Source organism: Coregonus clupeaformis, chromosome 16 (assembly GCF_020615455.1).
Source record: "Coregonus clupeaformis isolate EN_2021a chromosome 16, ASM2061545v1, whole genome shotgun sequence".
NCBI lineage: Eukaryota > Metazoa > Chordata > Actinopteri > Salmoniformes > Salmonidae > Coregonus > Coregonus clupeaformis.
Window position 1 is genome coordinate 15,476,096 of NC_059207.1, and position 72,089 is coordinate 15,548,184.

Here is a 72,089-nt window from a genome sequence, read left to right on the forward strand (position 1 = left end):
AACTTGACAAAGACTGGCACATTTGTCAGGGGCTCCCTATAGCTCCTCTTAATTCAAAGAGACATCGCAGCCCAACTCTGTATGAGGACATCAACGAGACCAGAGACATCGCAGCCCAACTCTGTCTGAGGACATCAACGAGACCAGAGACATCGCAGCCCAACTCTGTATGAGGACATCAACGAGACCAGAGACATCGCAGCCCAACTCTGTATGAGGACATCAACGAGACCAGAGACATCGCAGCCCAACTCTGTATGAGGACATCAACGAGACCAGAGACATCGCAGCCCAACTCTGTATGAGGACATCAACGAGACCAGAGACATCGCAGCCCAACTCTGTATGAGGACATCAACGAGACCAGAGACATCGCAGCCCAACTCTGTATGAGGACATCAACGAGACCAGAGAGATGGCGGCCGATGAGGGATGAGACAATATGCCCAGCATAAACTCCAGAGTTACGAAATTTTGAAATACGTCCTGTCAACACAACCTGTCAGCCTTTCTTATGCATTGTTTCAGGAAGCTGCTGCGAACGTCATTCAAATTTTCCGAAATTGCGGCAACGTCAGTGCCCTCATTCACTCTTAAAAATTCTGAAAGGAACTCTAACTCTTCACTTCTAGGACACAATATCCTCAGGGGTTTCGTTTTGGTATAACCTCTGTATGGTTATGGTTATGGTTAGGGTTAAAACAGAAAAACTATGCAGCCTAATGTACTAGAAATGAGAGCAAATTGTCACGCCCTGACTCTGGGGACTCGTATTTGTTGAGTCAGGGTGTGTATTTTCTGTGTGGTATGTTCTATGTTGTATTTTCTAGGTTTAGATCTAGATCGTCTAGATCTATGTTGGCCAGTGTGGTTCCCAATCAGAGGCAGCTGTCGCTCGTTGTCTCTGATTGGGGACCATACTTAGGTAGCCTATTGGCACTAGTGGGTTGTGGGATCTTGTTCCGTGTTAGGTATGTTGTTTGTGTACCTTGGACTTCACGTTTCGTTTCTTGTTTTGTAGTTGTTTATTCGAGTCAAATAAACATGTATGCTTATCACGCTGCGCCTTGGTCTGACCCGTTCATCAACGATCGTGACAGAAGATCCCACCAAACGAGGACCAAGCAGCGTGCCCAGGAGGAGCGAATAGCCATGTCCCAGGTGGGCAAATTGTGGTCATGGGAAGAGATATTCGCAGGGAAAGGGCCATGGGCGAAGGTAGATACCCAGGCAGGAGAGGAGCAACGGCAACGCAGAGGATGCCGGTCGAGGAGGAAGCCCGAGAGACAGCCCCAATAAGCGAGAGAGAAGAGCCCCGACCACTGCACCCGGTCGGTTTTCAGATTGGGTCCCTACGACCATGGGAAGAGGAGTGGGAACAGTATTATACTGAGGAGTCGGAGGATGACGACGACGACGAGGTTCTGTTCCCTAACTCGTGGGGGCTCCCGGAGGAGTCCTCACGGGAAGAGGAGTGCCGACGACGGAGACCCGAGAGGCAACCCCAAGAACATTTTGGGGGGAGGCACACGGTGTGGACGACGAGGCAGCAGGAGGCCGTTAAAGGGCGGGTCTGCAGGTTAGGAGAGGAGGCCACCATGTTACGGGGGCTATTGGTTCAGAGGGAGCAGGAGTTATTCGGTCAGAGGGAGGCGCTAGAGGAGGCTATAAGGGAGAAGGAAAGTGTAGAGGCACAGCGAGAGGAGCTGGTTAGGCAGCAGAAGGAGCTGGGATTAATAAAGGAACCCAGTCCCGCTCCTCGCACCAAGCAAGTGGTGCGTGTCGCCAGTCCGGTCCGGCCCGTTCCTGCTTCCCGCACTAAGCCAGTGGTGCGTGTTCCCAGTACGGCCCGACCCGTTCCTGCCCCTCACACCAAGCCAGTGGTGCGTGTCGCCAGTCCGGTCCGTCCTGTTCCTGCTCCTCGCACCAAGCCAGTGGTGCGCGTCGCCAGCCCGGTCCGGCCTGTTCCTGTCCCTCGCACCAAAAAAGTGGTACGTGTCGCCAGTCCGGTCTGGCCCGTTCCTGCTTCCCGCACTAAGCCAGTGGTGCGTGTTCCCAGTACGGCCCGACCCGTTCCTGCCCCTCGCACCAAGCCAGTGGTGCGTGTCGCCAGTCCGGTCCGGCCCGTTCCTGCTTCCCGCACTAAGCCAGTGGTGCGTGTTCCCAGTACGGCCCGACCCGTTCCTGCCCCTCGCACCAAGCCAGTGGTGCGTATCGCCAGTCCGGTCCGGCCCGTTCCTGCTTCCCGCACTAAGACAGTGGTGCGTGTTCCCAGTACGGCCCGACCCGTTCCTGCCCCTCGCACCAAGCCAATGGTGCGCGTCGCCAGTCCGGTCCGGCCTGTTCCTGCCCCTCGCACCAAGCCAGTGGTGCGCGTCGCCAGCCCGGCCTGTTCCTGCCCCTCGCACCAAGCCAGTGGTGCGCGTCGCCGGCCCGGCCTGGTCCTGCCCCTCGCACCAAGCCAGTGGGGCGCGTCGCCAGCCCGGCCCGGCCTGTTCCTGCCCCTCGCACCAAGCCAGTGGTGCGTGTGTCCGGCACGGCCTGTGCCTGTTCCACCGGTGCCTGGTCCGGCACCGGTCAGCTGCTCCACTCCAGAGCCAGAGCAGTCCGCTCCACCGGTGCCCAGTTCAGCTCCGGTCAGCTGCTCCACTCCGGAGCCAGAGCAATCCGCTTCACCGGGGTCCAGTCCAGCTCCGGTCAGCGGCTCCACTCCGGAGCCAGAGCAGTCCGCTCCACCGGTGCCTGATCCAGCTCCGGTCAGCTGTTCCACTCCGGAGCCAGAACAGTCCGCTCCACCGGGTCCAGTCCAGATCCGGTCAGCGGCTCCTCTCCGGAGCCAGAGCAGTCAGCTCCACCGGTGCCCTGTCCAGCTCCGGTCAGCGGCTCCAGTCCGGAGCCTGTGCAGTCCGCTCCACCGGTGCCTGGTCCAGCTCTGGTCAGCGGCTCCAGTCCAGACCCAGACGTCAGCCCCTCTCCAGGTTCGGGGTCTCCCACACCAGGGTCCAGACAGGGCTTGGTACTTCGTGGGAGGAAGAAGAGGAAGCAGCGCGCCGAGGTCCAGACCAGACCAGGGGCGCAACAGGGAGGCGGAGAGTAAGTGGTCGTCACGCCCTGAGCCGGATCCACCTCCGAGGCGGAATGCCCACCCGGAACCTACCCTGTTATGTTTATGTTGTGCGGTCGGAGTCCGCACCTTTGGGGGGGGGGGGGTACTGTCACGCCCTGACTCTGGGGACTCGTATTTGTTGAGTCAGGGTGTGTATTTTCTGTGTGGTATGTTCTATGTTGTATTTTTCTAGGTTTAGATCTAGATCGTCTAGATCTATGTTGGCGGTGTGGTTCCCAATCAGAGGCAGCTGTCGCTCGTTGTCTCTGATTGGGGCCCATACTTAGGTAGCCTATTGGCACTAGTGGGTTGTGGGATCTTGTTCCGTGTTAGGTATGTTGTTTGTGTACCTTGGACTTCACGTTTCGTAGTTGTTTATTCGAGTCAAATAAACATGTATGCTTATCACGCTGCGCCTTGGTCTGACCCGTTCATCAACGATCGTGACACAAATGTCTTTAGTCGTCCTCTCAAACAACATTCTTGACTTTGAGCTCTACTCCGGCTAAACATTCTCAGTTATGTTACGTTAGCTGACCAAAGTCACAGTTAGGTTTCTTTGACAACATTGTTCTGCAGAGATGCTTTGCCTCTTCCCCAATCACCATTTCATAACAGCATTATCAACTTTTAAAAAATAACACTAATTACCTTTTTCTTTGGGCAACAGAGACAAATACTCCCCTGGATATGATTAGTCATATCAACACACATCACTTCAACCTGAGTGAGACTGAGCCATGTCCAACATTACCTCTAAATTCAAACCAGACTACCAGCACTGCCAAATCTGCTTATTGGACTGCCAACACCAGAGGAGTTTTGCAGAAATACTAATGTCACATTCAATCAATCATTATTAGGTGTAGCGGTATTAGTGCTTTGAGCTTTGGGAAAAGCAAGATATACCTTATTAAAAATGTGCCTCGTCTTTGGCTGCCAAAATACTTTTGTCTTGTGATATCACCCCAGTTCACTATGCTCCTCCTGTAGTAGTTTGTTCAATGCCACTTTACAAAAAAGCAACGTCTCCCTCTACAGGTATGGATGTAACATAACAGTCTACATATTGCCCTCAGCATCAGTATCAGACATACACATAGCATATTACAGATACTTGTATGTGTTTGTGAACACTTCCACATCAACAAATAAAGTAAGATACACACCTTGCCACCTTTCTAGCTAACACCATTCATATTTTTATTACATTATAAAAACGAACAAGTTGTAAAATACATGATAAAAATGAACAAGTTGTAAAAGACATGCCAAACACATGATTTAAAACTATACATCATTGGGGAATTGACGTCATTGGTTCATTGGGTTGAATTGGTGCATGGGTGCATTGGGTTGAATTGGTGCATGGGTGGATTGCAAAATGTGACATCAGCTATAACTGGCCTAGAGCATGGTCTGGCCTGGGGCCACAGGTGTAAATGTAGTCAGGTCTACAGCGTGTTCTCTGCTCAGGTAAGCCAATAATACATGCTCTCTAAACAGAACAGGTCAAATAAAGATGGTGAATAAATAAATCATTAAACATCACTAGTTACTACATTTGTTCTTTGTTTATTTCCCAGTAAACACAACAGTTTGATGGAGTAAGACAGCTGAACTAATCTCATGAGGCATATATAATTTATATTCTTCAATATTCAATGGCTATATATAATTAATTTTAAATACCAAAAATTGATGTATCAATCATAGATTGCCCCTTTAAACGACATGTTGCCATGTTTTAAATGAGGAAAAACAAAGCAAGATTATTGTTAATCCTAAATACACTAGTCCTGAGTGGCTTAGTAAGCATTGATGATGCTAAAATATTAACTAATACATTTGCTTAAAAACGTGGATGAACTAGATGTAGGCTATGTTTGCTGCTATTGTTAATTTATTGGTGGTGATTTCATTTTTAAATGAACTGTTTGTTATGACTGTATTTTCTTTCTGCTTGAATTTTGTATTTCTTTCATTTCTGTTATTCAGGGCTCATCTGTAAAAGAGACATTGGTCTCAGTATGACTCCCTGATCAAATAAAGACTCAATAAATACAATTAAAATAAATCTGAGGTTCCAACAATATTTCTGGCTGCTCTAACTGAATATTGTACTTCTGACTGAAACGATTCTTAAAAATTGCTCTACCATCTTTTGTTCTCATCAATCATTCTTCTCTTGTCTTCTGTTATGCATGGACTGGGAAATGTGGGTAAGACTTTAAATTACAGTGCCCTTATTACAGTGTAATTATTCCTGGTACTACAGTGTAACAAGTATTGCACTTACCCATTATTACACTTTAATACTGTACGATAGGATTGGTTAGGTAGGGTTACTGCTGTAAGTAACATTGTAACACATTGTAGCAATGAGTAATTACAACACTTATTACACTGTAAATACACAGTAGTTACAAAGTAATAAGGTCACTTATCTTCTCATGTCCCAAAGTCCTTGGACAGTTGCATTACTTTTGTGTGATGCACCAGGGGGCGGCAGAGGCTTTATGTGTGTTTTATATCCCTCAGAAACTACAGACAGTCCCCTACACCAGTGTTTCCCAACTCCATTCCTCCAGTACCCTCACCAGTAAACATTGTTGTTGCCCCGAACAAGCACACCTGATCCAACTTGTCAACTAATCATCAGGCCATCAACGAATTGAATCAAGTTAGTTTTTCTGGGGCTACAACAAAAATGTTTGCTGTTGGGGGTACTCGAGGACTGGAGTTGGGAAACACTGACCTACACACCTACGCATCATTCTGAAGATGTTCACCACTGCTACTCTTTGGAAATACCGACACAAAGCAAACAACAGCAGTATAAAAAACCCACAGCAATACAGAAATTAGCACTACATGTTGATATGTGAATTACCATTAGTGAAGACTGACCCCTTTATTGATCCTCCCCACTACAGTTGCATGCTAGTCACACAGTGGAGGCTGGTGAGAGGAGCTATAGGAGGATGGGCTCATTGTAATAGTTGGAATGAAATAAATGGAACGGAGTCAAACATGAGGTTTCCATATGGTTGATGTGTTTGATACCGTTCCATTTATTCCATTCCAGCCATTACAATGAGCCAGTCCTCCTAAAGCTCCTCAGATCAGCCTCCTCTGTCCTCACAGTGGGCTACTGACTCGAGCCATCCTCTGCTTGACAAAGATCAAAGTTAAGTGCTAGGAGTAGGAAAATGACCCCTGGTTTTGAGCTGAAGTTAATTGAACCCTTTTCCAGGGGTTCCAGTTAAAAATGCATGACCTTCTTGTCTGCCGTATATAGTCACATGAGAACATTTTCATTGAGGAGGAGAAGAAGACCAACTGCGAGAGACTGAGGTGAGGTTTACATGTATAACAGGAGATCATCCTAGACAACAGTTTGGCCAGACCATGTTGTTATTATGACAGAATATGAGAATGACTACAAGAGGTAGACCTGTCTAAGGCAGGATGATGCTGAGGTGAGAGGCCTCTGGTTTGTGGCACGGAGTAGCGACCAATTATGACAATGTTCAGTGTTGAATCGGAAGAGTGAAGACATTATCATTCATTGTGAAAAAGATCTCATGCTTTGAGTTGTTGCAGACTCTGGCCCTTACCTTCAAGACATTTCTCTCTGACACAAAACTATGATAAATACACCTACTGTACATTAAACAAAGCCAAAGATTTGCTGTCCACCAGTTCTTGTGTTCAAACTGAGTCTGTCAATCAGGCAAATCACCAGCTCTCTTCCTTTTGAGGCAAGTAGCGGACAGACAGTCTTTAACTGCAGTGCTGTTTTGTCATTTGGTGTGGAGCTTCCAACATTTCCATGAGGAATGTGTCAACGGGTGTATCCCCTATCAGTTTGAAGAAGAACAGGTGCTCCAGAAACTTGAGGCCAATGGAACGTAGGGCTGGCAATCGAAGTAACAGTTTGGCAAATCTGTATAAGACAAGAACATGTAAAGATTGATTATGATGATAACAAAACTATTATACATCTGGCTGAATTGACATATGTCACTAAGTACCGTAGAAGTAGGTTCATCAAATATTTGGTGATGACCAAACAATGACCAGTACCTTCCTGGTTGGTCGGGGTATTTGTGTTTACAGTATGCCTCCAGTGAAGCATACACCCCTTCTCTGAGTGCCTCAACCTCCCCTGGGTTTGACAAGCCTTTGGAGTCTACACATATGTAAACAGAACAGAATGTGTTACTGGTGACAAGGTCACCAACTCTGTGTTCCATATCACTTTTAGACCAACACACAACACACATTAAAAGTCCTGTGTAATAAAAATGTCTGCCCAGGAGAGGGCAGTAGTAAACTACTTAACAGTGTACTGGTCCAACCCAAACAATGGTTTAACTTTGCAAACTGATGTTAGCTTTAAGGTTTGGTTGAAAATAAGCACACTGAGCGTGTAGCGTCTGAGGTCAATGACGTGGACTTTGAAGGCAAATATTACCAGACTTATGAACAGTCTTATGTAGAGAGAAACCAGCAAGAAAATGGTAAATTAAGATGTTTGTTTGACAATAGCCTATGAATGAATTCATCAGAGAAACTAAACTGAGTTAACATAGGCTTCTGTTTATATGAATCCAAACCATTTGAGGTTTAAGTCATTGAGATCAAGTACCGAACTGAGTACTTAAGTACCGAACTGAATACAGTATCTTAGAAAAAGGTTGCCTTTCACACACATTTTAATGAAGGCCTATACAGTGCATTCAGAAAGTATTCAGACCCCTTGACTTTTTCCACATTTTGTTACATTACAGCCTTATTCTAAAATTGATTTTAAAAAATGTTCCCCCTCATCAATCGACACACAATACCCTATAATGACAAAGCAAAAACATGTTTTTAGAAATGTGTGCAAATTTATAAAAAATAAAAACATTACTATTCAGACCCTTTACTCAGTACTTTGTTGAAGCACCTTTGGCAGCGATTACAGCCTTGAGTCTTCCTGGGTATGACTCTACAAGCTTGGCACACCTGTATTTGGGGAGTTTCTCCCATTATTCTCCGCAGATCCTCTCAAGCTCTGTCAGGTTGGTTGGGGAGCGTTGCTGCACAGCTATTTCCAGGTCTCTCCAGAGATGTTAGATCGGGTTCAAGTCCGGGCTCTGACTGGGCCACTCAAGGACATTCAGCGACTTGTCCTGAAGCCACTCCTGCGTTGTCTTGGCTGTGTGCTTAGGGTCGTTGTCCTGTTGGAAGGTGAACCTTCGCCCCAGTCTGAGGTCCTGAGCGCTCTGGAGCAGATTTTCATCAAGGATCTCTGTCCTTTGCTCCGTTCATCTTTCCCTCCATCCTGACTAGTCTCCCAGTCCCTGCCGCTGAAAAACATCCCCACAGCATGATGCTGCCACCACCATGCTTCACCGTAGGGATGGTGCCAGGTTTCCTCCAGATGTGACGCTTGGCATTCAGGCCAAAGAGTTCAATCTTGGTTTCATCAGACCAGAGAATCTTGTTTCTCATGGTCTGAGAGTCCTTTAGGTGCCTTTAGGCAAACTCCAAGTGTGCTGACATTTGCCATTTACTTGGTGGAATGCTGCAAAGATGGTTGTCCTTCTGGAAGGTTCTCCCATCTCCACAGAGGAACTCTGGAGCTCTGTCAGAGTGACCATCGGGTTCTTGGTCACCTTCCTGACCAAGGCCCTTCTCCCCCGATTGCTCAGTTTGGTCGGGCGGCCAGCTCTAGGAAGAGTCTTGGTGGTTCCAAACTTCTTCCATTTAAGAATGATGGAGGTCACTGTGTTCTTGGGGACCTTCAATGCTGCAGAAATGTTGTTGTACCCTTCCCCAGATCTGTGCCTCGACACAATCCTGTCTCAGAGCTCTACGGACAATTCCTTCGACATCATGTCTTGTTTTTTGCTCTGACATGCACTGTCAATTGTGGGACCTTATATAGACAGGTGTGTGCCTTTACAAATCATGTCCAATCAATGCACCTGAGCTCAATTTCGAGTCTCATAGCAAAGGGTCTGAATACTTATGTCAATAAGGTATTTCTGTTTTTAATTTTTAATACATTTGCAAAAATAACATCCACATCAGTCTGCAGCATGCATGCAGGCACACATACACACACATTCTCACACACACACACTCACACCCTCTCTCACACACACACACACACTCACTCACACACACACACTCTCTCACACACACACACACACACTCACACACACACACACACACACACACACACACACACTCACACAAGCACAAACACATAAGCACGCAAACACCTGCCCGGGGCTACTGGGTTTGAATCAGAGAGAGCCTGGTTTATACTATGATGTGGGTGTGGTGAATTAACAGTAAATATAACCCTGCTCTATTCACCTCATTTTATATAGTGCTTTCTATATTTTATATTGTGCTTTATATATTTTATATAGTGCTCAGTAACACAAGTCATACTGTCTTCAAATTCCTCCTCTTCACATTTACAAATGAATATGCATTGGACAGGTATATACTACATCATTATTACTATGTAAACAACACAAAGCAACCTTGACAAAGAATAGGCCTGAAATAAGAGTCTTTGTCCTTGACAAAGAATAGGCCTGAAATAAGAGTATTTGTCCCATTCATGTACAGTCCAGCTTGATGAGTTGCTAGCCAGGATGGAGTGTGTGATGTACAGCAGACCTACCTGGGTTGAAGAGAATGATGGCTCGAAGGCACCCTAACTCAGACCTGTCCATCTGCATGTCTCGCATTTTACACACCAGCTCAGTCAGCACTCTGTGCAGGTAAAACAAGCTACTTTAATACACTTCCAACATTCCTCTGATAGCCTTGGATGTATCTCTGTTTAGAATTCATGAGCCCAACAACTCTTCAGAGTTAAATATTCAAAGATTAATTCATCATTCTGCGAGCATCACAAATGCACAAAATGTTGCATGTCAGATTAAATCTTAGGGAAATATTCATCATCCTACATCAAACCTTCTCAAAAGGGTTGGATTATAAAGCATGCAGGCATAATTAGGACAGATTTTGCGATAGAAAGGCAATGAGCAATGAGCATGTAATGCACTTGAAAAACCCACAGTACATTTAGCAGGAATGTGGAGTAAAATTGGGGTTGTTAACAGTAACACTTTAAATCTTACTTTAACTGTAATATTATGATAGTACTCAATCCACTATAGGGTATATTATTCAAGTATCCAATGGTACCAATGAATGGACTAATTATGATGATATGGATCTGTGGGCCAGGCTGTTATTGGTTACCTGTCAAAGATGGCCCCCACTCCTGCACTGTGGGCGCTGTTCCGATGCACGTGGAGGCCGGTGGCCAGCAGAATGCTGTCGTTCACAGTGATGGAGCGATGGGAGAAAGAGGCTATGAGGAGCTCATTCCACCCTGAGGGGTAGAGAGGGAAACCTCTAACTGGGTCGTATTCATTAAGGCATGCAATGGGAAACGTAACAAAACATTTTACAACGGAAAATGTAAATGAGCATTTCATGTTGGACAAGTTCAAACATCGCCTCATTGTTTGGGTCCGTTTGGTGCCTAATGAATACTGCCCTGTATAAACAACAAGAAATCAAGTAAAAGACGAGTAGATCCCAGTTGACAGAGCTGCTCTGTTTGGATTAATTATTTCCCCTCACAGGTTTGACCACAGCAGATGAGATCAGACGATACCTGCTCTTAGGAGGATGACCTGGTCATTCAGGGCCAGCTCTGAGAAGTGGGGGATCATCTTGGCCCACTCCACCAAGGAAAAGAGCTGCTTGTCTGTTGCCTGGCATATATTGGTCACAGGGTCGTTGGGCTGGGGAGAGAGAGTGGAGGTCAGGGGGTCAAGAGGTCATCAGAGACCTGAGCTGGAGGGATTCAATGAGCTTGGGTTAAATATGGCCTCTACCAAGAGCACTTTTCTGTGCTGGTTTCTAAAGCACATTGAAAGACATTCAGCTTGTGTCTCAGCTATACTTCCCCCCTAGGCAGTTGTCATAAGATGGGGGAATGAGGTTGTTGTGCCAGTATGTAATATACAGTGTAGGCTACTCTACAGTCATAGAGTATAGTAAGTGATCAGTAATAAGTTATGTTGTGTGCAGTGAGCTCACTGAGTTGGTGGGCAGGCCCAGGCTCCCCTCAATGTATGTGTTGGTCTTTGGCTCCACAGCGAGCTCCGCCTCCTCAATCCTCTCCACAGGCATGTCCTCGTTAGCACAACCTAACGAGTCCGCCTCGCTCTCGCTCCTCTCCTTGGCTCGCTGGCGCTCCTCCTGCACAGCTGGGGTCAAAGCATTGGGATGTAGCTGCTGTTTTAGCCAGCCCCTTACAACACTGTCCAGGGCCAGCTCAGAGAAGTAGGGAATGCTCTTAGCCTACTCCACCAAGGTGAAGAGCTCCTTTTATAGCATGACATTTGATATGAATGGCCTCATGAAGAGTTTATGAAAGGTAAGCTTTAAAAGTTATATTTTGTTTACAATGGTGTCTCAGTATATGAAACTATTGGCTAAGATACAATCAAACATTAAACATGATAAATAGTACAATAAGCAGGAAAAGCACCCCTATTCTACACAGTAAGTTAATTTCTTCACCAGCCATGCCCTGAGGGTAGATACAGGAACTGTACTGACAGACGCTGTACCCTAGACACTGTGGTGACAGATGCTGTACCCTAGACACTGTGGTGACAGATGCTGTACCCTAGACACTGTGGTGACAGACGCTGTACCCTAGACACTGTGGTGACAGACGCTGTACCCTAGACACTGTGCTGACAGACGCTGTACCATAGACACTGTGGTGACAGATGCTGTACCCTAGACACTGTGCTGACAGACGCTGTACCCTAGACACTGTGCTGACAGACGCTGTACCCTAGACACTGTGGTGACAGAGGCTGTATCCTAGACACTGTGGTGACAGACGCTGTACCATAGACACTGTGCTGACAGACGCTGTACCCTAGACACTGTGCTGACAGACGCTGTACCCTAGACACTGTGCTGACAGACGCTGTACCCTAGACACTGTGCTGACAGACGCTGTACCCTAGACACTGTGCTGACAGACGCTGTACCCTAGACACTGTGGTGACAGACGCTGTACCATAGACACTGTGGTGACAGACGCTGTACCCTAGACACTGTGCTGACAGACGCTGTATCCTAGACACTGTGGTGACAGACGCTGTAACCTAGACACGGTGGTGACAGACGCTGTACCCTAGACACTGTGGTAGCACAGCAGAGGGGTATCCTATGAAGCAAGCTAAAGCTAAGTAGCTTAAGTTAGCTTGACATTCCAACTCAGGCTTCATCCGTACTACGACGGTGGATATTGCTAGTCTGCCTGCCGCTAACTCTAACAGGCTTGTAACTGTGCGTGCATGTCACATGTGGCTAGTCGAACGCCAAACTCTTCATTGAGACAATGCTGAAACATCAATCCATGGGCAAGTCAGAGCCACATTTTCATTTGTGCCAAAATCAAAATGAAGAAAAGTTATCCTGCAAATTCAGCAGGCTATGGTGTGAAATAGGCTTTCAGAAAGCTTTTTATTGTATTACTTATCTTTGGTTTTGCTTATCAATGCATGAGCACCTTCTTTTCCCACTCCTATCGATAAAATAATTTCATCATAATTATAAAAAATGTATTTGTCATATAAACGTGTCCGTGAAGTTTCAAATGCATTCTTTCATTACTAAATAATGTGATAGGTATTTTCACTTTTTAAACATTTTTAACACACAAAAATGCATTTGATAAATAAAATATTTAATCAGTCTTCTTCCTCAAATTAAGGGGATAATGACGCAATCTTTGCGAGAGGGAGGGAATCTGATTTCATTGGTCCTCAACTTGTGGCTCAGACACTTCATTCAGGATAAATGGAGTTAGCCCTGAGTTAGCCTTCCCTGGATCAAGTTAGTTCTGAAGGATTTGTGGCATAGAAATGTACCTGACAAAAATGTACCTGACTGGTTATCCCGAGTTGAACTCAGAGTTGACCAAAGTTACCTCGCTAACTCCTCAAACCTGCTTCATAGGATACCCTTTTGGTTGGTACATTGTCGAGGAGGTCAGTCATGTGTGTTTGCGATCAGAGGACCACTGGTTTGAGCGCAATAAGGGGACAGAGAAAGTGGAGGAAGCAAAGCTGTTAGCAGCACACTGACTGATGTTGGTTTCACATTTGTGTCTGTCTGTGCTCACTCTCTCAGGTCATTGCCTGGAGCATACCTTCTCTCTTCATGCCAATGGCCAGACACTTCTGGTATCGGCAGTACTGGCAGCGGTTGCGCTGGCGCTTGTCAATCAGACAGTCCTTGTTGTCTCGACAGGTATACGTCAGCTCCTTCCTCACTGTTCTCTTGAAGAAGCCCTTGCAACCTTCACAGCTATATACTCCATAGTGTTTACCTGCCAGAACAATACATACAAAGGTTTAGTTAGGTCTTGCCTTAGTGCTTGTACAGTAGAATGACAAGGATCAGCAGTCTGACATGAGAGGGATCCCCCAGCCTGTAGGGCCCTGTATTGGGGACCAGGGAGACATTGTGGGGCTGTTGTGGGGACGTTTGGGGTGCTGACCTGAGGCGCGGTCTCCACAGATGGCACAGATGTGTTTGTTAAGGGAGAGACAGGTGCCTGTGGGCTGAGCAGGAACCTTTAGCACTCTGTTATGGCCCAGTGGGGGTTTGATGTCCTCTGTGCTGCTAATGCTGCTGTTACTGGAGATCACTGGGAAGCTGAGCTGTAAACAAACAACAAAGACAGACAGACAGGAGGATTAGACCGTCAGAGTGGAGACAAAGACGCTCATCTCTCTCATTCTTCGCACACATAAACACACACATGCACGGACACACACACACACACACACACACAGCTGACACGCAGCCACACACACACAGACTTGAGATCTTGTACCACAGTGATGGACAGATATGAAGTACCCTTTAGACAGAACTGTGTTGTGGTGATTCACATTGCATCCTCACGTTGCCAATGTCCTAATTTTAGACTGGATAATATTTTATTCTTATTTTGTCTAACCCCTACAGGTAGAAAGAACAACTGCGTACATAAACCTGACTCAAATCTTTGTAATGAGGGTGTATTCATGCCTCCTCTTAGACCTTAGATGCCAAATATGGACATTTGTTTTCGGGAGTCTTGGATTTCAGGGGAGGTTGGAAACATTGAAGTACTTTGTGTTTGTATGTGTATACACTGAAAATCTAATGAAAACGTAGATAAAAGATCATCGGCAGAGGCAGAGTGTTATAAAAACTGAAAGCGTGTCTGTTGTTTCTTTTATATGGACCACATGGAGGAGGTTGTCTTCTGGGGCCTAGTCAGAGATAATAATATGCCATTTAGCAGACACTTTTATCCAAAGCGACTTACAGTCATGTGTGCATACATTTTATTAACGTATTGGTGGTCCCGGGGATCGAACCCAATACCCTGGCGTTACAAGCACCATGCTCTACCAATTTAGCTACAGAGGAGATACATGTTGACCTCTCCATCTGGCTGCCTTGGAAAAGCTAGTTAACTAACTCCTCTGGTGTAGTGGTGGAGGTAGACTGAGACTGCCTCTGAAATGACACTCTATTCCCTATTTAGTGCACTACCTTTGACCAGGGTCCATAATGCACTATATTTCGGACGCACCCAAAGGCTGAGACTGGGACTGCAGGGTCTTTCTAAATTCACTGTACTGTATACACTAGACTGTATGCCTCATCACAAGGCAGATCAACAGCCCTGCTTGTGGTTTATATAATAACTACTCATCCCTCAACGGAAAGTTTCTTAACTTCACCTTCAAACATTGGGATGAGGAGGGATCACCATGGGCCACTATAGTGTTCCAATTTAAATTTGGACATACACCACATGGTCAAGCTGCTGCTGCTTTCAACTGTCTCTTGTTTCCCCTCTGATAGGCGTCTGCTAAGCCCATTTAGGTGGCTAATAAAGAGCATTCGACCCATGTGGCAGACTCAGATCATAGGTGACACCATGGGGTCAGGGGTCAAAGCCACTGACAGAGATAATGAGTCTGTATGAGATACAGACCAGACGGCTCACAGAGCTCGCTTTACTAGCTGTCACGTTCGTTCATAGACGGGTCAGACCAAGGCGCAGCGTGATATGCATACATGTTTATTTAAACTTAATAAACACTCGACAAAACAATAAACGAAACGTGAAGTCCAAGGTAGACACAAACAACATACCTTATACAGAACAAGATCCCACAACACCTAATTGTCAATAGGCTGCCTAAGTATGCTCCCCAATCAGAGACAACGAGCGACAGCTGCCTCTGATTGGGAAACACACCCGGCCAAACATAGATCTAGACATACTAGATAGAAAACATAGAACTACACAACATAGAAAATCACACCCTGACTCAACAAATAAGAGTCCCCAGAGTCAGGGCGTGACACTAGCTGACGAGGAAGCCAAAAAGGCCAAATCTGAAGATTTAATATACACACCCTCTAAATTTAGAAGCCAAATTGGACACACAGTAAAAATGTCCCGAAAAAATATGTCCATTGTTTCCGTGCATACCAACTCCAATTTGAATTAACCACATGGTTTGTTATATTAGTGGCAGTGATGAGAAAATACCTTTGGAAAGCCCCATGGTTGAGGATCTAAATGAGTCCTTTAGATGTCACATAAATGTATATAATTAGGCCTATATGATATTATATGATGATAACAGCAAATATAACAGTAAATACAACACATAGGGGAGACTGGGGTTGGTTGTCACTTTTTACTCTTGTATGTATTTCTCACCACCACTATATCTTACAATATTGTTTTCAATATTAGGAGGAAGACCAACGTCTTGGGTAGAAATGAGGACCCTTTTTTATCCTCATATCGTATTCCAACATGGAGTTATAAGCCATCAAACACACTCTGTCCACCAGCCCCATCGCAGGGTTGGTTGTCACACAGCATGGGGTTGGTTGTCACACAGCATGGGGTTGGTTGTCACAGTCACACAGTATGGGGTTGGTTGTCACACAGCATGGGGTTGGTTGTCACAGTCACACAGTATGGGGTTGGTTGTCACACAGCATGGGGTTGGTTGTCACAGTCACACAGTATGGGGTTGGTTGTCACACAGCATGGGGTTGGTTGTCACACAGCATGGGGTTGGTTGTCACACATTATGGGGTTGGTTGTCACACAGTATGGGGTTGGTTGTCACACAGCATGGGGTTGGTTGTCGAACGGCATGGGGTTGGTTGTCACACGGCATGGGGTTCGTTGTCACACAGTATGGGGTTGGTTGTCACACAACATGGGGTTGGTTGTCGAACGGCATGGGGTTGGTTGTCACACGGCATGGGGTTCGTTGTCACACAGCATGGGGTTGGTTGTCACACAGCATGGGGTTGGTTGTCACACATTATGGGGTTGGTTGTCACACATTATGGGGTTGGTTGTCACACAGCATGGGGTTGGTTGTCACACAGCATGGGGTTGGTTGTCACACAGCATGGGGTTGGTTGTCACACATTATGGGGTTGGTTGTCACACAGCATGGGGTTGGTTGTCACACAGCATGGGGTTGGTTGTCACACAGCATGGGGTTGGTTGTCACACATTATGGGGTTGGTTGTCACACAGCATGGGGTTGGTTGTCACACAGCATGGGGTTGGTTGTCACACATTATGGGGTTGGTTGTCACACAGCATGGGGTTGGTTGTCACACAGCATGGGGTTGGTTGTCACACAGCATGGGGTTGGTTGTCACAGTCACACAGCATGGGGTTGGTTGTCACACAGCATGGGGTTGGTTGTCACACAGTATGGGGTTGGTTGTCACAATGTGTGCTAGTAGCTTATTCCTTTTATAACAGGAAATGAAGCAATAAAGCACACAGTCTAAGAAATAGCCTTTCTTTGATCAAACCATATTCCTAATAAAATTCAACATTTTATGCCATAAGAATTACATATGAAATTTTTTGTAAATTGGTGTGTGTATGCGTGTGTTTGCACATGCATGTGTGTGTGTGGGTGTGTAACAGAAAAAATGTGTGTGTGAGGGGGAGGCAACAAAGGGAGCTCTTTATAGCACAAAGCACAAAAGAGCTGGGGATTTATTGTATAGTGGCAGTGGCAATGTCCCCGAACAATATGGTTACAATGGGTTGGAGTGTGACAAGGGCATTTCCATGTAAAAGACCCCATTTATTTATTTTTATTTTTATTTAACCTTTATTTAACCAGCTAAGCCAGTTGAGAACATGCTCTCATTTACAACTGCGACCTGGCCAAGATAAAGCAAAGCAGTGCGATAAAAACAACAACAACACAGAGTTACATATGGGATAAACAAAACGTACAGTCAAAAACATAATAGAAAATCTATATACAGTGTGTGCAAATGTAGTAAGTTATGGAGGTAAGGCAATAAATAGGCCATAGTGCAAAATAATTACAATTTAGTATTAACACTGGAGTGATAGATGTGCAGAAAGTGATGTGCAAATAGAGATACTGGGGTGCAAATGAGGAAAATAAATAACAATATGGGGATGAGGTAGTTGGGTGGGCTAATTACAAATGGGCTGTGTACAGGTGCAGTGATCGGTAAGCTGCTCTGACAACTGATGCTTAAAGCTAGTGAGGGAGATAAGAGTCTCCAGCTTCAGTGATTTTTGTAGTTCGTTCCAGTCATTGACAGCAGAGAACTGGAAGGAATGGCGGCCAAAGGAGGTGTTGGCTTTGGGGATGACCAGTGAGATATACCTGCTGGAGCGCATACTACAGGTGGGTGTTGCTATGGTGACCAATGAGCTAAGATAAGGCGGGGATTTGCCTAGCAGTGATTTATAGATGACCTGGAGCCAGTGGGTTTGGCGACAAATATGTAGTGAGGGCCAGCCAACGAGAGCGTACAGGTCACAATGGTGGGTAGTATATGGGGCTTTGGTGACAAAACGGATGGCACTGTGATAGACTACATCCAATTTGCTGAGTAGAGTGTTGGAGGCTATTTTGTAAATGACATCGCCGAAGTCAACGATCGGTAGGATAGTCAGTTTTACGAGGGCATGTTTGGCAGCATGAGTGAAGGAGGCTTTGTTGCAAAATAGGAAGCCGATTCTAGATTTAACTTTGGATTGGAGATGCTTAATGTGAGTCTGGAAGGAGAGTTTACGGTCTAACCAGACACCTAGGTATTTGTAGTTGTCCACATATTCTAAGTCAGAACCGCCGAGAGTAGTGATTCTAGTCGGGCGGGCTGGTGTAAGCAGCGTTCGATTGAAGAGCATGCATTTAGTTTTACTAGTGTTTAAGAGCAGTTGGAGGCTATGGAAGGAGTGCTGTATGGCATTGAAGCTCGTTGGGAGGTTTGTTAACACAGTGTCCAATGAAGGGCCAGATGTACAGTGAGGGAAAAAAAGTATTTGATCCCCTGCTGATTTTGTACGTTTGCCCACTGACAAAGACATGATCAGTCTATAATTTTAATGGTAGGTTTATTTGAACAGTGAGAGACAGAATAACAACAAAAAAATCCAGAAAAACGCATGTCAAAAATGTTATAGATTGATTTGCATTTTAATGAGGGAAATAAATATTTGACCCCTCTGCAAAACATGACTTAGTACTTGGTGGCAAAACCCTTGTTGGCAATCATAGAGGTCAGACGTTTCTTGTAGTTGGCCACAAAGGTTTGCACACATCTCAGGAGGGATTTTTTCCCACTCCTCTTTGCAGATCTTTTCCAAGTCATTAAGGTTTCGAGGCTGACGTTTGGCAACTCGAATCTTCAGCTCCCTTCACAGATTTTCTATGAGATTAAGGTCTGGAGACTGGCTAGGCCACTCCAGGACATTAATGTACTTCTTCTTGAGCCACTCCTTTGTTGCCTTGGCCTAGTGTTTTGGGTCATTGTCATGCTGGAATACCCATCCACGACCCATTTTCAATGCCCTGGCTGAGGAAGGAGGTTCTCACCCAAGATTTGACGGTACATGGCCCCGTCAATCGTCCCTTTGATGCGGTGAAGTTGTCCTGTCCCCTTAGCAGAAAAACACCCCCAAAGCATAATGTTTCCACCTCCATGTTTGACGGTGGGGATGGTGTTCTTGGGGTCATAGGCAGCATTCTTCCTCCTCCAAACACGGCGAGTTGAGTTGATGCAAAAGAGCTCGATTTTGGTCTCATCTGACCACAACACTTTCACCCAGTTCTCCTCTGAATCATTCAGATGTTCATTGGCAAACTTCAGACGGGCCTGTATATGTGCTTTCTTGAGCAGGGGGACCTTGCGGGCACTGCAGGATTTCAGTCCTTCACGGCATAGTGTGTTACCAATTGTTTTCTTGATGACTATGGTCCCAGCTGCCTTGAGATCATTGACAAGATCCTCCCGTGTAGTTCTGGGCTGATTCCTCACCGTTCTCATGATCATTGCAACTCCACGAGGTGAGATCTTGCATGGAGCCCCAGGCCGAGGGAGATTGACAGCTATTTTGTGTTTCTTCCATTTGCGAATAATCGCACCAATGTAATGAATACTCGGACAGAGTGGTAAGATCCAATCGCAGAATAGCGATGCTTTATTAGAGGACAGACAAGGGAATAGCTTAATCGTGGTCGGGCGAGCTGTGGTCAAAACCGGGCCAGGCATAGACAGGCAGAGGTACCAAGGGAGCGGGCTTAGTCGTAGTCGAGGGCACAGGCACAGGATCAGAGAACGGTAATCACTGGGGTAGACAAGCAGAGGATTAAGCAATACGGGGAGTCAAACAACAAGGCACAGGTCGGATACACGGGTAATCAAAAACAACAAACTCTCTCTCTCTCTCTCGGAACAAAACGCTTAGCAAGTCACAATGGAACAATACCTCGCACCGACTGAACTTCTGAGCACACCTTAAATCCTACACTAATTACTGACAGGTGTGCTCAGAACTCAGGTGAACCAGATCGAGTCTGATGACTCCCCCTCTCTGTAGATCGGGGAAGTGTCAGACTCTGTCTAGACCCAGCCAACCCCCGATCCCTTACAACCAACTGTTGTCACCTTCTCACCAAGCTGCTTGGCGATGGTCTTGTAGCTCATTCCAGCCTTGTGTAGGTCTACAATCTTGTCCCTGACATCCTTGGAGAGCTCTTTGGTCTTGGCCATGGTGGAGAGTTTGGAATCTGATTGATTGATTGCTTCTGTGGACAGGTGTCTTTTATACAGGTAACAAACTGAGATTAGGAGCACTCCCTTTAAGAGTGTGCTCCTAATCTCAGCTCGTTACCTGTATAAAAGACACCTGGGAGCTAGACATCTTTCTGATTGAGAGGGGGTCAAATACTTATTTCCCTCATTAAAATGCAAATTAAATTTATAACATTTTTGACATGCGTTTTTCTGGATTTTGTTGTTGTTATTCTGTCTCTCACTGTTCAAATAAACCTACCATTAAAATTATAACCTGATCATTTCTTTGTCAGTGGGCAAACGTACAAAATCAGCAGGGGATCAAATACTTTTTTCCCTCACTGTATACAAAATGGTGTCGTCTGCATAGAGGTGGATCTGAGAGTCACCAGCAGCAAGAGCGACATCATTGATATACACAGAGAATAGAGTCGGCCCGAGAATTGAACCCTGTGGCACCCCCATTGAGACTGCCAGAGGTCCAGACAACAGGCCCTCCGATTTGACACATTGAACTCTATCTGAGAAGTAGTTGGTGAACCAGGCGAGGCAGTCATTTGAGAAACCAAGGCTATATAGTCTGCCAATAAGAATGCAGTGATTGACGGAGTCGAAAGCCTTGGCCAGGTCGATGAAGACTGCTGCACAGTACTGTCTTTTATCGATCGCGATTATAATATAGTTTAGGACCTTGTGCGTGGCTGAGGTGCACCAATGACCAGATTGCATAGCGGAGAAGGTACGGTGGGATTCAAAATGGTCGGTGATCTGTTTGTTAACTTGGCTTTCAAATACAAATCCAGATTGTCTAGCCCAGCTGATTTGCAGGGGTCCAGATTTTGCAGCTCTTTCAGAACATCAGCTATCTGAATTTGGGTGAAGGAGAAGCGGGGGGGGGACAAGGGCAAGTTGCAGCGGAGGGTGCAGAGCTGGTGGCCGGGGTAGAGGTAGCCAGGTGGAAAGCATGGCCAGCCATAGCAAAATGCTTGTTGAAATTTTCAATTATCGTAGATTTATCGGTACTGACAGTGTTTCCTAGCCTCAGTGCAGTGGGCAGCTGGGAGGAGGTGCTCTTATTCTCCATGGACTTTACAGTGTCCCAAAACTTTTTGGAGTTAGTGCTACAGGATGCAAATTTCTGTTTGAAAAAGCTAGCCTTCGCTTTCCTAACTGATTGTGTATATTGGTTCCTGACTTCCCTGAAAAGTTGCATATCGCGGGGGCTGTTCTTTGCTAATGCAGTACGCCACAGGATGTTTTTGTGCTGGTCAAGGGCAGTCAAGTCTGGGGTGAACCAGGGGCTATATCTGTTCTTAGTTCTGCATTTTTTGAATGGTGCATGCTTATTTAAGATGGAGAGGAAAGCACTTTTAAAGAACAACCAGGCATCCTCTACTGACGGAATGAGGTCAATATCCATCCAGGATACCAGGGCCAGGTCAATTAGAAAGGCCTGCTCACTGAAGTGTTTTAGGGAGCGTTTGACAGTGATGAGGGGTGGTCGTTTGACCGCGGACCCATTACGGACGCAGGCAATGAGGCAGTGATCGCTGAGATCCTGGTTGAAGACAGCAGAGGTGTATTTAGAGGGTAAAATAGTCAGGATGATATCTATGAGGGTGCCCATGTTAACGGATTTAGGGTTGTACCTGGTAGGTTCCTTGATAATGTGTGTGAGATTGAGGGCATCTAGTTTAGATTGTAGGACGGCCGGGGTGTTAAGCATATCCCAGTTTAGGTCAGCAAGCAATACAAACTCTGAGGATAGATGGGGGGAAATCAATTCACATATGGTGTCCAGGGCACTGCTGGGGGCTGAGGGGGTTCTGTAGCAAGCGGCAACAGTGAGATACTTATTTCTGGAAAAGTGGATTTTTAGAAGTAGAAGATCAAACTGTTTGGGCACAGACCTGGATAGTATGATAGAGCTCTGCAGGCTATCTCTACAGTATATTGCTGAGGCAGGTTGAGCGGGACTGGGGGCTCTACAGTGAAAAAGTACAGTAAGAACTAACCGAAACAGCAATAGGCAAGGCATATTGACATGGGAGAGAGGCATAAAGCAATCACAGGTGTTATTCGAGAGAGCTAAGACAACAGCTGGTAATGGCGACGAAAGTTTGAGCTGAGGCTAAACAAATAAACAGGATGGGGTACCGTATAAAGGAACAGTCCAGCAGGCATCTGCTGTGTAGCTGAGTGATCATAAGGTTCAGTGAACAGCAATAGGTGAGTCCGGGAGCAGTTCAGTGACTGCTACAGCACAGGCGAGCAGGAGGCACGGCTGTTGATTGCGTGTGCTAGCGGGCCGGGGATAGCAGATGGATCTTCATGGTCGTCGCAACGGGAAGCCTGTTGAAACCACATCAGACGATTACGTCGGCAGACCAGTCGTGATGGATCGGCGGGGCTCTGTGTCAACACTAGGGGGTCCCGTCCGGTTGACAGAAAGGTAGATAGCCAGGAGATGGGCCTGGCTCGAGGCTTGCTCAAGGCTAACTGGGGCTTGCTTCTGGACAGCGGTGATTGGCCAACAACAACAACAGCCATTCGGTTGCAGCTAGCTAGTTGCGATGATCCGGTGTTAAGGTCCAGTGATTCAGTGATTCCGGCAGAAAATCCGATATGCTATGGCTCGATAGCGCGATGTGGAGACTGGCCGATAATCGTCCAGGCTAGAGCTGGCTGGTAGGTAGTGCAGGCCATGGACAATGGTGAAGACTGCTAACGGTGGCTAATAGCAAGTAGCACGAACACACTGCTACGCCATCTTGGATTCCCCATGAGCACTAACATAGGCGCACATACAATTTGGTAATAATTGAAGTTAAATGACAAACATTGGCATTTTCCATAACACCTGCAAGAAGAAGTCCTCTGTTTAAATAAGTATCATAAGAAATGTGTCACACCCTGGCTCTGGGACTCTATATGTTGAGCCAGGGTGTGTTCATTCTATGTGTTAGATTTCTATGTTGGTAGTTCTAGTTGTGTTTATTTCTATGTTGGCTAGAGTGACTCCCAATCAGAGGCAACGAGTGTCAGCTGTCGTTGGTTGTCTCTGATTGGGAGCCATATTTAACTGTCTGTTTTCCCTTTGTGTTTGTGGGTTCTTGTTCCAGTTGGTCATTGTTACCTAGGACGTTACGAGTCGTTTTGTTGTTTTGCATCGTGTGTGCACTTTAACTATTAAAGTATGTTCGCTCAACACGCTGCGCCTTGGTCCTCCTCTATGTATGACGATCGTGACAGAAAAACCCCACCATACAAGGACCAAGCAGCGTGTCCAGGAGCAGGCAGACTGGACATGGGAGGAAGCGCCGGGAAAGGAGATGGAGAGGTTGGCGATGGCCCAGGTGGGCAAAGTATGGTCCTGGGAGGACATGCTCGGGGGAAAAGGACCATGGGCTAGGATTAAGGCCCTGGCGAGAGAGGAGCAGCGGCGTCAGCAGTGTCATCGTCGGACGGACGAGAGGCAACCCCAAACATTTTTTAGGGGGGGGCACACGGCATGGGCGGCTGGGCAGCAGGAGGCTGCCACAGGGCGATTTGGAGAGGAGGCCACCGGGTTAGGGGGGCCAGAAGGCAGGTTGGCGGAGCCTGGATGGAGAGCGGAACCAACTTCCCGTACTCAGGCATGGCAGCATGGGACGGGGCAGGTTCCGCGGTATGCGGAGCGGCGTACTGTGCCACGAGTGGTCCGGCATAGTCCTGTACGTCCTGTGCGAGCACCCCGCAAGTGTCGTGCGAAGGTGGGTATGCAGCCAGGACGGAGTGTGCTGGCTCAACGCTCGTGGTCTCCAATGCCTCTCCGCGGTCCCGGATATCCTGCTCCAGTGTCACGTGCTGTTATGCCAGTACGGGTACACAGCCCTGTACGTCCTGTGCGGATGCCTCAAACAGAGTGTGTGAAGGTAGGCATTCAGCCGGGACGGGTTGTGGCCGCTCTTCACTCCAGGTCTCCTATCCGTCTCCACAGCCCGGTTCGGCCTGTCCCTGCTCCACGCACCAAGCCTACGGTGTGCGTCGCCAGCCCGGTCCGGCCTGTTCCTGCTCCACGCACCAAGCCTACGGTGCGCGTCGCCAGCCCGGCCCGGCCTGTTCCTGCCACTCGCACCAAGCCTACGGTGCGCGTCGCCAGCCCGGCCCGGCCTGTTCCTGCCACTCGCACCAAGTCAGGGGTGCGAGTCGTCAGCCTGGTCCAGCCCGTTCCTGCTACTCGCACCAAGCCAGGGGTGCGAGTCGTCAGCCTGGTCCAGCCCGTTCCTGCTACTCGCACCAAGCCAGGGGTGCGAGTCGTCAGTCCGGTGAGGCCCGTTCCGGCTCCACGCACCAAGCCAGGGGTGCGAGTCGTCAGTCCGGTGAGGCCCGTTCCGGCTCCACGCACCAAGCCAGGGGTGCGAGTCGTCAGTCCGGTGAGACCCGTTCCGGCTCCACGCACCAAGCCAGGGGTGCGCATCGTCAGCCCGGTCCGGCTCGTGGCTGCTCCATGCACCAAGCCAGGGGTGCGCATCGTCAGTCCGGTGAGGCCCGTTCCGGCTCCACGCACCAAGCCAGGGGTGCGCATCATCAGCCCGGTCCGGCCCGTTGCTGCTCCACGCACCAAGCCAGGGGTGCGCATCGTCAGCCCGGTCCGGTCCTTTCCTGCCTCACGCACCAAGCCAGGGGTGCGCGTCGTCAGTCCGGCACAACCCGTGCCTGGGTCACCGGTGCCTAATCAGGTACCGGTCAACTGCTCCACAACGGAGCTGAAGCTAACCGCTCCTGCTACGTCCAGTTCAGCTCCAGCCAGCGGGGCCAGACCGGACCAGGGGCGCTATGGGGGGTTTATTGGAGGGTGGTGGGCAAGGCCGGAGCCAGAACCGCCGCCGAGGAGGTATGCCCACCCAGCCCTCCCCTGTTTTGCTCTAGTTGAGGCGCGGTCGCAGTCCGCGCCTTTAGGGGGGGGGGTACTGTCACACCCTGGCTCTGGGACTCTATATGTTGAGCCAGGGTGTGTTCATTCTATGTGTTAGATTTCTATGTTGGTAGTTCTAGTTGTGTTTATTTCTATGTTGGCTAGAGTGACTCCCAATCAGAGGCAACGAGTGTCAGCTGTCGTTGGTTGTCTCTGATTGGGAGCCATATTTAACTGTCTGTTTTCCCTTTGTGTTTGTGGGTTCTTGTTCTAGTTGGTCATTGTTACCTAGGACGTTACGAGTCGTTTTGTTGTTTTGCATCGTGTGTGCGCACTTTAACTATTAAAGTATGTTCGCTCAACACGCTGCGCCTTGGTCCTCCTCTATGTATGACGATCGTGACAAAATGTTTTACTATTGAAAGCTTCCAGGCCTTTAATAAGTAACAGTGAAGTACAACCTGCTGATAACCTTCCTATTTGCACAAGCAGAGAATGCCATCAGAATACTATATGGTGCTAACAACTTAATGCTATGCATTAGCACAGTATAGCACAGAGAGCTCTGTGTAATGCGACAGTACAGTACTGCATCAGCTTAAGTGGATAAAGACATCTAAATGTAGCTCTCCTTTCTTTTAAACTATTCTTCAAAAGGAATAACTCAGGGTTTAGTTGATTACACTGATGAAAAATAGGAAATAACCGTCTAGAAACAAAAGGCCTTTTTATCCAGTTTGTCAAGCCCATTACTATGTCATATGAATTTGCATTCCACAAAGCCTCTTGAGACCTTTTCAGATATAAATGGGCAACCCTGGCATTTCTCAGTTTCACATAAAATCAAGGTTACCCAGGCCTCAGCTTGTGGGTCGTGAAAAAGGTTATCCTCACATTTGGCCATCCTTTTACACAATGCACATGTTGCCATCCCGAATCCTTACAGACGAGCTTGTATAGAGTTTAATTTGGCAACATTTGGTTTTACAGAATTTATCATGGAAACCTAGCAAGCCAGCCATACACCAAGTCAACTCTTCACAGGACCCCAACTAAGGAAGGAAAACCATGTCCAAGGAGCAGGTGGTTGAGTGTGGTGTCTGGGGGTCGTAGGTTGCGTTGGAGGCCTTACCTGTGGGCTGAAACCCATGTTGGAGGAGGTAGAGTGGTGTCCCGCTGGGCGGCTGCTGACGGAGTGTGGAGGGCCTGAGTAGCTCACCGAGGACGGGATGAGCAGAGATGGGTGCAGGGGGTGAGCACCCATTCCCCTATGGACGTGGTGTGAGCGGAGCGATGGTGAGGACAGCTGACCGGAGGGGTCTGTGAGAGAGAGGGAGGACAGGAACAAGGTTGATGTACGCCTGATACACACATCTCCAACATATTTTCATCAGTGTCGCTAAATTCAAAGCAGCCCTCTTTGTGTGGTCAGGCTGGTGAACCAACATTTAATTCATCATTATATTGTATAACAGCCATGAATCCACTCATATTATTTGATCCCATGAAAACACATGGCTCAAATGGTTTCTGTATTTGACATCTGGTCTGAAATGTATATTCAAAACCTTACGTTGCTGATACGCAAGGGGGGAAACTAGCGTAAAGTGTGTTCTGAACTGGTTGTGTTAAATCATTCTAAAGTCTTCTGTAGGATTTTCCCCCCATATATCCAACAACAGAATAGGAGACTGTCCACATCAACTAGCCTTCTGTACAGGATAGTATTACCAGCCACAGATAGACTGAACTATGTGGTATGAGACAGCTTCTGAGAAAAGTGGAACAAAAACTAAAAGAGGACATGTATGGACAGGGCTACACTTTCAACATGGTATTATCTGTGTGGTGTGAAATGTTTGCAGTTTATAATATGATATCTGTGTGAGACTGACTAACAAAAATAAGTTCCCAAAAAATGTAATAATAATATTAATTGGTTTATTTTATTGTATTTATCCAAGAACCTTCAATAGGATATCTGAGTGAGACTGACTACTAAAATCAATGGGGGCCCCCATGCCGGTAATTCGACCATGATGACAAGATAGATAGATAGCTGGCTACTAAACAAACTTGGGCTAATTGACTGACTATCAGTGACTGACATAACAAGAGAAACACTGCTGATGCACAACCAAATTTTGAAATTGCACCTTGTGGATTCTATTATTCCAACTCGCAACAGCAAGTTGAGATCCCGACTGAGTCATGGCATAAGAAACTTCTGATAGGCTAATTGACATTATTTGAGTCAATTGGAGGTGTACCTGTGGATGTATTTCAAGGCCTACCTTTAAACTCAGTGCCTCTTTGCTTGACATCATGGGAAAATCAAAAGATATCAGCCAAGACCTCAGAAAACAAATTGTAGACCTCCACAAGTCTGGTTCATCCTTCGGAGCAATTTCCAAACGCCTGACGGTACCACGTTCATCTGTACAAACAATAGTACGCATTATAAACACCATGGGACCACGCAGCCGTCATACCGCTCAGGAGGGAGACGTGTTCTGTTTCCTAGAGATGAACGTAATTTGGTGCGAAAAGTGCAAATCAATCCCAGAACAACAGCAAAGGACCTTGTGAAGATGCTGGAGGAAACAGGTACAAAAGTATCTATATCAACAGTAAAACAAGTCCTATATCGACATAACCTGAAAGGCCGCTCAGCAAGGAAGAAGCCACTGCTCCAAAACCGCCATAAAAAAGCCAGACTACGGTTTGCAACTGCACATGGAGACAAAGATCGTACTTTTTGGAGAAATGTCCTCTGGTCCTGTGGTCGTCATCGGGTGAGGTTGTGTCTCTCTCTGGCGGGAGGTAAGCTTGGCTTATATGGCTTATATACATAGTTTGGGCTTTGTCGAGTAAAGCTTAAACTATGTATTTAGATTGTAGTTAGATATTGTAGGTAGTTATCGTGGGTTGTGTATGTAATTATTGTAGGTTAGTATTGTATTCGGCTGAGCCCGGTGAAGCACGAAGCTAGCTAACCCACTACCTGGACTAGCTAGCGGGTAGCTACTGGTAACTATTAGCAACTGTGGATACAGTGGGGAAAAAAAGTATTTAGTCAGCCACCAATTGTGCAAGTTCTCCCACTTAAAAAGATGAGAGAGGCCTGTAATTTTCATCATAGGTACACGTCAACTATGACAGACAAAATGAGAAAGAATAATCCAGAAAATCACATTGTAGGATTTTTAATGAATTTATTTGCAAATTATGGTGGAAAATAAGTATTTGGTCAATAACAAAAGTTTCTCAATACTTTGTTATATACCCTTTGTTGGCAATGACACAGGTCAAACATTTTCTGTAAGTCTTCACAAGGTTTTCACACACTGTTGCTGGCCCAATTTTGGCCCATTCCTCCATGCAGATCTCCTCTAGAGCAGTGATGTTTTGGGGCTGTCGCTGGGCAACACGGACTTTCAACTCCCTCCAAAGATTTTCTATGGGGTTGAGATCTGGAGACTGGCTAGGCCACTCCAGGACCTTGAAATGCTTCTTACAAAGCCACTCCTTCGTTGCCCAGGCGGTGTGTTTGGGATCATTGTCATGCTGAAAGACCCAGCCACGTTTCATCTTCAATGCCCTTGCTGATGGAAGGAGGTTTTCACTTAAAAATTCACGATACATGGCCCCATTCATTCTTTCCTTTACACGGATCAGTCGTCCTGGTCCCTTTGCAGAAAAACAGCCCCAAAGCATGATGTTTCCACCCCCATGCTTCACAGTAGGTATGGTGTTCTTTGGATGCAACTCAGCATTCTTTGTCCTCCAAACACGACGAGTTGAGTTTTTACCAAAAAGTTATATTTTGGTTTCATCTGACCATATGACATTCTCCCAATCCTCTTCTGGATCATCCAAATGCACTCTAGCACACTTCAGACGGGCCTGGACATGTACTGGCTTAAGCAGGGAGACACGTCTGGCGCAGCAGGATTTGAGTCCCTGGTGGCATAGTGTGTTACTGATGGTAGGCTTTGTTACTTTGGTCCCAGCTCTCTGCAGGTCATTCACTAGGTCCCCCCGTGTGGTTCTGGGATTTTTGCTCACCGTTCTTGTGATCATTTTGACCCCACGGGGTGAGATCTTGCGTGGAGCCTCAGATCGAGGGAGATTATCAGTGGTCTTGTATGTCTTCCATTTCCTAATAATTGCTCCCACAGTTGATTTCTTCAAACCAAGCTGCTTACCTATTGCAGATTCAGTCTTCCCAGCCTGTTGCAGGTCTACAATTTTGTTTCTGGTGTCCTTTGACAGCTCTTTGGTCTTGGCCATAGTGGAGTTTGGAGTGTGACTGTTTGAGGTTGTGGACAGGTGTCTTTTATACTGATAACAAGTTCAAACAGGTGCCATTAATACAGGTAACGAGTGGAGGACAGAGGAGCCTCTTAAAGAAGAAGTTACAGGTCTGTGAGAGCCAGAAATCTTGCTTGTTTGTAGGTGACCAAATACTTATTTTCCACCATAATTTGCAAATAAATTCATAAAAAATCCTACAATGTGATTTTCTGGATTTTGTTTTCTAAATTTGTCTGTCATAGTTGACGTGTACCTATGATGAAAATTACAGGCCTCTCTCATCTTTTTAAGTGGGAGAACTTGCACAATTGGTGGCTGACTAAATACTTTTTTTCCCCACTGTAGTTGTTTCACGCCTGAGAGTACCTGTAATTACGCCAGCTAGCTGCCTACAATAATTACATACAATAATGCCTACCATTCAGCAGTTTTTCTAACCTCATTTTCTGAAGTGTTAACGTTAGGTAGTAAGTGGCTACTGTGCTTGAAATGTAGCTAGATTGTTGCTACCTGGATAGCTACTAAACAGTAGCTGGAACGACCTAGCGAACAGACGCGAACTGGCTGAGTCAATTCAGTGGCTAGCTTTGCACTTGGCTAGCTAACAGTAGCTGCTAGGTGTAAGTTATAACCTACATTTGTGTTTTGTTTTTACATACTGGTAGCCAGAGTCGTTCAAGGAATTCGGGACATGGGTGACTAGTTAACGTTAGCTTGGCTCTCTCTGTGTGTTCGTGCCGTGGGAGGAGGGGTTTCTTCGTTGGCAGAAAGCAATGGCTAGCTAGTATGCTAACTATTCTAGCTAACTAACTGGCTGAATAAGTTGACGACGGACTCGCTCATGTTGTCGGGACTAACCCACAACGTTACACACGGACACGAATGATCTGCTTGGCGTGTTGACACACTGGTGGTTTGTTGTGGCCGAGTATTGGTGCTAAACTGTGTTGTTGGAGTCCGGCATGCTAGTTGGCTGTGGCGTCATGTGACTAAGTGCCCTGGACGGTTTTCACGGAAGAATACTGTACCAAGTTAGCTAGCTGAATAAACTAAGTTAGTCTATTCCTAGAAAACATTGAACCGCTGTAGTTTACAACAATTATAGTTTCTGAGGTGGAAGTTGGGAGAGTTATATTTGGGTGTTTCAGTGAAACGTAAGTGAGGGAGGCCCCGCTCTCTCGCTTTCCCAGATGTTTAGTTCATTTCATTCCGATCTCCTTTGCATTATTGTAGCCATTTTCTGTAGCCTGTCAACTATGCCTCTGTCTATCCCTGTTCTCTCCTCTCCGCACAGGCTATACAAACGCCTCACACCACGTGGCTGCTGCCTCTCTAACCTGGTGGTCCCTGCATGCACCACCCACGTGGAGTTCCAGGTCTCCGGCAGCCTCTGGAACTGCCGTTCTGCGGCCAACAAGGCAGAGTTTATCTCAGCCTATGCTACCCTCCAGTCCCCCGACTTCTTGGCGCTGACGGAAACATGGATTACCACTGAAAACACTGCTACTCCTACTGCTCTCTCCTCGTCTGACCATGTGTTCTCGCATACCCTGAGAGCATCTGGTCAGCGGGGTGGTGGCTCAGGAATCCTCATCTCTCCCAAGTGGACATTCTCTCTTTTCCCCTGACCCATCTGTCTATATCCTCATTTGAATTCCATGCTGTCACAGTCACTAGCCCATTCAAGCTTAACATCCTTGTCATTTATCGCCCTCCAAGTTCCCTTGGAGAGTTCATCAATGAGCTTGACGCCTTGATAAGTTCCTTTCCTGAGGATGGCTCACCCCTCACAGTTCTGGGTGACTTCAACCTCCCTACGTCTACCTTTGACTTATTCTCTCTGCCTCCTTCTTTCCACTCCTCTCCTCTTTTGACCTCACCCTCTCACCGTCCCCCCCTACTCACAAGGCAGGCAATACGCTTGACCTCATCTTTACTAGATGCTGTTCTTCTACTAATCTCACTGCAACTCCCCTCCATGTCTCCGACCACTACTTTGTATCCTTTTCTCTCTCGCACTCCTCCAACACTACTCACTCTGCCCCTACTCAGATGGTAGTGCGCCATCGCAACCTTCGCTCTCTCTCTCCCGCTACTCTCTCCTCTTCCATCCTATCATCTCTTCCCTCTGCTCAATCCTTCTCCCGCCAATCTCCTGATTCTACCTCCTCAACCCTCCTCTCCTCCCTTTCTGCATCCTTTGACTCTCTATGTCCCCTATCCTCCCGGCCGGCTCGGTCCTCGCCTCCTGCTCCGTGTCTTGATGACTCATTACGAGCTCACAGAACAGGGCTCCGGGCAGCCGAGCGGAAATGGAGGAAAACTAGACTCCCTGCGGACCTGACATCTTTTCACTCCCTCCTCTCTACATTTTCTTCCTCTTTTTCTGCTGCTAAAACCACTTTCTACCACTCTAAATTCCAAGCATCTGCCTCTAACCCAAGGAAGCTCTTTGCCACCTTCTCCTCCCTGCTGAATCCTCCTCCTCCTCCCCCCACTCCCTCTCTGTGGATGACTTCGTCAACCAATTTAAAAAGAAGTTTGACGACATCCGATCCTCGTTTGTTAAGTCAAATGACACTGCTGGTCCTGCTCACACTGCCCTACCCTATGCTTTGACTTCTTTCTCCCCTCTCTCTCCAGATGAAATCTTGCGACTTGTGATGGCCGGCCGCCCAACAACCTGCCCGCTTGACCCTATCCCCTCCTCTCTTCTCCAGACCATCTCCGGTGACCTTCTCCCTTACCTCACCTCGCTCATCAACACATCCTTGACCGCTGGCTATGTCCCTTCCGTCTTCAAGAGAGCGAGAGTTGCACCCCTTCTCAAAAAACCAACACTCGATCCCTCTGATGTCAACAACTACAGACCAGTATCCCTTCTTTCTTTTCTCTCCAAAACTCTTGAGCGTGCCGTCTTTAGCCAACTCTCTTGCTATCTCTCTCAGAATGACCTTCTTGATCCAAACCAGTCAGGTTTCAAGACTGGTCATTCAACTGAGACTGCTCTTCTCTGTGTCACGGAGGCTCTCCGCACTGCTAAAGCTAACTCTCTCTCCTCTGCTCTTGTCCTGCCTTTGATACTGTGAACCATCAGATCCTCCTCTCCACCCTCTCCGAGTTGGGCATCTCCGGCGCGGCTCACTCTTGGATTGCGTCCTACCTGACCGGTCGCTCCTACCAAGTGGCGTGGCGAGAATCTGTCTCCGCACCACGTGCTCTCACCACTGGTGTCCCCCAAGGCTCAGTTCTAGGCCCTCTCCTATTCTCGCTATACACCAAGTCACTTGGCTCTGTCATATCCTCACATGGCCTCTCCTATCATTGCTATGCAGACGACACACAACTAATCTTCTCCTTTCCCCTTCTGATAACCAGGTGGTGAATCGCATCTCTGCATGTCTGGCAGACATATCAGTGTGGATGACGGATCACCACCTCAAGCTGAACCTCGGCAAGACGGAGCTGCTCTTCCTCCCGGGGAAGGACTGCCCGTTCTATGATCTCACCATCACGGTTGACAACTCCATTGTGTCCTCCTCCCAGAGTGCGAAGAGCCTTGGCGTGACCCTGGACAACACCCTGTCGTTCTCCGCTAACATCAAGGCGGTGACCCGATCCTGTAGGTTCATGCTCTACAACATTCGGAGAGTACGACCCTGCCTTACACAGGAAGCGGCACAGGTCCTAATCCAGGCACTTGTCATCTCCCGTCTGGATTACTGCAACTCGCTGTTGGCTGGGCGCCCTGCCTGTGCCATTAAACCCCTACAACTCATCCAGAATGCCACAGCCCGTCTGGTGTTCAACCTTCCCAAGTTCTCTCACGTCACCCCGCTCCTCCGCACACTCCACTGGCTTCCAGTTGAAGCTCGCATCTGCTACAACACCATCGTGCTTGCCTACGGAGCTGTGAGGGGAACGGCACCTTCGTACCTTCAGGCTCTGATCAGTCCCTACACCCAAACGAGGGCATTGCGTTCATCCACCTCTGGCCTGCTGGCCCCCCTACCTCTGCGGAAGCACAGTTCCCGCTCAGCCCAGTCAAAACTGTTCGCTGCTCTGGCACCCCAATGGTGGAACAAGCTCCCTCACGACGCCAGGACAACGGAGTCACTCACCACCTTCCAGAGACACTTGAAACCACACCTCTTAAGGAATAGCTGGGATAGGATAAAGTAACCCTTCTACATTTACATTTACGTCATTTAGCAGACGCTCTTATCCAGAGCGACTTACAAATTGGTGCATTCACCTTATAGCCAGTGGGATACCCACTTTACAATGTTTTTTTTTGGGGGGTGGGGTAAGGGGGGGGTAGAAGGATTACTTCTACCCCCCGTTACCCCACCACACCCCCCCAAAATGTGTAAGTCGCTCTGGATAAGAGCGTCTGCTAAATGATGTAAATGTAAATGTAATGTAAATGTCTGATGAAACAAAAATTGAACTGTTTGGCCATAATGACCATTGTTATGTTTGGAGGAAAAAGGGGGTAGCTTGCAAGCTGAAGAACACGATCCCAACCGTGAAGCACGGGGGTGGCAGCATCATGGTGTGGTGGTGCTTTGCTGCAGGAGGGACTGGTGCACTTCACAAAATAGATGGCATCATGAGGAAGGAAAATGATGTGGATATATTGAAGCAACATCTCAAGACATCTGTCAGGAAGGTAAAGTTTGGTCGCAAATGGATCTTCCAAATGGACAATGACCCCAAGCATACTTCCAAAGTTGTGGCAAAATGGCTAAAGGACAACAAAGTCAAGGTATTGGAGTGGCCATCACAAAGCCCTGACCTCAATCCTATAGAAATTCTGTGGGCAGAACTTAAAAAGTGTGTGTGAGCAAGGAGGCCTACAAACCGGACTCAGTTACACTAGCTCTGTCAGGAGGAATGGGTCAACATTCACACAACTTATTGTGGGAAGCTTGTGGAAGGCTACCTGAAACGTTTGACCCAAGTTAAACAATTTAAAGGCAATGCTACCAAATACTAATTGAGTGTATGTAAACTTCTGACCCACTGGGAATGTGATGAAAGAAATAAAATCTGAAATAAATCATTCTCTCTACTATTATTCTGACATTTCACATTCTTAAAATAAGGTGGTGATCCTAACTGACCTAAGACAGGGAATTTTTACTAGGATTAAATGTAAAGAATTGTGAAAAACAGAGTTTAAATTTATTTGACTAAGGTGTATGTAAACTTCCAACTTGAACTGTATATACATTTGTGTGTGTAATCATACAACAATAAATATTATTGACACATTTATTACATACACTCGCACTATGAGGGAGTATCAATTTGGCCTGTAGTTAATAAAACCACAATTTGTACTGCAAAAACAAACCAATCCAAACCAATTGATATTACAATCTATCAAATAGAAACGTCAACAAGAGGGCAATCCCTATAGGCTCTGTTACATTTGTTAAATCCATGGCACAAATGCAATACACACCAACATTAAAAAATACACAAGCTTTACAAAACCAATAAAAAATGGGTAGACAAATAGCAAACAGCATAAATGTCATTTGTGTCAACATGGACTTTGGCCACATAAATCGCTGTGGTAAGAGAGTTTACAAGCTAGAGTGTCCATTGTACTTTTTAGTTAGAGTGTTATGTGACTGGGAGTGTCCTTCTGTGAGAATTCTGTGGTTGGTTTGAGTTGTCCAGCTTGGCATGGTGCCCATGTGTGACAGACAGGTTTGGGCTGGGTTTCCCACCCTCACTACATTCCCCAGTTATTCATTGTGGGAGATGTGGAGCTGGATCTGTGAGACCCTGTGAATGCCTAGCAGTGCAGGAACTGGATCCTATTCTCCATCTCTGTATTCATTCCCCTATGGCACTGCCCTGGCTCTATGCCAGCATCACAGCTGGCTTCAAATAGCATTAGTTTCCTTCTCAAATACTTCAGTTACGCTTGCCTGACAAAATGGAACCAATGGAAAAGTCCCAAAAGTGCAAAGACTGCACATCTGGCACTTACAGGTAGGCTCAATCAAACTCTCAACCAATTTGAAAAATACTACTACTATTTGAACTCAGGTCTGTCCAGCATAGGCCTGCACTCAGCACTACTCTATGTAGGCACAGGTAAATAAAAATAAGTTATTACATACACTGGATAGGTGCAGTGCAATTTTACAGGCTCAGCCATAGTAGTACAGCACCCCTGGAGCAAATTGGGGTTAAGTGCCTTGCTCAAGGGCACATCAACAGATTTTTCACATTATCAGCTTGGGTATTCAAACCAAACACCTTTTGGTTACTGGCACAACGCTCTAACCGCTAGGCTACCAGGACATGCACACACACATAAACCTGGGTAGGCAAACAGAGAGTCAGGGTTGGAAGGCAATGGTGGGACCAACTGTAAGTTAAACTAAAACCTTCATATAATTGGAACAACTGCAACATATCTAATGACCACTATTTGAGAGAAATTGCACTACAATACAGATTCAATGCTGTGATTGTCTAATACTACTTTCCTCTAACATTGATGTCATTAGAGATACAGTATAATATGGGCAGATGGATCCCATGGCTTCCGAGTGGCGCAGTGGTCTAAGGCACTGCATCTCAGTCCTTGAGGTGTCACTACAGACCCCCTGGTTCAATTCCAGGCTGTATCACAACCGGCCGTGATTGGGAGTCCCATAGGGCGGCGCACAATTGGCCCACCGTCGTCTGGGTTTGGCCGGTGTAGGCCGTCATTGTAAATAAGAATTTGTTCTTAACTGACTTGCCTAGTTAAATAAAGAATAAATAAAATGGCAACTATGCATTCTGGATCACCAGTAAATAAAATGTAGTCACTGAGTCCACAGATTTGATTTAATTATTTATGCCAAGTCTTGTTATTTTAATGTTTACACTATGTTGAGGAATTTATGACTTCATTTCAATGTGCATCCAGGACTTCGGGCTATGCGCTATTCTAGGAGGGATGAAGGGAAGGAGAGTGCTGTCTTCTTTAGTATAGTCTAGGCTGGGATTCAAACAAACCGTAATACGCCGACATCCCACTGGACATTACTTTTAAAGTAATGATGTGGGGAAAATCGATACGGTTACATATCGGGATATTATTTTTGCGATATACCGTATCGTATCGAATTGTTTTGACAATATCACAATATTATTTTTGCGCTAGTTTGCTGTACCTGCACCAAAACTCCAGTATTTTTCCTTTATAGATTGCTCTCTACCTTCTTTTTAAATAGGGGGCCAATTTGTTTTCAGCACTTTTATTTCCATTCTGTTTTCTAATGGCTCTCTCTATTTCCCTCTGCAGCAGACATTTGGTGAGCAATATGTTCGGAACATCGAATCGCAATACAAACACAGTATCTAATCGCAATACATATAGAATTGTGAGAATCGCAATAGATATCGTATTGGTACCTAAGTATCATAATAATATCATATCGTGAGATCCCTGGCAATTCACAGCCCTATTTTAAAGGCAATTTCCCTGATGTGTGTGTTCAATAAGCTTAAAATGAAAGAAAATCCCTATAGAAAGCATTCATTCCTGTCTCCCAGTGTACAGCTCAGTACAGTATCTGAACATCTTCTAGCTCATGTGATGTCAAGAACATTTTAGTATTTTATGAGGATCCTCAGTAGCTGTTGCTGTAGCAGCAGCTACTCTTCCTGGGGTCCACAACATAAGCCTGTGGCAACCATCAAACAACATTTGAAGGGAGTTGTGAGGGAAATCTACTAAATGTTCGCATTACTGTCATTGTTACTAACTTCCGGTCAGTCCAAATGTATTTTCACTAGGCCACTCTGTGGGTGTGATGTGGGAGAGTGTCCTTAACACCTGCCTCCATTATACGGACATGGAGTCACATACTGTATTTACACCCATACAATCACACCTACACCTAGCAGAAGAAAAAACCTACTTTCAAAACCATACAGTAGTCTTCAGTACTGCCACTATAGTGCCACTAATCTACACTGAACAAAAATATAAACGCAACATGTAAAGTGTTGGTATCCATGTTTCATGAGCTGAAATAAAAGATCCCAGAAATGTTCCATACGCACAAAAAGCACATTTCTCTAAAATGTTGTGCACAAATTTGTTTAAATCCCTGTTAGTGAGCATTTCTCATTTTCCAAGATAATCCATCCACCTGACAGGTGTGGCATATCAAGAAGCTGATTAAACAGCATGATCATTACATAGGTGCACCTTGTGCTGGGGACCATAAAAGGCCACTCTAAAATGTGCAGTTTTGTGACACAACACAATTACACATATGTCTCAAGTTTTGAGGGAGTGTGCAATTGGAAAGCTTACTGCAGGAATGTCCACCAGAGCTGTTGCCAGAGATTTTCTCTACCATAAGCCGCCTCCAACGTCATTCTAGAGAATTTGTCAGTACACTCAGAAAAAAAGGTGCTATCTAGAAGCTAAAAGGGTTATTTGGCTGTGCCCATAGGAGAACCCTTTGAAGAACCCATTTTGGTTCTACGTAGAACCCCTTTAGTTCCAATTATAACTTTTTGGGGTTCCACATAGAACCCTTTCCGCAGAGGGTTCTACCTGGAACCAAAAAGGGTTATCCCTGGAACCAAAAAGGGTTCTCCTATGGGGACAACCAAAGAACCCTTTAGGAATATTTTTTTCTAAGAATGTACGTCCAACCGGCCTCACAACCGTAGACCACTTGTAACCACGCCAGCCCAGGACCTCCACATCCGGCATCTTCACCTGCGGGATCGTCTGAGACCAGCCACCCGGAAAGATGATGAAACTGCGGGTTTGCACAACCAAATAATTTCTGCACAAACTGTTAGAAACCGTCTAAGGGAAGCTCATCTGCGTGCTCGTCGTCCTCACCAGGGTCTTTACCTGACTGCAGTTAGGCGTTGTAACCGACTTCAATGGGCAAATGCTCACCTTCGATGGCCATTGGCACGCTGGAGAAGTGTGCTCTTCATGGATGAATCCCAATTTCAACTGTACTGGGCAGATGGCGTGTGGGCGAACAGTTTGCTGATGTCAACGTTGTGAACATAGTGCCCCATGGTGGCGGTGGGGTTATGGTATGGGCAGGCATAAGCTACGGACAATGAACACAATTGTATTTTATCGATGGCAATTTCCTGAGGCCCATTGTCGTGCCATTCATCCGCCACCATGACCTCATGTTTCAGCATGATAGTGCACGGCCCTATGTCGCAAGGATCTGTACACAATTCCTGGAAGCTGAAAATGTCCCAGTTCTTCCATGGCCTGCACACTCACCAGACAGTCACACACTCACCAGTCACCCGTTGAGCATGTTTGGGATGCTCTGGATAGACGTATACGACAGCGTGTTCCAGTTCCCACCAATATCCAGCAACTTCGCATAGCCATTGAAGAGGAGTGGGACAACATTCCACAGACCACAATCAACAACCTGATCAACTCTATGCGAAGGAGATGTGTCGCACTGAATAAGGCAAATGGCGGTCACACCAGATACTGACTCGTTTTCTGATCAATGCCCCTACCTATTTTTTTATCTGTATTCCCAGTCATGTGAAATCCATAGATTAGGGCCTAATCAATGTATTTCAATTGACTGATTTCCTTATAGGAACTGTAACTCAGTAAAATCTTTGAAATTGTTGCATGTTGCGTTGATATTTTTGTTCAGTGTAGGTCTATAGGAGGAGGTCAACAACACACATCCATAGAGAGGGGAATTCCAATTAACGCACACTTGATGCTGCCAGCTTGTTAATGAGCAAATGGGGCGGCTGGCATTGCATCACAGATCCAAAACAACACATAGCATCCATACTGACTGTCCTATGCAGCCCCCTGCCATCACAGGATTGGCGCTGAGCCTCAGCCCGGTCTGTGATCTGTGATGGTAACCATGGCCATGGCTTCAAATCTGACCTCCTCTCCTCCCATCCTCCCAATCTCTCTTTTTCTCTCCTCTCATCCCATCCTCCCTCTCAAGTCCTCTCCTCTCCTCTCATCCCATCCTTCCTCTCAAGTCCTCTCCTCTCCTCTCATCCCATCCTCCCTCTCAAGTCCTCTCCTCTCCTCTCATCCCATCCTCCCTCTCAAGTCCTCTCCTCTCCTCTCACCCCATCCTCCCTCTCAAGTCCTCTCCTCTCCTCTCATCCCATCGTCCCTCTCAAGTCCTCTCCTCTCCTTTCCTCCCATCCTCCCTCTCAAGTCCTCTCCTCTCCTTTCCTCAACTGTGCTTTCTGGCAGTTGCTAAAATACATTTGCAATAAGGACATACACAAACAGATATACTGTATACACATCCACAGATTGAAACACATCCCTGTTGAAAACAGATATAAATCAACTATCAGTTTTTAAGCAGTTATTCTGATTGAGTCGTGGGAACCGGGAGGACAACATTTAGAAATATATACCATACAACATAATACCTCAAATTATGAAAGCAAGTAATTAAAGAGGCAGTGCAGTTAAAATCATGATTTGTCCATAAAAAAATTGTATAAAAATGTTTTGGGCCCACATCATGCCATCACAATGTGATCTGATTATATTAGACCAATATCTGTTCATCTGGGTAAGGGGTGTGCTCTAGACCATCCTATCAGCCAATCAGGGCTGTGTATGTAAATATCTTCACATTTGTTTCCTAATGACCACACGATCAGACTGGGCATTTCAAAGGCCAAAGGAGGCTCAGGGAAATAAATGCAAAAAAATGATTTTGGAGTTATTTTCATTAAACAAACACACACAGTGATTTATTACAATTACAAAGACTGCATGGGGGTTTTAATGATCTGTTCAACAACAACAAAATAATCGCCCCAAAAGGACATGGGCATGGCAGAAATGTGTTTATCCTAAATTTGTTTATCCAGAAGTTTGAATAAACAACCAATTTCGTAGAATAATTTACTAAAAGGGAGAGATGGCAGCCAGTGAATGGGTTTGGAATGAGATATCATTTGAGTGGAGAGATTGAGCTTAACTGTGACATGATTCATCCCTAATGACTCCTAGGACTACCTGAAAATGTTGCAAAACAGTAAGAACAAAATAAAATAAGTTGTGTGCCCTAATGAACATGAGTCTGATAAAGATCTGGGATAGATACAGTATAGGCTTCTCCACTGCATTGGCATCTCTCCAACCATCCTCTGCTGTAAGCAGCACAGACAGACACTACTACACAAAACTGGACCCCCTGACATCACCATAGCAGTCTAAAGAGGGACGTTGTACTGTAATTGTTGTTGTACCCACATAATTCAATAGAACATCTATTGTTATATGCCGCCTATACCACATACACTTGTCTCTGTGTTTTCCCTAGGAAACGTTAGCGTGGGGGACGGGGACGGGGGACGGGGGGGCAATGCTGCGGTTTTAGAGGCCCTCTTTGCCGCAGAGACAAAATGCTCATTTTTTTAAAGCTAATTTCCTGCAATTCTACACATTTTGCCATAGGGCGGAGAGAACATTTTACAGTTTTAAAGCTAGTTTCCTGCAATTCTACACATTTTGTCATGGGGCTGAAAGAAAAATGTCAATTTCAAAGCTAATTTCCTGCAATTCTACACATTTTGCCATGGGGCTGAGAGACAATTTGCAGTTTTAAACACATTTTGCCATCTGAGTGACTCAAACATTATAACTAAATCAATGGGGGCCCAATGTGTCACGTTCGTTGTATAAAGGATCGGACCAAGGTGCAGCGTGGTATGCGTACATAGTCATTTATTTTAATAAACACAGACAAAATAACAAAATCCAACAGAACGTGAAGTTAAAGAGGCTAAACATCAAACAAGCCAAACAGAAACAAGATAACTAAGGTAGGCAACATGGCTGCCTAAGTATGATCCCCAATCAGAGACAACGACCGACAGCTGCCTCTGATTGGGAACCATACCCGGCCAACATAGAAATATATAAACTAGATTTCACACCCTGACCAACTCAACTAGAGAGCTCAATGTCAGGGCGTGACACAATGCCATGCCATGTTTTGAATTTTAGTTTCTCCCTGACTGTCTCGTTTTTATTTTGGTGATTGTTAGTTCTCAAATATGATCTTATTTAAAAATATATAACTCCATTATCTTTTCTACATACTTTATATCTGGTTTTAGTCATTTAAGTTTACACCAACTTAACTAGAGATCTCAATGTCAGGGCGTGACAGTACCCCCCAACAAAGGTGCGAACTCCGGCCGCAAAAACCTGACTCATTAGGGGAGGGTCCGGGTGGGCATCTAGCCTCGGTGGCGGCTCCGGCTTCGGACGTGACGTAGGCAGTAAACTCTTCTCCCATCCTGCCTCCCCTTTGCACGCCCGGTCCGGTCTGGACCCCGGCACGATGCTCCCCCTCTCAGTCCTCCCACAATGCACCAAGCCCTGTCTGGACCCTGGTGTGGGAGCCCTCGACCGTGGAGAGGGGCTGACGTCTGGTCCCGGCCCAGCAGTCCTCCCGCGATGCACCAAGTCCTATATGGACCCTGGTGTGGGAGACCCCGACCCTGGAGAGGGGTTGACATCTGGCTTCGGCTCGGACCCCGGTGGAGCGGATGGCTCTGGCATGGGGGAAGAGTAGACGACCGGACCCGGACTGGGCACCGGTGAAGCAGACTGCCCGGCTCTGGTAGGGAGCAGATAACCGGAGCTGGACTAGGCACCGGTGGAGCGGACTGCTCTGGCACTGGAGTGGAGCAGCTGACCGGTGCTGGACTAGGCACCGGTGGAGCGGACTGCTCTGGCACTGGAGTGGAGCAACTGACCGGAGCTGGACTAGGCTCCGGTGGAGCGGACTGCTCTGGCACAGGAGTGTAGCAGCTAACCGGCGCTGGACTCTGGCTCCGGGACATGGACCATCACTGGAGTCTTCGTGCCATGGATCATCACAGGAGGCTTCGTGCCATGGATCATCACTGGAGATTTCGTGCCATGGATCATCACTGGAGGCTTCGTGCCATGGATCATCACTGGACTGTGGACACGCACCACTGGTTTGGTGCGAGGAGCAGGCACGGCCGTACCAGGCGGGGGACACGCACCACTGGTTTGGTGCGAGGAGCAGGTACGCGCCATACCGGACTGGAGACACGCACCACTGGTTTGGTGCGAGGAGCAGGTACGGGGCGCACCGGGCTGGAGACATGCACCACTGGTTTGGTGCGAGGAGCAGGTACGGGCCGTACCGGGCTGGAGACATGCACCACTGGTTTGGTGCGAGGAGCAGGTACGGGCCGTACCGGACTGGAGACACGCACCACTGGTTTGGTGCGAGGAGCAGGTATGGGGCGCACCGGGCTGGAGACACGCACCATTGGTTTGGTGCGAGGAGCAGGCACGGGCCGTACCAAGCTGGGGACACGCACCACTGGTTTGGTGCGAGGAGCAGGTACGGGCTGTACTGGACTGGAGACACGCACCACTGGTTTGGTGCGAGGAGCAGGCACGGGCCGTACCGGTCTGTGAAGGCGCACTGGCGGCACAGTGCGTAAAGCCAGCGCATAGCCTGGTGCCTGCACGGTCACACGCTCCTCAAAGCGAGTGCGGGGAGTTGGCTCTGCTAAACCTGGCTCCGCCAGCCTCTGCTCTAAGGACCGAGCTCTCTGCTGCTGGAGGGTTAACTCCTCTCTCAGCTCCTCCTGTTGCCTGGCCAGCTCCTCTCTCCATGCATCCACAGACTCCTTCTCCCTGTGGGCCTCCTGCAGCGCCTCCTTCTGAAGGGAGAGCTCCTGCTCCTTCTTAACTAACAGCTCCCGTAAGGCGGTGGTCTCCTCTCTCAGAGTACTGAGCTGCAGGTCTTGGAGGGCATCTATCATAGCGGCTTCTTCTATCGCTATCTCCCTCTCCACAATCAGCCCTTCCAGGGCCTCCTGCTGCTCCACCAACCACCCTGTGTGCCCCACCCCCAAAATGTTATTGGGGCTGCCTCTCGGGCTTCCTTCGTGATCGGGACCTTTTGAGTCGCCGTTTTTTCTCTAGTGCCTGGGCTTCTTCCTTCGCCCAGGGTCCCTTTCAAGAGGCTAAACATCAAACAAGCCAAACAGAAACAAGATCCCACAACTAAGGTAGGCAACATGGCTGCCTAAGTATGATCCCCAATCAGAGACAACGACCGACAGCTGCCTCTGATTGGGAACCACACCCGGCCAACATAGAAATACATAAACTAGATTTCACACCCTGACCAACTCAACTAGAGATCTCAATGTCAGGGCGTGACACAATGCCATGCCATGTTTTGAATTTTAGATTCTCCCTGACTGTCTGGTTTTTATTTTGGTGATTGTTAGTTCTCAAAGATGATCTTATTTAAAAATATATAACTTCATTATCTTTTCTACATACTTTATATCTGGTTTTAGTCATTTAAGTTTACACTGAAAACTATTTACCATCCTGAAAATTATATATAAACAAATAAGAATAATGATAATTATTTTTTATTTATTTTTGCAGTGGCGGCCACGATTTAGCACCGGCGGTGAGCCTCTGCTAAATGCATATAGCCGAAACAACGTGTCTCCCAAAATCACTTTTCTCCCTCTCCTGTAAAGATTTGTTTCTCTAAGAAAACATGTGTAGCTTTCTACATGTGAAGGCATGTACAAAGCTATCCCCGCTCTGCCAGTCTTCTTTCACTATAGCCCAGGCAGCGGCACTCATCATCAGGAAAACATAAGCCCAGTGCTGGAAAGAAACCCTCTTCCATTGGCTGCCTCTCCCATCCAATCATAGGTCAGCCCAGACATTCCACAGGATAATCTCTTCCATTCGCCAATTCTGCATTACCCAGTTACTGAAACATTGCATTAAACCTTCTGGTTTGTGCAGACCTTTCTCACGTATAGTTTTTATACATGTGCATGTAATGTAGTCTCCTCTCCCTGCGGCTTTGTTTGGTTTCAGGCGACAAAAGTATTTCCAGGTTTGGATTGCTGCACTATTCTCAGTCCTCAGAGATAGAATAGTCTCCAGACTATGTGTGAGACATGCCAACCCACCACATCACAGAGAAGTGTGAAAGTCTTGTGCATGCCCTCTGGAGGTTCCCATCATTCTATTCTTTATTCTCAACCGCAGATAGCATGTTATCATTGGGACTTTCCATAGCAACTGAACACCTCCGTAACCATAACAAGGTAATAGAAGCGTTGCAGTTTGTACACCCTGTTTAAACACAGTTCAACAAATCAATGATTAGATTAAACTCTAATCAAGGCTCATGACTAGTTTTTATCTGTTATTTAGATGTCAGATAGGTATTTATGTTGATGAATATGTTTTACTGAATCAACATTCTACCAGTTGCATATGATAGATAATTACTGGATTTTTTCACACCAGATGGGAACTGTGAGGGCTGTGGAAGAGAACTCAGTTCAGGCTGTGTTGTAACATCCCACTGGGCACAGACGTCAATTCAACATCTATTCCACGTTGGTTCAATGTAATTTCATATAAATTGATTCAACCAGTGCCCATTGGGATGTCTAGAGAGGAACATTTTTTTCGTAGTTGACACAGTTTCCAGGCAAAGACAATAAATGTTTTCCACCAAGAGGTTGAATATTGAAAATATATAGGTAGTTGATACCACCACGCTTCACTAGAATACCCTGCCAGTCATGTGTTTTGTGTTGTTTTTCTGGAAAATTGTATTGATTTCATTTTAACAGTGCATTCATTGATAGTTCCATGTAAAGTAATTAAATGATTACGTTTCCAGTCATGTTTACATAGTCATTATTAACCATTTACAATAAGAAACCAAATATGCCCAATGCAGACACCCTTTAACATTATATCATATACATGTATATAAAACAATAACCGCCATGTGCAAGATCTGAGTTGATATGGGTGAGACAAACAGAAAGTGTATAAGTGATGCACAGGTGTGTTCCTGCTAGGGGGTTTATCACAGGTGTGTTCCTGCCGCTAGGGGGGTTACCTATGGGTCTCCTGTGCTGGTGAAGCAGGCAAATGCCTGTGAAGCACGAGCATGCTGTGGGCAAGCTGCCCGCCTCCCCCGGGTGCCATCGCTGAGGAGGCGGGGCCACCGAGCACTGGCTCTTGAGGAAGCCTGTAGGGGCACATCACATGGGAAAGGACTATTAAACCCAGTGGATGATGAACTCTCTTTAGAACACAGCAGAGCTCACATGCACAACGAAAACAGAAATCTCATAACAGCTGATGAGTTCTTAAAGTGGAAGGGAAAGTTCAATCAGGCATAAGCCAGTTATATTTAAAATCAAATCAAATTTTATTTGCCACATGCGCCGAATACAACAGGTGTAGACCTTACAGTGAAATGCAAATAGTCCGGGTAACCATGATTAGCTGTTCAGGAGTCTTATGGCTTGGGGGTAGAAGCTGTTAAGATGCCTTTTGGACCTACACTTGGCGCTACGGTACTGATTGCCGTGCGGTAGCAGAGAGAATAGTCTATGACTAGGGTGGCTGGAGTCTTTGACAATTTTTAGGGCCTTCCTCTGATACCACCTGGTATAGAGGTCCTGGACGGCAGGAAGCTTGGCCCCAGTGATGTACTGGGCCGTACGCACTACCCTCTGTAGTGCCTTGCGGTCGGAGGCCGAGCAGTTGCCATACCAGGCGGTGATGCAACCAGTCAGGATGCTCTCGATGGTGCAGCTGTATAACTTTTTGAGGATCTGAGGACCCATGCCAAATCTTTTCTGTCTCCTGAGAGGGAATAGGCTTTGTCGTGCCCTCTTCGCGACTGTCTTGGTGTGTTTGGACCATGATAGTTTGTTGGTAATGTGGACACCAAGGAACTTGAACCTGTTCGTCGATGAGAATGGGGGCGTGCGCAGTCCTCTTTTTTTTCCTGTAGTCCACAATCATCTCCTTTGTCTTGATCACGTTCAGGGAGAGGTTGTTATCCTGGCCAGGTCTCTGGCCTCCTCCCTATAGGCTGTCCTTTTCAAGTAACATCCTTCAGTCCATGCATTGAGAATATAACAAGAACAAAGCACTGTGGGTACAGTAAAACAAAAAGAAAAGGTAAAAAAGGTAACCTTTTTATTGGGTTCTAGGGATTGGAAGCACTTCAGAGATGTTCTTATCAATGATGGGTATGCTACTGAAATGGCCTCTAGACGCACAAGGAAAACACTCTAAGTAAAACATTCTGTTTAATTTTATGGATTTCAGTAACGCTTCCTTCTTTTAAAGGGCCAGGTTTACGAGACCTCTGCTTGTGTTGTGGCTTTCTGGGAACAGAATCCTCCTGCCTGGACTTGTATTTGGTTTCCAAGGTAATCAGGCCAGGGGGTCAGAGTTCAGCAGTGCAGTTCAATACATCAAGAAAGTCATAAAAATCTGCCCTTAACAGGCTCTGGACAAGTCCTTTAGAGTATGGATGGAGGGACAGACCTACAGCAGTGTCATCTATTGTCGTTGTGTGACCATTTCATAAGAAGTCACCTTCAAGTGCCTTTTGTTGAGCTGAAGGCTACATTAGAGAAGAGTGGAAGCAGAACTCTCCAACACTTCCATTTCACAAGATTCCATTCTCTAAGTGACCTATTGTGTTGTGTTATGTGTTGTAGGAAGGCTTTTTGAGAGTTCAGATGTATTGAGCTTTACTTAGTAAAGTGTTGACAAGCCGAGTTTAGATTCAGGATTTTTGGATGACCTCGTCCGAAAAATTGTGAGAAACTATGTTAGCTCGTTGCACCGATATTCTGGATTGAAGGCCTAATCAGAAAGAAGTGACAATGAGTATGCCCATAAAAAATCTTTAAACAATTATCGTATAGAAAATAAAAAGTAGCTTTGGCACAGTAAAGATGGAGTGCATGCAAAACTGGTGATGCTGACAATACATCTCTTTGAACGTACCAGGTCATGCACCAGCTTTAAACCTACACTATCTACACTTTTAGACAAAAGGGTTCCTAAAGGGTTCTTCGGCTGTCCCCATAGGAGAACCCTTTTTGGTTCCAGGTAGAACCCTTTTTGGTTCCAGGTAGAACCTTATTGTGTTCCATGTAAAACCGTTTCCCCAGAGGATTCTTCATGGAAACCAAAATAGTTCTACCTGGAACCAAAAAGGGTTCTACCTGGAACCAAAAAGGGTTCTTCAAAGGCTTCTCCTATGGGGACAGCCAAAGATAGCTTTTCAGTTCTAGATAGCACCTTTTTTTCTTATGTATAGCCACTACCTCCCGCACTATATCCAAGCTGTGAAATCTGAGCTGAGGCAGCATGGGAGAGAAGACAGTGGAAAGGGAGAGAAGAAAACTAAACGTAGCTTGCAAAAATGGTGTGTGCATGTGTGCAAAGCGCGTGCGTGTGTGTTTGCATGCGTGCCTGTACCCCACAGCATGTGATCCAGGCAGGGGAACTTTTGACCCCAGGTTCAACTTCATGGTCAGGGTTTATTCCTCAACTCATTATTCGAGTCAGCTCTGCTCTGAATAGCCCCTCCCTCTCTGTCTTCCTCAGGGCCCGACCCGTATACACAAGGCATCTCGGGGAAGGAGTGTTGATCTAGGATCAGGTTCCACCCAGTACATATAATCTTATTAATTATGATATAAAAGGCAAAACTGAACCTAGGTTTGGGTCATGCCTTATGTAAGACACAAGTCTCTCAATACTACAGAGACAATGTTCTCTTCTAAACAGTTTTTTGTTGCCAAACAACAATAATCAAATTAAGACACAAAGTTCCTTTGACATAGACTGAGACACAGAATAATTTAAAACACAGTGTTCAAACTTCCCTCTCTCCTGATCCTCTCATTAATGAATTTCATGGCCAAAACATTTCCCCTACAGCTGCCTTCTAGTACAATATTAGGGAGCAGCTGTTAGCTCATTTACAGTAATACAGCTCATTTACAGTAATACAGCTTATTTACAGTTAATACGTAGCAAAGCAGCTTACACCATTGGATAAGAAATCTGCCTCATGAGAGTATATCAATTTGACTGTCTTTGGTAAATACGGAACAATAACAATAATTCTAAAACAGGAACACAAGCAATTGACAACACACACACACACACACACACACACACACACACACACACACACACACACACACACACACACATGCAAACACACACACAGAGCTGATTGTTGTACAGTGCGTATTCCCTGAGCCAGATTCCAACACTGGCTGAACCTCAGGTGCGCCAGTAGAAATACTAAGCTCTGAGCTCATGATCTTGACAAGGGATCTCAGAGCATACCCAATCACCACAGTAGGTGCTTTCATCCTGAGGCCATTACAGAAGAACAGCCAGGTTAATATCTGTCGGCTGAGGCTGGCTGGTCCTCACTCACTTTTACCAGAGATGGAGAAAACCATCTAGACTGTGCAGTCAGTAACTGACAGAGAAACGCTTACTGCACTGATGTCAGACACATCTATCACCTCAACTAGCTGTTAAACTGTCTCTTGTTCATAGGTTGACATTGCACAAGCAAAATGCAGTGAGCAGTGAGCAAAAAAAATCAGAATATTGCAAATAGACAGGAAGGCAAGTTCCAATGTGAGTTCCCAATACTGCCACTTGCAATCCACTTGCAATATCATGATCATCACATACATTGTGCAGTTTTCCAGTAAACTACATGACAAAATACGTCCATGATAAAACACAACTCAGATATCTTATCTCAAGCTCTTATTTTGAAATGACCAGCAAACCATCCATCATCTGTAGTTTCCCTCTGAGTATACTGTAGGCTACAGTGCAATGAGGAGCATGCTGCTGGTGCTGGCATTGTTTTTGTAGACGGACTGGCCTGGGACTTGGGGTTGTCTGTGAAACATTGACCTAAAGCAATTAAGTTCCCCTTTAAACCTCAACAAAATAAAAGACACAGCCGCAGACCTTCACAATGGACCAAACTTCAGTTCAGACACAGACCTGCCATGCTGTAAAACAGAATTGTTCTCTTTAAATGGTGGGGTCTTGACTGACTAAATACCCCCTTCCAGGTTGATCTCACAAATGGGAGCCTCCTTTTTTAAAATCAACAACCATGGACTTTGGAGGATATGGACTAGGTGTATGGCCTCCTGGTGGAAATCTAGCTAATGCTCTCGCAGCCTGTAAAAGTTAAATTGCTATAACATGGAGTCCATCTAGGAATGGTCTTCCATGTAGGCAACACTGTGAAAGATCAGCTCTGTCCAGTCAACTGGGACGAGGGTTCAAGAAAAACATCTGACACACACAAACAGCTGAATTAATAGACACAAAAGAGAATAGTGGAGAGCAAACAATATTGTACTTGTAGAATGTAGAAGAAGTTCATATTTTGTGGGAAATAGTATAGCCTAGTGTATACTGTTTCTAAAATGATGGCAGGGGAGTGAACAACTCTCAACAACAGCAGCAACAACAAAAAACTTCTCACCAGAGGGGTCTGTCAAAAAGCAGGATCAGAATGCCAGCTAATAACCTTCCTAAATATTCTGAATTAAATATATATATATATATATATATATATATATATATATATATTTCAAACTATTGAGAATTTTCTTTGAAAATTAATGAGAATACATTATAACAGGGTACATTTTTCTGAACGGATTATCTAAATAAAGGTAGCCTGAAAAAAATAGATGCTGATCATTGTTAGCTTAAGCAATATACAGTTTGCCAAATCTTCATATTCACACTCATATTCACGCGTAATTATTGGACGTCCTGTATTGAGATGTCTTCTGTCACGCCTGTATTACTTAAACGTTTCAATGTGTCCTCTATGTTGTAATCATCATCAGCTGTTCTTACCATCATGTATTACAAATTGGTTTCAAAGTATCTCGCATAAAAGTTTCTCCTTGAATGATAATCGACTCGCCTTTTAGGCTACTTTCTCTAGATCATGTTGACTGATGTTTTCAAATATGCCACAACAACAGTGTTCCAGAAGTATTTCCAAAGGAAGAGTGGCAATTACAAATTGTAATGTCACATTTTATATCGGATGAAACTTACCAAAAGAAAGGAAAGGTTTGGTATCCATGTTAGCTCATACCAGCGGATCTTCCCAACAGCAATATCAGCCTATCACAGATCAAGAAACCAAACGTATGATCTAGACAGTGAAAGTGACAGTCTAGCCTTGGTCGAAATCCAGCGATGTCACCGCCGACTTCGTGAAATCAGGACGTGCATTCAGATTCACAATACCTTCCGCCTGCTATCATTGCTCCTGTGCTTAGAACAACCTATGATGGGGACCTTCCAAGGGGGATTCCCAGTACGGCTTCAAAAATCAGCGACGGCCTATTGTTGTACTCTCTCCGAGTTAGTTTTCCACGCTGTATTCACTCATGAAAAAATGCATCACTGTAAAAGATGGATAGGACAAATGATGACAAAAAGAAATACAACCAGACTCTATGGGTTAGGTAGTTTAAGGTAGGCTCTCTCACAGTATAACAATTACATTGTATTATAAACTGGGTGGTTCGAGCCCTAAATGCTGATTGGCCGAAAGCTCTGGTATATCAGACTGTATACCACGGGTATGACAAAACTTTTATTTTAACTGCTCTAATTAAGTTGGTATATAATAGCAATAAGGAACCTCGGGGGTTTGTGGTATATTGCCAATATCCCACGGCTAAGGGCTGTATCCAGTTACTCCGCGCTGCGTGGTGCCTAAGAACAGCCATAAGCCATGGTATATTGGCCATATACCACACCCCCTCGTGCCTTATTGCTTAATCATAGTACAATAACTTTATTGTCCTCTACACACAATATTGAGTAGGCTATGTACATTCACGTAGGACTAGTATATAACAAAAAATAAATAATGTTTTACAATGATATTTAACTTCGCAAGAGGAAAGAATGTTGCATTGTTGTTTTAAATACCGTTGGCTAGTATATCATTTTAGAGGTTATATGTTTTTAAAATGCTCAATGTTCAATAAACTTAGGGACAGCCTATACTTTCTTGGTGAAGTGTTTCCAGTGAATACGAACTAGAAAAGCATTTGGTAAAACAACAGGCTGAGAGCTGAGAGAGTGAGATCTGAGCTTGCCAACAAGACTGCCATAAATCTCCACACTTCCTTCCCCTGTCTCCCACTTCAAGGAAAACCCTCCTCTTTCCCCCCAGACCTGCACCCCTCCCTCCCCCCTCCCTCCCTAGATCTGCTCCCCTCCCTCACTCCCTAGACCTGCTCCCCTCCCTCCCTCCCTCACTCCCTAAACCAGCTTCCCTCCCTCCCTCGCTCACCCCTAGACCTGCACCCCTCCCTCCCTAGATCTGCTCCCCTCCCTCTCCCTCACTCCCTAGACCTGCACCCCCTCCCTCCCTCCCTCCCTCCCTCCCTCCCTCCCTCCCTCCCTCCCTCCCTCCCTCCCACCCTAGATCTGCTCTCTCCCTCACTCCCTAGACCTGCTTCCCTCCCTCCCTCACCCCTAGACCTGCTTCACCCCCTCCCTCCCTCCCTCCCTAGATCTGCTCCCCTCCCTCACTCCCTAGACCTGCTTCCCTCCCTCCCTCACCCCTAGACCTGCTTCCCTCCCTCACCCCTAGACCTTCTCCCCTCCCTACCTCCCTCACTCCATATATCTGCTTCCCTCCCTCCCTCCCTCCCTCACCCCTAGACCTTCTCCCCTCCCTACCTCCCTCACTCCAAAGACCTGCTTCCCTCCCTCCCTCGCTCCCTCGCTCCCTCACCCCAAGACCTGCTTCCCTCCCTCCCTCGCTCCCTCACCCCTAGACCTGCTCCCCTCCCTCCCTCCCTCACCCCTAGACCTTCTCCCCTCCCTACGTCCCTCACTCCAAAGACCTGCTTCCCTCCCTCCCTCGCTCCCTCGATCCCTCACCCCTAGACCTGCTTCCCTCCCTCCCTCGCTCCCTCACCCCTAGACCTGCTCCCCTCCCTCCCTCACTCCTTCACCTCCACCACATCAAAAAATAACAACCTCATCTTGTCCTCATCCTTTGTTCATTGCTGTCATGTTGGACATCTTGGAGAAGGCACAAGTCATAATTGCTCAGTGCTTGATGCAACAATTTTACACCTGGCATACCTCTCCTAACCCTAACATTAACCCTAACCTTAACCCCATACACTAAATCTAACCCTTAATTAAACCTAAAATAGGGAAACAAGTCCACACACACACACACAAAATAACTGTAGCCATCAGCTAGTCATCAGCTGACTCAAATAGAGTTGTTCAAGCAAAGACATTCTTAAGATGTCAAACGTCAAGGTTAACAGAACGACACCATATGGACAGAACTCAGCAATAACTCACAAATCTGTGGCACTCTATACAATACTTTGTAGAAATACTACAAATACACATCAGCAAACCATTCACAAGGAAAACACTAGCACAACAGTCTAAACTGATTTCCATATTTTATACAAATGAACCATTCAATAAGCAGACATAGTCATACTACTCACCCCTCAGAGCTCAGAACACCTGCTGTATGTCACATTACCTCAACCACAAAGTGAATAAGGAGACACCAGAAGTAATGATTGGTAACATCATGAGCTGGCTTTGTTATGGTCTCATCACACATCACACGACTGTGTGTCCGTCTCAGTCTCCCTAATTAGTGCCCCTCTGGAAAGTTAACTGGGGAGACTTTGGAGGTCACCAGCAGGCTAACTCCATGGTGGGGTTGGGGTTGGGGTTGGGTCACAGTCAAGTCAACTCTAAAGCAGGCACCCCACTAGCATGAGGCCTGGAGTTGGCCTTTAGTGACCTGGCAGGGTGCAGTAAGCTCACCAGTAATGGAGACACATGGCTAAAAAGGGAAAGGCCATGAGTGGTACTGTTCTTTTGTAGGTGGCACTGTCTATGTGTCTATGTCTTGTGAGACATCAGGAATTCAGACATAATGGGTAACGTTCTCCATAAGAATGAAGGAACCCTGCAAACTGTCTTGCTGCATCCAAGGTGTTCTAAGAGAAAAATAGCGTAGATAACAAGGTCTTGGCCAGGTCACTGTCTGACCTAACTTAGACCTTCTGGTCCTTAACATTTGGAACTCTGGGTTGTTTCTTTTTGGTTAAGACATTAGTTATGTCCAGCAGTAACTCAGTATCTGTTCCGAATGCAAGATTCATTTCATTTTCTACAGTGGGATGTAAAGTAGAGCAGAAACATGTTAAACAGCTTCCCCTCACTGTGTTTATGAAATACACATACACCACCCTTATTTGGACAGGGAAGCTAAAACTTTTAATCTGGCTCGATACTCCAGCATTTTGGATTTGAGATCAAATGTTTTACATGAGGTGACAGTACAGAATACAGTACAGAATGTTATATTTTATTTGAAGGTATTTTCATACATATTTGTTTTACCATTTAGAAATGAATGCACTTTATGTATCTAGTCCCCCTGTTTGAAGGTGTCATAAATATTTGGACAAATTCACTTAACCTTTTGTCAAAAGTTTAGTATTTGAACCCATATTCCTAGCACACAATGACTACGACAAGCTTGTGACTCTACAAACTTGTTGGATGCATTTGCAGTTTGTTTTGGTTGTGTTTTGGATTATGTTGTCCCCAATAGAAATGAATGGTAAATAATGTATTGAGTCACTTTTATTGTAAATGGGGAATATAATATGTTTCTGTACACTTCTACATTAATGTGGACGCTACCATGGTTCCTTCAGATATCCACCACAACCATACTACACAGTCATTTCACATACATACTATCCTATGATGTCATCACACAGCCAGTTATGTCAGAACCAACCCTGTATGGCTTTCTGAACTAAATTAACCCCACTGTGAGTCCTCTAATCCATTACTGTGAAATCTGTTAGTTGAGGAGCTATGTGCTGCTGACTGTGTCAACTCTGTCAGTGGCACTGTGCATAATTAAAGCTAGCTGAATGAAGGGACTTTTCATTCCCTCTCCCTGCCTGCCATAATCAGATGAATGTTTCCCTGTGATGATGAACGACACACTGTGATGGAGGACTAGCCAGGCAGGAATCCCTAGGGAGGTATAGGCTTTAAGAGCCAAAACTTAGGCTTTAATGTCATGCGCCAAAGGTTTTATATAATTTCAGCCAGTAGTTTTGAAATGTGTGCTCACGAGCCGAAACGGGTCCCCGGAAATTGTGCACAATCAAATCAAATCATATTTTATTTATCACATGCGCCAAATACAACTGTTATAGACTTTACAGTGAAATGCTTGCTTATAAACGATTGTGTACTACGTAATCCGTTTCGTATGATATGTTAAGAATTCCAATTTGGCTTTGTTACGAATTTGTAAGTGCTTAAGTCATCTCAGCATTGAATAACACTAGACTTGCAACTTTCCTATAGCTCTGCAGTCTATGATCACAGTTTCTGTCTTTTGGGTATATGAAATAATATAATGGATGATAAAACGTGTTTTTCTAGTCTTTTACACTCCCTTTTTGAGCACAGACTAGTGCCCAAAACATTTTATTTAGGAATACACAAGCGAAGGCAGCAGTATCACTCGTAGGCTTTCACTGAAACCGTCCAGCACACCAAACAACTAAGGTATGATTAGTGTCCTCTGTGTATTCCAAAAGCCGTTAACAAAGCAATCCCAATGTAAGTAGACATGTCTAGGCATGTAATTATTTCTCTGAGAGGCAGAAGTAATATTCTGTCAAGACAAACCTCAGACTAATCGCCCTACTACTGTACTAGTTTGGTTATCTTAAGAAGGTGCACTTTGGGGTTTAATCAAATATCAAAGGAGTGTGAACTGTCATAATGTCATAACTGTCATAATCACAATTTCGCAATTGAAAACAGTTTAAAAGTATTATTTTTCTCCACGCATTCTTTTTTATTTACATTATGACTCTTGGATGAGTCTGTTTTAGACTGAGGATTTGCACACCTACCATATTCATGCTGTTCTCTGTTTCCTGAATGTATAGAAAGAAGCATTATTCTGAGATCGAAATAGACAACGCCTCGGCTGGTGTTTCCCTGGTGGTTTGGATGCTTGCGCTTTGCAAGAATGGATCTTTTTCATAACATTGAGAGGAAACAACCAGGAGTAGTACTCAGTCTGCTTTCCTTTACTGACTTTTAAAGACTAAAAAAATCTAGAATAAACCTGAGTGAAAGACCAGATGTGGATTACAGATGTAGGATCTTAATTTGATCACAGTGAAATAATCCTGCAACAGGATTTTAATGTTTAGTCCATAATGTTGCTTGATCGGTGGTTAGGCTATTAGCTGGACAAAAGTAGGCTACATGAAAAACGTGATACTGTTAATATAACCGTGTGTTAGTGTGGGTTTTCAGTGAATTGATCTTAATCACAAAGTTCATCTGCATTTCCTGCTGTGCAGGAAAATTCTCAGCAACAAAAGAGTGATCAAATTAAAATCCTACACCTGTAGGTTCACTCAACACAAAACATAGTGTAGTCACTTTAAACCACTAGACTAATAGGGATAGGAAAACCCACCATTCCTGGGGTCAGTCTCTAGGCTGACCAAATACTCAGATTACTGAAAATCGATGGATGCTTGCCTTTCCTCTGATCCCAACAGTTTCTTGGGCATATCAAATACACTTGAACTCTCTTCATTTCCTTGGTTCAAGCTTCTGAAGTTTAATTCTGCCAATGCACACCAATGCCATTTTCACACTATCCTGCTGACCCGAGCAGGGTTGTGCTGGCTCTGATCATTTGTTTTCACGTGACCCTTTCTAGCACGGTTACAGCAACTATGGTGCTCGGATCGGCTGAGTGTGAAAAACGTAAGTGACCAGCAGGTTGAACAAGCAGCTTTCTGCTTACATTCATTTTCCTAACTGTAAATGCTAAACACATTCAGAAAAAAACAAATCAATAATTTTGCTATAATTAGAAAAGCACTGTCAACTGTTGAATATTCTAAAGTAGACAGCGCTCAACCAACAAGAGTTGAGGTGCTGCCATGATCACAAGAAGATCAAGAGAAATAAGTGCCTTGATGTCAGCCCAACCATCATGGAACAATGACTTGAATTGGCATGTCCGTTCTAGTAATTTTATCTCAATGATAATGTTACATCATGGAGGTAATCAGGCCTGCTGGGATCATACTCTGCTGTGCAGTAGTCTGCTGACTAGATGCCATACAGGTAAGACTAGAAGTGACTTTTTTGTAACAGGTTAGGAAATCTTAAGCAGCAGGTTGGGAGAATTAACATAGCAAGTTAGGAGAATTAGGTTAAGGTTAGGAAAAGGGTTAGGGTCAGAGTTAGCTAAAATGCTCTCCTAACCTGCTACGGAAAATCCCTTCCGGTCGTAGCTGTACTCCATCTAGTCACAACCGCTGATCAAGACACCAGTCCCTGCTGTAGTGACAGGCAGTCCAATACTGAATGGACTTTTGTTCTACAAATCCTTAATGACTGTACTGTATGTATCAATTAGTCTGCTGAACGAAATCTAAATCCTTGTCAGATGTAACCAAATAAGGGTAGGATCCGAGAATATAAGAACTCCCATTATGCGAGAAATGCGGTATTGACATTGTTTGACAGTGGCAAATTAAATTGGCCTCCGGAGTACATTGGTTGCTCAAGGGAAGGCATGTGCACCACAAGAAGTGGTGGTGAGGTACAGGGGCGCAACTTTCACTGGGGACGGGGGGGACATTGCATTTTTGTTCCCCCCAGTTTTATCATTGGAATGTGATACAAAATGAGGCAACGGGGCGCTTTAGGACCATGCAGACGCCTCCGAGCGGTCAGGTAGGCTATTTGGAGTGTTTATCCGACAGGACAAAACATTTATAATAATTAATAAATAATGTCCCCCCCCAGTTCTAAAACCAAAGTTCTGCCCCTGGTGAGGTATACAAATTATGCTGGCCAAGTGTTTGTTTGTTTATTTGTGTGGTGGCCTCCATGCCTGTTGATGCCCTTATTTAAGTTGACATAAAAGGTGCGCCTGTTCCTAAGCGTAATTGCAGAAGGTCAGGCCTCCCCGTCCATGAGGCAAGTAATGATTCCGGGTTTAGGGTTTGCTTTTTTCAGACACTGTTTCACACATTATGAAACTGTCCTCCTGAAGCTGTGAATTGTTTTGCCTACAGAACAGTGTGTATGTGTGTGTGTGTGTGTGTGTGTGTGTGTGTGTGTGTGTGAGTGTGCGCGTGTGTATGCATGTGTGTGTGTGTGTGTGCGTGTGTATACGTGTGTGGAGCCTTGACTTCAGCTTGATTAGGAGTGACAGCTCCTGTGGTTCCTGCCTGTTTGACTCATGTGTCTGAAGCCTGGGGCTGTGATTATCTCAGGCCCGGCTACATAAAAGGCCTCTCCCTCCCAGCAGTGTGAACGCAGACACTCCTGTAATCTACATCAACATCTAGATAGCCTGATTGGTACAGTAATCGCTTCATCCAATCCCTACCTCATTTTCTCTTTACTGTTATTTCTGACTAGTCAATTAGATCTTGTCTAGATTAGTTCATTTATTTTGTGTGTGTCAGTGACCGACCAAAGTAGGGGAAAGTACAGTATGGTTGTCAAGGTGCAGGTGGCAGTTTGCCATAATCAGCTTTTTTATATCCAGCCCTTTGTTGTCATTTAGCCTAAAAAAGGTAGACTTTAATATCTTACAACTTGTAACTTTTAGTAAATATGGGTAAAATGTAGAACAGATACACTGAGATCTCATTGTATCTTCGCAGCACAATACAATGTACCTTTCATCCATATGATAGACTGTCATTGCTGTAGTACTGAACTAAACTACAATGGCAATACCCACGCTTTACCAACGGTGAGGCTGATCCAGTCCATTTACCAAGTCCTACACAGCATTACGGTAAAACCTGTAAAATATACCCACGATAATCCCCTCGCCCCATGTCCACTCTTTCCCAGCCCACAAAACCTAAACTTGATACAGTATTAAGCTGTCAGTTATTTGAGTGGCGCCACAGTCTTGGAATAGGGCTCCAATAAAACAAAGAAAACAATTAGGGCCTGGGCATTACAGTAATCACATAGTGGCTGGGCTTGAACTGCTGCCCCAGCATAAAACCTGTTGCAGATCCCTGGGAAATAGAGACGTGAAGTTCACAATAACACACCTACGTCATTTTTGTGACCCTCCCTATTGATACCTTTTCCACATGTTTCTGTGATTTATATTATGGCTGCTCGGGCTCCCAGAATGCTCTGGGGTCTGCCTGCCTGCCTGCCTGCCTGCTGCAGACAGGTTTGGCTCTGTGCTTGCCACTACCTCCCTTCTTCTCACACGGTTCCTTCACGCCTCTCCAGTAACTCAAATAAACCATGAATGAACACCTTGCCTGTCTGCGTCTGAAATGGCACCCTGTTCCCTATACAGTATAGTGCACTACTTCTAACCAGGGCCCATAGGGCTTTGGTGGAAAGTAGTGCATTGTATAGGGCAGGACTGCCCAACCCTTTTCCTAGAGAGCTACCGTCCTGTAGGTTTTTGCTCCAACCCTAATCTAGCACACCTGATTCTAATAATTAGCAGGTTGATGAGATGAATCAGGTTAGTAACACCTGGGGTTGGAGCGAAAACCTACAGGAGGGTAGCGCTCCAGGAACAGGGTTGGGCAACCCTGGTATAGGGCATGATTCCCTAATAGGCAGCCCGTGGGCCAAATTCGATTTTATTTGGCCCCCAAAGCTTTCTGAAAAAAAATTACAGTTGGACATAAAAGACTGTAAAATCATCAATAAATCTGCTCTTTTAATTTAGGAAATCTGTTCCCAAGCATTCCCATGCATTAATAGAGAGGCATAGGCCTATGTGATCTTATCCCAATCAAATCAAGGTTTGAAATAATTATATTTTTGTCAAATACTATATCTGTTCGAGATTCTTGCGGTCAATTTGCAGTGTACAAATTATTTATAGCTATGTTCCAGCCCCCCGACCATCCGCTCAAGGAAAAATCTGCTCCCTAATTTCTAATGGAATATCAGGAACTAATACTATGTTGAATACATACTGTACAGCTCAGTTTTTTACCTTTATTTAACTAGGCAAGTCAGTTAAGAACAAATTCTTCTTTTCAATGACGGCCTACACCGGCCAAACCCGGATGACACTGGGCCAATTGTGCGCCGCCCTATGGGACTCCCAATCACGGCCGGTTGTGATACAGCCTGGAATCAAACCAGGGGGTCTGTAGTGACGCCTCAAGCACTGAGATGCAGTGCCTTAGACCACTGCGCCACTCGGGAGCCCAATCAGTCTTTCAAAAGACTCAGAATTTAGATTTTCACAATTTAAAGCTGTCCCAAACCGCACTGTGCTGGTTTGGATATTTTTATTTCACATAGTCCTTTCCAGCACAGTTTCAGAAAATGTGTCTGGATAGTATGTACACTATATATACAAAAGTATGTGGACACCCCTTCAAATTAGTGGATTCGTCTTTTTCAGCCACCCCCGTTGCTGACAGGTGTATAAATTCGAGCAGACAGCCACGCAATCTCCATAGACAAACATTGGCAGTAGAATGGCCTTACTGAAGAGCTCAGTGACTTTCAACGTGGCACCGTCATAGGATGCCACCTTTCCAACAAGTCAGTTCGTCAAATTTCTGCCCTGCTATTGCTGTCCCGGTCAACAGTAAGTGCTGTTAATGCAAAGTGGAAATGTCTAGGAGCAACAACGGCTCAGCCGGGATGTGTGTGGCCACACAAGCTCACAGAACGGGACCGCTGTCTGTCCTCAGTTGCAACACTCACTACCAACCCTGGTATAGGGCATGGTTCCCTAATAGGCGGCCCGTGGGCCAAATTCAATTTTATTTGGCCCCCCAAGCTTTCTGAAAAAAAATTACAACATTTCGTTGTTGGACATAAAAGACTGTAAAATCATCAATAAATCAGCTCTTTTAATTTAGGAAATCTGTTCCCAAGCATTCCCATGCATTAATAGAGAGGCATAGGCCTATGTGATCTTATCCCAATCAAATCAAGGTTTGAAATAATTATATTTTTGTCAAATACTATATCTGTTTGAGTTTCTTGCGGTCAATTTGCAGTGTACAAATTATTTATAACTATGTTCCAGCCCCCCGACCATCCGCTCAAGGAAAAATCTGCCCACGGCTGAATGAAATTGGGGACCCTGGTATAGGGAATAGGGTTGCATTTCGGACGCACCCCGTCTTCACCTCCTCGCAGACCTGCCTGACCATCATTAATGTGGAAACCACTTAGTGAATAAGGTCCCCCCATTTAGAAACTGTTTTAACACTACAGCATACAATGACATTCTAGACGATTCTGTGTTTCCAACTTTGTGGCAACAGTTTGTGGAAGGCCCTTTCCTGTTTCAGCATGACAATGCCCCTGTGCACAAAGGAAGGTCCATACAGAAATGGTTTGTAAAGATCGGTGTGGAAGAACTTGACTAGCCCGCACAAAGCCCTGACCTCAACCCCATCGAACACCTTTGGGATAAATTGGAACGCTGACTGCGAGCCAGGCCTAATTGCCCAACATCAGTGCTTTACCTCACTAATGCTCTTGTGGCTGAATGGAAGCAAGTCCCCACAGCAATGTTCCAACATCTAGTGGAAAGCCTTCCCAGAAGAGTGGAGGCTGTTATAGCAGCAAAGAGGGGACCAACTCCATATTAATGCCTATGATTTTGGAATGAGATGTTCGACGAGCAGGTGTCCTCATACTTTTGGTCATACAGTGTATGTCAAACAATTAGAAGATGCTGCCCTCTATTGGAGACACAGAGTATAGGTGGAAACACAGGGATATGATGATTAGCATCTGCATACCTAACTGGCTGACCAAATAGGCCTAAGTCTTAAACAATAAAAATGAACAACGTCATCTAAGAAATCATGTACTTCATGCCGAGAGAAACATAATGTTTAGCCCTTTCAACATTACATTTTTCTCCAAGACATCTCCCAATCTCCATTCCACTCTGTCTCCCCTCCCCAACCCCTACCTCATGACCCCTCTCCCCCAACATATGACCCCCTCTGAATACAACATATCTACACATCATTACTGACACCGATATTCACAACAAAAACCCTTCTTTGACTAACTACCTTCCTCATCTCATTGTATCCTTGTAAGGGAAATAACAATATTCACAGGCTTGCCGATCTTTAAACATTGTATCCTCATCCACTATTTATTTACATTTACATTTACGTCATTTAGCAGACGCTCTTATCCAGAGCGACTTACAATTTATCCGTGCAGGTGCCTCTCATTGATCATTCTCCTCCAATGGCTTTTCTCTAGGACAGAGGTTTCCATCCTTTTTCAGTTACTGTACCACCAAATGAATGTTGCTCTTCTCCGGAGTACCCCTGACGTGCATTTTACCAGTAGGCCTATGGTCTAATGAGTCTTCTCAAATACCCCCTGTGGATAGGCCAAGTACCCCCAGGGGTCCTAGTACCCCTGGCTGGGAACCACTGATCTAGGACACAGCCACAGGATTGGCCAGTAGGGCTGAAGTGGGCCCTAGTCAGTGTGTTTCTGCTCACTGACTCTCTTTCACACTTGCAGCCAGAATATGTGCAGCAGGGTAGGCACCGAGCACAACCAGTGTAATGTCGTTCTGCTCCAGTGAGGGGTGCTGTTGCAGAGGTCCGAGCCACAGCAGTGGATCAGCACCCCAGGTAGCTCCTGTTGTTGGCAGTGTCGAGACGTGGCACAACCACTGGTCAGCACGATGCCCAGGGCACCTGCAGTGGTAACACGCACACACACGCACACACACACACACACAAACACAAACACAAATAATAAACTGAAAAAGACAGATATTTGAGACAAGCAGGGGACACACTGAACTGAGGACTGGGCACTGAAGAGGAGAGATAGTGGATAGGTAGAAGGAGACGGAAGGGATTCTATAAGCATATTATGAGAGAGCAGCTGCCCGGACAGGGATGAGAGAGTTACTGTCCAGGATTAGACCTGGGACTCAGGGAGCAATCCCCTCAAATCTCTCCAGCAATGCTTCCTGCTTAACACAGTCCAGGAGTTATCATATCACAGCCCCTTACTTATCCATGACCCCAGGTCTCCCTGGAACAATCTCAATCAGATGGAGACCTTCTGTGTCACTGCAATCTGGTTATCATGGTCTCTGTTATTGTCCTTGACCCAGATTAAGATTATTTGACCCAGATTAAGATTATTTGACCCAGATTAAGACAGTTTGACCAAGATTAATATTCCTTGACCCAGATTAAGATTAATTGACCAGGATTAAGATACCTTGACCCAGATTAAGATTCCTTGACCCAAATTAAGATTCCTTGACAGAGGAGAGATATAGAATGTAATTCTTCTACTATTTGAACCCAGGTCTGGAACTCTATGCATGTAGGGTGTATCCTAAATGAACACATGATAGTGAATGGCCGTGGGGTAAAGCATGTAAGGGTGAGGGAGAGATCGAGAGGAGAGGGGGAGGAGGAGTGTACTCACTGCTTTCTGTCCTAATGCAGAAGCGGTGCTTGAAGCCTTTGTGGGAGTGGGAGCAAGTGATGACTTCTGGGCTGGAGCAGCCCACGTCCACGATCCTCTGACCCTGGAGGATGTTACAGCCATAGCACTGCAGCGCCTCGCCTTCCACAACACACAGTGAACATTAGTACAACATTGTAATAACATGCTGCCAGAAAATTATCCTGAGTTCAGCAAGGATAACACTAACAATCCCCTTGTGAGAACATTTGAACTCATGGATTTCATGTTGCATCACTCCTGTGTTGAAAGTTATATGACTCCAGACTGGACTGTGCTTCCCACTTCTCAACAGACGCTGATGTCAGTCAGGCTGAGAACGTTCATAACAACGAATAACATGAATACAGATCTGGAGTAAATAAGCTACTCCATCATTACATCATATTTTCTCTGTCTCACAGATTTTGTATATTGTTTCCATAAGGTTTTGCAATAGCCTGGTGCCATTTTCTTTCAAAGGTTAAATTTGAATCAATAGCACTGTTTATATAAGCACCACACTAGAATATTATTAACATTAAGGCTGGGCCAAAATGTTGTAAATGACAGAAAGAAATAAAGTTAAGAGGAAGGATTTTTAACTCAACAAGCCTGAGGATGGCAGTGAGAAAGGATGTAGGTATGTGTAAATACTGTATTCACAATAAAAAGCGGTATTGTTATATATAAAATAAGAAATTATTTATATATAAAATATGACTTTTAATTTTCAGTCATTAGATCATAGCTTTAAAATGAATTGTAACATCAATACTAAGATCAATGCAGCCTTTCTTATGTTCTCAATGTTGCTCACTCTCTTTTGCTCATACACACACGTGCACACACACACATGCACACGCACCCACCACACTCACACACACACACTACAAACTCAAGACGCTCTACACACTTGCTGGTACACACTTACCATGTGAAAATATTAGAGGCAGTGTTAACAAACAGTACAGTCCAAATCCATGCACTAGCCCGGTTTGTGGAGTCATGGGTGCTGTCCTGTCAATGGTTAGACAGAACTGTGAGCTGAGTGGCGAGAGAGAGAGAGCGAGAGCGAGAGCGAGAGAGAGAGAGAGAGAGAGAGAGAGAGAGAGAGAGAGAGAGAGAGAGAGAGAGAGAGAGAGAGAGGGCCCTGCTCACCCGTAATACCCTGGAGAGTAAGTCTCTCTAGTAAGTCTCTCTGGATACTTAAGACATAAACCACCTCTCTCAGAAAACACACACACACACACCCCCCACCCCCCGACACACACACACACACATACACACACACACAATCCAATATCCAAAGCCCCCAGCAGGAGAAGAGAAACAAAGAGGATTAAAAAAACTGAAGAGCCTTTCTTGTATAGTCCAGCCCGCTGTACCTCATGATGAAGGCAGGTCATTTGAAGAGATTGGGTCTGCCTCCTCCTCATCTCCCCCTGCTCACAGCAAAACACTTCTGTCACACAAACCGTATTCAATCAGCTGGAACAAGAGCAAGAAAAAGGATTACATTGTCATTGATTCACAGTGTCTTATAAATGTGATCACAATTTCAGTGTCCAGCCTCCAGCCTGTACAGATGATTGATTTGTACTGTAGTCCTTCTTTGGGTCAAGTTTGTGTTGCTATGTGATAGTATCCTCTAGCCTAGCTCTTGAGCAAATTGGTCTAATTAAGATTTTTAAGGGCAGCAATATTGGCATTGATACGTTGAAGCAAGCACCTTTTTCTCTCCATTCGGAAACAACTTCTAGTCTTCCTCTAAAGGTCTCTATAGTGTGAACATAATGATGTCTCTCTCTATCTACAGCTTTACTCTGGAAATGACCGGAATAACCCCCATACATCCCCACTGTGAATCTGACCAGCACTCTCCCCCTCACCCAGTCAGATGGTTAGAGAATGCCATGACTGTAGTTGTAATCGGAGTAGTTGCATGCCATGACAGGCCAGTGAGTGGAGCTGGGCTTGTTGCATTGCACTGGGTGGTGTGTAATGGTAGATCTAATTGGAGTGGCTAAGGAACTAGCATTGATGTTCACATCCACATTTTCATTCATAGTTACATGGTCAAGTAATGCTGTTTTTATTGTGAGAGCTCTGGTGAGTAAGAGTTCCAATGTACAGGTAAATATTACATTATGGCGGACACATTGGAAACTGGATACTTGAACTTGAAGCATACATGTGACCTAGAGACTACCAGCTATTTTGGAAATGTGGAAAACCAATCATATTCAAAAATGTGACACAACTGTTAAATTCCTCTACCATGTAGGCTATACAGTCAGGGCCAAAATTATTGGCACCCTTGATAAAGATGAGCAACAAATACTGTATAATTAAATAATACAAATACTGAGCTATATTGTATGATAAAAAAAAAAGAACATTAGATTATTTTATACTAATACAATTGAAAAAAATAAAGAGATTTTGTTAACAAGGGTCCCAGGACCAGTGGAAGCAAAATAGCCGCATAACATCAAAGATCCACCAACATATTTTATAGTAGGTATGGGGGTTCTTTTCTGCATATGATTTCTCTTTTCCACGCCAAACCCACCACTCTATTTTCATGTCATCTGACCATTGCACCGGTTCCAATCCAAGTGCCAATACCATTTAGCAAACTCCAGGCATTTACATTTGTTGGATGACATGAACATAGAGCTCTTTGGCCACACACACCAGAGGTGGGTTTGGCATTGAAAAGAGGAATCTTACACAGAAAATAAATTACTCAGGTAACATTCTTGAGATGTTTGCTTTGAGAGAGAAATTGAAACCAGAAGGCAAGGAATCGTTTCAGTAGGCGAACATCGATTAAAGGGAGTCTTTCCCTGCCTGAAATGAGCTCCTGTCTAATCTATATTTCACACAGTAGCACTGCATGAGGTTTGAAATTCCCTCTTTAGATGTGGAGGTCAGACTACTTCAGCACCACACTGAGACTGATACTTGATGTGTCAGTTTGGTGTGATATGGAGGAGACAGGGATAGAGACAGAGACAAGGACAGGGAACAGGGACAGGGGCAGGGACAGGGTCGGAGACGGGGACAGGGATAGGGGCAGGGACAGTGGCAGAGGCAGAGAAAAGCACTGGGACAGAGGACAGGGACAGAGGACAGAGGACAGGGACAGATGACACAGGACAGGGACAGTGGCAGGAACAGAGGACAGAGGACAGAGAACAGAGGACAGAGGACAGGGACAGAGGACAGGGACAGAGGACAGAGGACAGAGGACAGAGGACAGAGGACAGAGGACAGAGGACAGAGGACAGAGGACAGGAACAGAGGACAGGGACAGGGACACAGGACAGGGAGAGGGACAGGGACAGGGACAGGGACCATAGTGAAATAATCTATTCACTCATAAATTGAAAATATTTTCTGAGTCTGTTTTTCCAACACGAGTGAAAATAAAACTTGAACTGCCGTGAAACTTTAGGGCAAGCTGCATTAGATTTGAGCTTTGTTCTGGTGCTGTCAAGAAGGAGAATGTCTGACACTGCCTGCTGTGAGCGCCTCTGTACAACACAACATTGTTGTCCTAGTTTTCCTTCCTAACTCCAGAAAGCAGATCCCATGGAGAGCAGAATTACTGAGTCATCCTGTTGGGAAACATAAAAAACAACAACACAAAGACAATAAGCTCTCTCATTCTGCTCCTGCCTGCTTACTAAACACCAAAAAGCCCAATTTGTATGGCTCTCCTGAAACATATACTCAGTTAATATGCAGTAAAATGACCGTTCCATCCATTTGTGTCTACAGGCAAATACCTTTCCTAGGGATTTCTTTGGTGAAATGATCCAGAATAAATGGAGGCAGTACCATCAACTATCCAGAAGAGGTCAGATATGACATGTCTAAATTCGGAGCTGTTTGTGGCTGCAGTGTTTTTTGACTAGCAACGGGCACACACACACAAACACACACACACACACACTTCTTCACTTCTGTGTTGGTCAAAGTGATGACTCAAAGGTGAAATCATCTGACTGCATACAAATCAGTTTTCCCCCACATTGCCTCTGTTGTGCAATAGGACTATTCTATCACTAATTGAATTGTTATGTTCATCACTTAGACGCTTGTAAGAGGTGGTTTTCTAAATCATGGACCGACTTCACATTAGGATGTCCTAATACCTATGTATTTACATTGTAGCTAGTGCAGCATACAGAATTACAGTGTAGGTACTGTATAATGTATTGCACTAAATTGTACTACGTTATAATATAAAGTATTGTACTACATTGTGGGTTCGATTCCCACGGACGGCCAGTATGAAAATAATGTATGCACTCACTAACTGTAAGTCGCTCTGGATAAGAGCGTCTGCTAAATGACTAAAATGTTTAAAAAATTGTACTTACCGGTCAGTCATAATGTAAGTAACCTAATTTATGTTCCTCTAAATGCCTCCGTTAACCTACTGTCCGCAGTAATCATGTGTCTATGAACCTGAGTTATATTTTTAGCACTGAGATGGTTTGCCCTAGTAGGAAGCCCACTGTGAGCAGTTCACCCTGCACTATCAATTATAAATATCACTGTCATGTCTACTTCTGATAAACCTCCGGATAAAAAAAAATGCTAAAAATAGCCCACATTAACATATGTAGCCTAAGAAACAAGGTTAATGATATCGATAACTTGCTAGAAACAGAAAGCATTGATATACTGGCTATTTCTGAAACTCACTTAGATAATGACTTTGATGATACAGTGGTAGCAATATATGTTTATAATATCTACAGAAGAGACAGAATTGCCAATGGATGAGGTATTGCTGTTTATATTTGGAGTCATAGGGGACTCCCGAGTGGCGCAGTGGTCTAAGGCACTGCATCGCAGTGCTAGCTGTGCCACTAGAGATCCTGGTTCAAATCCAGGCTCTGTCGTAGCGGGAGACCCATGGGGCGGTGCACAATTCGTCCAGGGTAGGGGAGGGAATGGCCAGCAGGGATGTAGCTCAGTTTGTAGAGCATGGTGTTTGCAACGCCAGGGTTGTGGGTTCGATTCCCATGGGGGGGCCAGTATGAAAAATATAAAATAATGTATGCACAAACTGTAAGTCGCTCTGGATAAGAGTGTCTGCTAAATGACTAAAATGTAAAAAAATATTCCTGCAGGATCTCATGTCAAATGCTGTTGAAGTGAAATGGCTACAGGTTCACCTGCCTCACCCAAAGCCTATTCTTGTGGGAAGTTGCTATAGACCACAAAGTGCTAACAGTCAGTATCTGGATAATATTTGTTAAATGCTTGATAATGTATGTGATATCAACAGAGAGGTATATTTTCTGGCTGACCTAAATATTGACTGACTTTTTTTCTTCTTATTTAAAAAAAACTGTAACCAGTGCCTGCAACCTGGTTCAGGTTATCATTCAACCTACCAGGGTACTTACAAACAGCACAGGATTGAAATCATCCATATGTAGTGATCACATCTTCACTAATGCTGCAGAAATCTGCTCCAAAGCGGTATCCAAATCCATTGGATATAGTGATCATACTATAGTAGCCATATCTAGGAAAACCATAGTTCCTTAGGCTGGGCCTAAAATAGTGTATAAGAGATCATAGATGAGGTTTTGTAGTGATTCCTATGTTGAAGATGTAGATACTATTTGCTGGTCTGTGTGTGTAATGAAGAGAAACCAGACACTGCACTTGACACATTTATGAAATTGCTTATTCCAGTTTCGAATAAGCATGCACACATTAAGAAATTGAGTGTAAAAACTGTTGAATCCCCGTGGATTGATGAGGAATTGAAAAATTTTATGGTTGAGAGGGACGAGTCAAAAGTAACGGCAAATAAGTCTGGCTGCATAGCTGATCATCAAACGTACTGTAAATTGAGAAATCATGTGACTAAACAAAACAAAAAGGAAGAGAAACTGTACTATGAAACAAAGATAAATGATATATAGAATGATAGTAAAAAGTTTTGGAGCACCCTAAATGAAATTTTGGGCAAAAAGGCAAACTCAGCTCAGTTCATTATTGAATCAGATGGCTCATTCATCACAAAACCCACTGATATTGCCAATTACTTTAATGATTTTTTCATTAGAAAGATTAGCAAACTTAGGCATGACATGCCAACAACAAACTCTGAACCTACACATCTATTTATAACTGACCAAATTATGAAAGACAAGCATTGTAAAAAATTTTTTACATGAAGTGAGTGTGGAAGAGGTGAAAAAAGTATTGTTGTCTATCAACAATGACAAGCCACCTGTGTCTGACAACTTGGATGGAAAATTACTGAGGATGATAGTGGACTAGATTTCCACTCCTATTTGCTATCTCTTCAATCTAAGCCTACAGGAAAGTGTGTGCCCTCAGGCCTGGAGGGAAGCAAAAGTCCTTCCGCTATGCAAGAATAGCAAAGCACTCTTTACTGGATCAAACAGCCTGCTACCAGGTACAATGCTATTTCACAGTAAACAAATTAACATTGACTTTCAGCATGCTTATAGAGAAGGGCACTCAACATGTACCGCACTTACACAAATGACTGATGATTGGCTGAAAGAATAATAAGAGGATTGTGGGAGCTGTTTTGTTAGACTTTAGTGCAGCTTTTAACATTATCAATCATAATCTGCTGCTGGAAAAACGTATGTGGTATGGCTTTACATCCACTGCTATATAATGGATCAAGAGTTAGCTGTCTAACAGAACACAAAGGGTGTTCTTTAATGGAAGCCTCTCCAAAATAATCCAGGTAGAGTCCTGCATTCCCTATGGCAGTTGTCTAGGCCCCTTACCTTTTTCAATCTATACTAATGAACTGCCACTGGCACTGAGTAAAGCCTGTGTGTCTACTGTATGTATGCCGATGACTCAACATTATACACGTCAGCTACCACAGTAAGTGAAATCACTGCAACACTTAACAAAGAGCTGCAGTCAGTTTTAGAATGGGTGGCAAGTAATAAGCTAGCACTAAACATTTCAAAAACTAAAAGCATTGTATTTTGGACAAACCATTCACTAAACCCTATAAACCTCAACTAAATCTTGTAATAAATAATGTGGAAATTTAGCAAGTTGAGGAGACTAAACTGCTTGGAAAAACCCTGAATTATAAACTGTCATTGTCAAAACATGTTCATGCAACGGTAGATAAGATGGGTAGAGGTCTGTCCGTAATAAAGCGCTGCTCTGCTTTCTTGGCATCAACAAAACAAGTCCTACAGGCCCTAGTTTTGTCTCACCTGGACTAATGCCCAGTCATATGGTTAAGTGCCACAAAGAGAGATATAGGCAAATTACAGTTGGCCCAGAACAGAGCAGCACGGCTGGCCCTTAAATGCACATGGAGAGCTAACACCAGTGACATCAGCCTGGTCTCATAGACTAGACGTACCTGGGACACTCAAATGAGTATGATATGTTACGTTTGATGTGGTTACATAAAACAGATGGTTACTTAAGGCAAAAACGGAAGTAGGGTGGTTGTATAACGCGAACGCCTAGCAACCCAAAGGTTGTGAGTTCGAATCTCATCAGGGACAACTTTAGCATTTTAGCTAATTAGCAACTTTTCAAATACTTACTACTTTTTTGCTACTTTGCAACTACTTAGCAGGTTAGCTAACCCTTCCCTTAACCCTAACCCTTTTAGCTAACTCTTCCCCTAACTCTAACCTTAACCCTTTAACCTAACTCCTAAACTTAACCCTAAACTTATACCTAACCCCTAACCTATAGCCTAGCTAACGTTAGCCAGCTAGCTAACATTAGCCATCTAGCCACCTAGCTAGAATTCGTAACATATCATACATTTAGCAAATTCATAACATATTGTGTGTTTTGCAAATTAGTAACATATTGTACATTTTGCAAATTTGTAACATAATACGAATTGAAATTTGTAAAATATCATACAAAATGGGTGATGGACAACCACAAATGAATACCATACCATATGAAACATAACATATCATACTAAACGGAATGTCTTGGATTTACATAAAGTATAATATGAAATGCTCTGAGACCAGGTTGATGACATGCATGTCAATCTCTCCTGGCTCAAAGTAAAGGAGAAATTGACTGCATCACTACTGGTCTTTGTGAGAGGTATTGGCATGTTGAAAGCACTGTGATGTCTGTTCAAACGACTAGCACACAGCTTAGACACTCATGCATACCACACAAGACATGCCACCAGGGGTCTCTTCACAGTCCCCAAGTCCAGGAAAAACTCCCGGAAACGCACAGTACTACACAGAGCCATGACTTCATGTAACTCTATTCCACATCAAGTAACTCTTGCAAGCAGTAAAATCAGATTTGTTTAAAAAAACTGATAAAACTACACCTTATGGAACACACACACTAGCACACGCACTCTACACACACATACACTGTGGTATTGTTGTAAGTTGATGTATATGTTCTGTTGTGGATAAGTAGTGGTGTAGTAATGTTATTTGATGTACTGTTTTAGTTTTTAATTTTAGTTTCTTTTTTTGTGATGTGCCTTAATGTGTTTGGACCCCAGGAAGAGTAGCTGCTGCCTTGGCAACAGCTAATGAGGATCCCTAATAAAATACAAAAATACTGGTAACTGTTAGGCTATACCAATTTGACTTAGCAAATAAACTAGATCAACACTTTTGCAAATATGCTAAATCAACACTTGAAGGTCCGGATTCAATTCGTATAGCCGAAGTATCGCGGAAGATCTGCCTAAAAATGTACAGGTAATTTCCAATTGAACCGACATATGGAGCGTTTACCGTGAATGCAGTCTCCGCGCCGCTGGAACATTGCATTTAATTGTCAATCAAGCTATAAAGCAGATCTCCAGTGCTATGGATTGAATAGAGCCCTTATACTCTGAGATGCTTTTTGAAAATGGGCCCAGGTCTGAGCCACTCCTTCTCCTGGAGCCCTCTCCTCTCTGCTCCTTTCCTTTAATCTCCTCTCTTCCCCCTCTTCTCTCATCTCCTCTATTACAC

The 72,089-nt window shown here is 45.1% G+C and overlaps 1 protein-coding gene across 3 annotated transcripts; it reads right to left on the minus strand.

Annotated features, from left to right (window-relative positions):
• Positions 1–6,134: 6,134 nt before the first annotated feature.
• Positions 6,135–50,757, minus strand: LOC121584493 (retinoic acid receptor RXR-alpha-B). Of its 3 annotated transcripts, XM_041900390.1 has the most exons (11): positions 50,584–50,754; positions 45,542–45,673; positions 26,380–26,567; positions 13,728–13,890; positions 13,377–13,556; positions 11,240–11,409; positions 10,812–10,941; positions 10,391–10,523; positions 9,801–9,892; positions 7,196–7,301; positions 6,135–7,055 (listed from the first exon to the last, which is right to left on the minus strand). In XM_041900390.1, the coding sequence occupies exons 1-11, from the start codon at positions 50,609–50,611 to the stop codon at positions 6,893–6,895; spliced, it is 1,485 nt and encodes a 494-aa protein (XP_041756324.1). In that variant the 5' UTR covers positions 50,612–50,754; the 3' UTR covers positions 6,135–6,892. The 3 variants fall into 3 exon arrangements, with proteins under 3 accessions (XP_041756324.1, XP_041756325.1, XP_041756326.1); XM_041900391.1 differs by lacking the exon at positions 45,542–45,673 and having other exon boundaries at positions 50,584–50,753; XM_041900392.2 differs by lacking the exon at positions 7,196–7,301 and having other exon boundaries at positions 6,876–7,055; positions 50,584–50,757.
• Positions 50,758–72,089: the final 21,332 nt, after the last annotated feature.

Bases quoted from the DNA above. Each gene is read 5' to 3' on its own strand.
- LOC121584493 (XM_041900390.1), bottom strand. From the start codon at position 50,611: ATGGATACCAAACCTTTCCTTTCTTTTG. The intron at 45,674-50,583 runs GTAAGTTTCATC...GTGCCCCTACAG, and splicing joins CAAACCTTTCCTTTCTTTTG to GCTTCCTCAAGAGCCAGTGC. The intron at 13,891-26,379 runs GTAAGGCCTCCA...GTTTGTTTACAG, and splicing joins ACATGGGTTTCAGCCCACAG to CTCAGCTTCCCAGTGATCTC.